The 64,493-nt window shown below is 32.2% G+C and overlaps 4 protein-coding genes and 2 non-coding genes across 10 annotated transcripts; 4 read left to right on the forward strand and 2 right to left on the reverse strand.

Moving 5' to 3' along the window:
* The first annotated feature begins 16,673 nt into the window (after positions 1-16,673).
* Trnal-caa lies at positions 16,674-16,791 on the forward strand. The gene is made up of 2 exons: positions 16,674-16,711; positions 16,746-16,791. It is a non-coding gene; the product is annotated as a tRNA-Leu (tRNA).
* A 1,606-nt stretch (positions 16,792-18,397) lies between these two features.
* LOC108557642 (class E basic helix-loop-helix protein 23) lies at positions 18,398-19,777 on the forward strand. Of its 2 annotated transcripts, none has more exons than XM_017914239.1 (4): positions 18,398-18,456; positions 18,598-18,773; positions 18,834-19,036; positions 19,095-19,777. In XM_017914239.1, exons 2-4 carry the CDS (start codon positions 18,642-18,644, stop codon positions 19,519-19,521), a joined length of 762 nt encoding a protein of 253 aa, XP_017769728.1. In that variant the 5' UTR covers positions 18,398-18,456; positions 18,598-18,641; the 3' UTR covers positions 19,522-19,777. The 2 variants fall into 2 exon arrangements, with proteins under 2 accessions (XP_017769728.1, XP_017769727.1); XM_017914238.1 differs by having other exon boundaries at positions 18,425-18,456; positions 18,578-18,773.
* A 4,559-nt stretch (positions 19,778-24,336) lies between these two features.
* LOC108557651 lies at positions 24,337-51,728 on the forward strand. 4 transcript variants are annotated; one of them, XM_017914256.1, is made up of 3 exons: positions 43,944-44,192; positions 44,263-44,528; positions 49,456-51,728. In XM_017914256.1, the coding sequence occupies exon 3, from the start codon at positions 49,462-49,464 to the stop codon at positions 51,700-51,702; it is 2,241 nt and encodes a 746-aa protein (XP_017769745.1). In that variant the 5' UTR covers positions 43,944-44,192; positions 44,263-44,528; positions 49,456-49,461; the 3' UTR covers positions 51,703-51,728. The 4 variants fall into 4 exon arrangements, with proteins under 4 accessions (XP_017769746.1, XP_017769745.1, XP_017769747.1 ...); XM_017914257.1 differs by lacking the exons at positions 43,944-44,192; positions 44,263-44,528 and adding an exon at positions 24,337-24,453; XM_017914258.1 differs by lacking the exons at positions 43,944-44,192; positions 44,263-44,528 and adding an exon at positions 48,740-49,397.
* A 741-nt stretch (positions 51,729-52,469) lies between these two features.
* Positions 52,470-53,999, forward strand: LOC108557641 (septum formation protein Maf). Its single transcript, XM_017914237.1, has 5 exons — positions 52,470-52,608; positions 52,810-52,923; positions 53,268-53,506; positions 53,561-53,713; positions 53,780-53,999. The coding sequence occupies exons 2-5, from the start codon at positions 52,825-52,827 to the stop codon at positions 53,916-53,918; spliced, it is 630 nt and encodes a 209-aa protein (XP_017769726.1). The 5' UTR covers positions 52,470-52,608; positions 52,810-52,824; the 3' UTR covers positions 53,919-53,999.
* Positions 54,000-54,246: 247 nt separating this feature from the next.
* On the reverse strand, positions 54,247-55,144 carry LOC108557634 (uncharacterized F-box/LRR-repeat protein C02F5.7-like). The gene is made up of 2 exons (XM_017914227.1): positions 54,648-55,144; positions 54,247-54,595 (listed from the first exon to the last, which is right to left on the reverse strand). The coding sequence occupies exons 1-2, from the start codon at positions 55,142-55,144 to the stop codon at positions 54,247-54,249; spliced, it is 846 nt and encodes a 281-aa protein (XP_017769716.1).
* A 3,980-nt stretch (positions 55,145-59,124) lies between these two features.
* Positions 59,125-59,242, reverse strand: Trnal-caa. The gene is made up of 2 exons: positions 59,205-59,242; positions 59,125-59,170 (listed from the first exon to the last, which is right to left on the reverse strand). It is a non-coding gene; the product is annotated as a tRNA-Leu (tRNA).
* Positions 59,243-64,493: the final 5,251 nt, after the last annotated feature.

The following is a 64,493-nucleotide window of genomic DNA, read 5'->3' on the forward strand; positions in this document are numbered from 1 at the left end:
TAAAATTAATTTTTGGTAATTTTTTATTAAATTTGTTAAGGTTTTTATTTTATTTCATTGAAAATTACATCAGAATAATAATAAAATAAAAATATTAACTGCTGCAAAGGGCTATTGGCCATACTTTTTCTGCCGAATTACATCATTTAGCTTAAAGTTCTACAAACAAATAGTTTTAGTAACTTTAGTTAGGTTTATGATATTTTTAAATTTTTTTATCATAAACATATATTTGTTTCTGTATGTCTAAATTGAAGCTACTAATACAAATAGTATAAAAAATAAAAATTGAGCAAGTTTTATATAAACCGATTAATTTAATGTCTTCTTTATTTACTAATATTTAATTTTTACTATATTTTATTGACCAAAAGCAGAATTTGTCTTATTACTGTGAATTTATTTAGAATTTACTTGTATTTTTATTATCTGGCCAATAAATTATTATTATTAATAAATTAACGTAAAACGGGCGAATATAAAGATTTTGTAATATTGTATGTGGCTGATGACAAATTGTAGTGTAATAAAGGAGTTGATGTTAGTTCTATATTATCTTTATTCAGATCACCTGTTTGTAAATTAATTTAAATGTATTCCGAGTGGCATCCAAGTTGGCCCCGGCTTCGCGGTGAATCCCATTCAGCATGAGAATGCGAAATTCGCGGTGGATGCGCCGGGTCGACGCTGCGACGAATGCTAATAACTCTAATTTCGTCGCTTTTAATTCCCGCCGCGATTGCCGCCATTATTGGCTCTCAGCGGAAGACCTTATGGCATGCAGCGCGCAACGAACATAGATAGACCTTTGCCGCTGCCGCAACCGTTTCCATAGCCGTCGTTGCCGTCGATACCGCCTTAGCAGCCGCAGCATCAGCCACGGCCCCAGCTTTTCTCCCATCGTATTTGACTCCGAAGGTTTTCCGTAATCTGGAAAACGCGAGGACAGGAAAAGAAGCCGAAGACCCGAACCGGAAATGCGAACCAAGAGGAAATTAAACAGATAACACGGATGAAGGGATGGGGGATTGTTTCTATTATCGGCTGCTGTCGCCGTTGTTGCTAATTTATTTGCGTTAATTGTGTTTTCAGTTCAAATTAAACGGGCTGCCATTGCAGAGCGTATACAATTAAATTCCAATTTCAACCACTCTATGTGCGGATAATTCAATTTTTATTTACATTTCAATTACGTTTTTATAAAATTTATACCTTTTTGCAATTATGCAACATAAATATAACATCGAATAATTCAATAACATTTTCATAATATCCATTAAAAAGTTAGTTGAAATATATACTTTAAAGAGAAAATTTTGATAATGAGCAGACGTCTATTCTACTCATTACATTATAGTATTTTATCTGGAATTTGTGTACCTAAAAAAGTAATTGATGTTTCTTATTAGTTGAAATTCAATACATTTTTATAGTAATTGCTAATAACAACAATTAAAATACAGGCTTCGATCACTCCGGATATGTTAAAATCCGGTATCAACATTTCAAAACAAACTAAAAAATAATTGTTTATACATAAATAATCTTTTCTATATTCTTTTACACTTGTTTGTACTCTTTTTTAAGTTTTTAAGAAGAATGTATCAAATATGTTTGTAATATTATGAGTATTTAATAAACATTACGTTTATAGCTATGATAAAGTAAGAAAAATGAAATCAATGAAAAAGGAAACGGAGGAAAAGTATATCTGATATCCGGTTCCAATTAAGTGGAAGATGATGAAAAGAAATTGCCGAAGTATAATAGGTATGTGTCACATGGGACACAAGAGTAAGGGCAAACTGCGTCCAATCATGATTAAACTAAGAAGCTTGGTAGATAAATGGAGAATAAGGACCGATTGAAGGGGGTTTATCCAACAACTTTAACTTATTTAAGAAATATTTGTTTTTTGTTTTGTTTATAACAATAAACCTCTCAGTTCCCGAAAGTACACGTAGTATTTTCCATCTAAGGATTTAATTAACTATATAAGGCAATGTTTAAAGCAATAACATTTACGTAGCTGCATCTGACTTAATGCGACGTAGAGACCAGGTGCGTTTTCATGCCCATACAGCGATTTTTCAATAATCTCCTAATTTGTATTACATTTTTATTGAATATGTCAATGTTTACTTACTTTTCATTATCTAATGTTAAAAAAAAGATATTAAAATATAGTTAAACTATATTTTGAAACCTTTATATACTAATTATAATCAATAGACGAGATTAGCAAATTTAGGGGTAATAAAAATATCTAAATAAAATAAAGTTTGAATTTCATGTATACGTAAATCTACAGTGGTCGGTACCCTAAGAAATGTCTGGACCCTAGGAAAATATGTGCCATATGTCAATTCAAAATGACATATGTCATTTACCATCTCCTATCGGATCTGACACTTTCTAAAAATATTATGAACTGGTGCTTACCTCTTTTTATTTCATCCGAAGCAGTCTTGATGCATTGAACATCTATAAAATTCTATTCAGAATAGTGCACTTATATCTTCAAATATAAAGAAAATACTGTGGACTTGTAAGACTGTTCTGTACCCAACTATAGGTTGTAAAAACAATGAAAACACTTGTCGTGCATCCTTGTTTTCAACATTGCAAGTGCATCTTCGAGCATTTTTGTATCATATATTATAATGAGGCGTAATCTGCAACTTTTGTATCGATCAGTGATTCCCAAAGTGGTCTATATCGACCCCCAGGGGTCTATGACAACCTGCAAGGGGTCTACGTCAGCGAAAAAAAAAAATTGGGGGTCCATTAAATGAAAATGGGGTCCACAATAGTAGATCTCAACATACACTGATAGTACCTATTTACAAAACAACATACCTGTTACTAATCCAGTATTAAGGAATATAGCAAGGAACTTTTTAATTTCCTTTCCATCGTCATACCTAGCTGTTACCAATCTTCTAACGAAAAAAAGAAACAGACTGGATATCATTAGCCGAGGAGATTTAAAATTAAACCTTACAAAATTGATGCCATATGTTGATAATTTATTATTAAAGCATCAGGTTCATCTTTCTCACTAAAAACATTTACTTATTGCTCTGTTTATTTTATGTTACGTATATTTTATATAACAGATACAAACATTTATTTTGAGTAGTTTTAATTTAAATTCAATTAATAAATGTATAAAACTTAACATGTGTTTTTAAGACTAAACCTCACTACAGTTAGAAATTTACAAAAAATCAATATCAGGGGGTCTACCCAATACCGCAAAACATGGCAAGGGGTCTACGACACAAACAAGTTTGGGAACCTCTGGTATCGATGGTATAAGTTTACACAAATAAATATTGACCATTTTTCAATCGGTCTTGGTAGTTAATCCAAAAACCTTTTCATTTTTTTTGCAAAAGAACGATTCTGCAAAAGTACTTTTTACTTCTGAAATCGAAGTTTTGCTTAACACAGTAATTTCGTGGAACACATCATTAATATGACTATGTATATATAAAATCGATTGAAAATGCGTTCCCAAAATTGTTTAATTGACATTTCTGATTGCTGCCTTGTTCTATTACGATGTTATTGTTTAACTACAACTATGTTACAGGGAATGGGTTTCCAATGGACGGCATAATTAAAATGTGCATAATAGATACACGGCGGGTATTGAATATCGTTATTAAACATGCATAAAGGGGAGGTAGATGAACGTTTAAATTGCAAATATTCTTCCATCCGCACAACGCGTACATGGCAGGCAAACCCATACGAAAATGTTCAATTACATCCACTAGCGAAAACTTGTATATATATATATAATATATAAAATTATGTTCATGCAATTTAATTTAGCCCGAAGTGTTGGTGGGAGTCGCAAAAGGGAATTTCGCTTGCAGAAAATTCTTGGATGAAAGCGGCGTCCCGGCGCTGAAAAGCGGGACGCTGCGCGCCGCCGCCTAAAAATATAACGTAGCAACGGTTCCTCCCGGGAATCCCAAATACACTATATATATTGAATCCTCTATCTCCCTCACTCTCATCCCTTTTCCCTATATCTGCCTCCCTTTTACTCCCTCTCATTTCGAAGCTCCACCACTCTCTCTCTCTTTCTCTTTCGTACACATACACACTCTACCTCTGTGTGTACAATCCTGGAAACTGGGGCCATAAACATCGCCCCTGAAATTCTGGTCGATACAATTCGGTAGCGAAAGAATTTAGAGATGAGATTCTTCCAAACAATGGATCCGGATCTCGCCATCCCTTCCCTCTCCTTTTCCATCGTTTCCCTTTCGGAGCACAGCTTTAATCGTGCCGCCATGAATTTCAAATAAATTGCAACATTGATTATTTCTCCCGTTTCCGGCAACTTTCATACATTAATTAATTGAAATGTCGCTGTTAATTAACGTCCGCATTACGAATAATCCCATATTAAAATGATGATTGTATGTACATGTACATGTCTGCGCAAAACAAATATATCCGTTGGTGTATAATTATAATTAGCAATTAGATAATAGTGATACAAACCACAAAAAAACACCAAAATGATCGGTTTTGTTAAAGTCAACATAACATTTTTCACTAATTTTTTGTACTAAGAAATATTAAAATTCAAAATTCTTCAATTTATTATTTCAAATTAGCGAACAATTTCAAATATTAAATTTTGAAGAAAAAAACGGATTTCATCAATTTGACAATTTTCAGATTTCATATATATGTTTTACTTTCTTAATATAAAATAAGGAATAGAATTCTAAATATAAATAAATATCATTTAATAAATGAATTACATAAAAAATAGTCTTTCTGGCGCATAAAATGTTCATCATTTTTAATGATGGATTTTAACTGTAATTTGCAATTACAATAAAATAAATCATTATTGATTAATTCAAAATATTAAAATTTGTAACAATTACATTATGTATAATATTAATACTATTTTATAACAATGAAAACTCAGTCAGGTTGCTTTCAATTTGATCCTTTCCAGTCAAGCATATATATGGATTCATGAACATTTTTTTTTGTTGTAGATTTTACCCCCGTTCGCATCATCAGATAATTTGAATGATGAGCACTCAGTTGGATGGCTTGGCTGCGATATTTCACGTTTATTAGCTTCCGTACTATGCGGCATTGTGTATATTTTTTTTTTGTACTTACGTTCAGAATATACTTACTTCCGCTGATATTTCTTTCTGATTTCTCTGTTATTAAATAAGATTTTATCTAAGGGACTGTACTCACATATGAAATATATTTAATAACAAGTTTTTTTTTTAATTAATTTACTTTAATTGATAGTTTGTTTCTTAAGTATTTGGACTACCTGCTAATGGGTGTTTCCCGGGAAATTATCTAATTTTTATAGGTCCATCTTTTGAATTATTATAAGAATGCTAATAATATACAAAAATTTAAAACAGTTGACAAAATCTTATAAATATGAAACATAGTAAACTTGTAAATCTTAATTAAGGTTATCGTTAACAAATATAAGAATTGCTTCTTATAAACCCACAGAAGGAATAAAACCCTAAAAAATAGCAATTAAAATGAAGCTGGAACTAAATCAAACAACAGGAATGAAGACTCTAAATGTTTAATTCACAAATCGTTATTTAATATAAAGGTGAAAACGATCATAATGCGTTCTTTCAATTGTTTTGAAATTATCATAAAAAACAAGTTGCTCATCCAAATCAACAGAATGTTTGAAATGATTCCCGGAATTGAAAAAAAATTCGGAAACAGTTCCTAATACTGCCTTCAGTATTTTTACTAGTTACTCGTACATAATAAATCGTTAATTAACACTTATTTTACGCATTATTCCATTTGCAATATACAATGTAACTAACTATTTGATATTAGGCAGATGAACTAAGTAAACTAAATATGATATGACACATGCGTATAACATATCAACGGTTTCTACGGATACAATAAACAAATCTTTTAATAATATATTCAAGATGCGTACATAATATTTAATTCTTCAAGTAATTTGTAAAATACTTTAACTATTTGATATTGTGTTAAATTATGTATTAAAGTTTTATAACCAAGTTTTAATGCTGTTCAATATACATAACTTGTATACTTTTTATGATGTATTTTATAAAAAGACTAATTTGTTTTTATTTGCATATTTTGCAAATGCATGCAATTGTTTATTTGGGTGAGTCTGTTGGGAAATGCGCGCGTTGCGTACGATTTGGTTTTTTCAGGGATGACTGGATGTGTGTAAGCCTGGATGCATGTGTGGGTGGTTTTTGTTTGCAAAGGGTGGTGGTACCCATCTCTAAACCAGGACCACAGGATGGTCCGGAGCGGCGACTAGTTCAACCCTGTGCAACCCTGTTGCCTGGCAACCACCGTAGAGCAGAGGCGACTCCTGCGCCCGGAGCAGTGATCAAGGTTACGCTCCACTTTGCAAACTCCGGTGGGCACATTATCATTAAAAACTATTATAGCGCCCTCGCGGCCCTCTTTCACTCTCGCCCTTCGTCTTCCTCCTTTTACGACCAGACAAATATCGTAAAACTGATACACAGTAGCCGCAGGAAAACGCGCTAATACGTAAACAAGTTGCTCCGGCAGCGACGATAAAATTTAACTACGATGATTCGCTCACTCCAGGCAAAAAGAGAGAAAAAGTACAAAAAGGGGAGTGAGAAGAAGAGGATAACAGGAAGAAAAATAAAGAAAAAATGATGATGTGAAAATTGCATGCCCACAAAGTAATTGGCCGATCTGAATATAACAGGAGCTTCTCGCTTCCTCTGGTTTCAGTTAAACTTTCCGCCCTTCCAAACAAAGTTTACGCTACAATTTTAGTTTTAACTTAGACGGATGCGGCCAGTAAAAGGGCATCTATTCCCATGTGCAGGTCTAAAACTGCACTAAACATAAAACTGCACGAGAGATAAACGATGCACTTTTATTATTATTATATAGTATTTTCCGGACGGAATTATTTAACATTTACCAAAATATATGATTTAAAATACACTTTTATAGTAAAATCTTATATTTTGCATATTGCGCCAGTAAAGATTGTAACAAGTATATGTTAAGAACATATAAAAGTCAGAGAAATAAAATGTAATTAGAAAGAATATTTATAGTATTTATATTTTATGATATGTCGATAATTTCAACTAACAGTTAACGAAATATACAAGAATATCCATAAGTATACTAACCTTGTAACTAGAAACTGTTCTTATACTAGAATAGACCATCATTAGTTTTCGTGCAACAAATATTCCGCAATTTATGAGTATGGTTGAAAGATACAATGGACCCATGACCACCTCAGGATTCTCTTTACTTTACCTTGCTTAATTGGATATACTGTGCTGAATCGAAACAATATGCAGCGAGATGGTGGAAATATTTTTCGCCTGTTTTTGAGCATGCATTTCGCATTTGCAAGCAGCGGAGTGTCCAATTAAAAAGCAGCGAAATTCGATTATAATCCTTTGGAAATTGTGGAAGTAGTGAGAGCGAGAGCTAGAGACGTGAATGTATGCATGCATATTATGTTTATATCATTTTATTTTACTCTTCCGGTCTCCACTCCTTCTCACCGTACATTTATAAATGGAAAACCTGCACGTTTTTCCACACTTCTCCACGTTGGAAATGCTACGCGGAACCGCAACTGCGAATTCGCAGGATGTAATTGAATTTGTCACCGCTCTGTCACATTACCATGCATTACCATTCCTATCGGATTATGAGGTCCACCTGCAAAGCGAAAAAAAAAAATGCGACCACTCCTCCCTTTCAAAAATGGCTATTTTCGCACTGCAGACGAAAAATCAATAAATCTGTACGCTTTTTTTTATTTCAGCAACGAAATATTTCACATACATGACATCGCAGTGAAACTCATGCAAAACAAACTTGGTTTCATTTAGTAATATCTTTAAAGGATAGAACTTGTTCATTATAAGAAGTAGTTCGAATTGTACAGTCCAAAGTTATTACATAACTGAAATAGTTTGGAAATTAAAATTGAATTTATTTAATTTCATTCATTAATAAAAATATTTTTATGTAAATAATAAAATTTAAATATGAATTAAAATTTGTAAACGATGTAATGAAAAAGCATTAACATCTTATTTTGTCGTATTTTTTTATGTACAGTTATGTATATAACATTTCATTAGAGGTACGTTTATTATTATTTTTGCTTTATATAGTGTACAAATATATATTTGTTATTGGACTAACGTATCGTTATTGGGATTCCGAGTTTAGAGAGGATCAAGTATCGCCTCGAAATCGGTTTTCACAAGAGCAAGCAGGTGCATTTTATAACTTTCCGGATACCAGTTTTATCTACGAAAATCGTTTTATCGTACAATCAAATATCTGCTCTTACTTATTTTGTTAGTGTTTGTTTCAATTAATTTTTATTTTCAATATGAAATTTACTGCTACTAATTAGTTAAATGTCAGTTGTGGTACAAATATGTTGATATTTATAGCAGAAAGTTGTTTCTCTGTAAATATTGCACTATTGCATTTTTGGAAATCAATGTTATATTTGATACATTTAATCCTTTTTTACAGTTGTATTTGCGTTTAATATATATATAATATGTCATTTCTATATAATTGTGGATTATGTTTTTGTTTGTTTTGTTTATAAACTTAAGAGAAAGTATGATTTATATTTAAAAAATATATTTAGGGCAGAATATGATGTAGAGCGGAATACATGAATGAGAAATAGATACGGGTGCATAGAGAATAGAGGAATTGAATATTAAAAAGATGAAAATTTGTAATGAGGGGATGTTTGATATTAGATCATGAGGAGGACCGTGCACATATCTCAGTAATATGCGAGTGTGTGCAGAGGATTTGGGGTTCAACCCCCTATTGATTCTGACGTATGGCCCAAGGGTGAAAGTGTTTTATGCAAGCAGACCCTAGGAATATATTAGTTATAGGACAAACAATGCTACGCTTTTCCTCTCTCCACCCATCTATCTCTCTGTCCTCATCCGCCGATGGCGACCGAACACAATAGACGGACGGACAGTCAGAGTCCTCCTGCACGGTGTTCCTTGCAATTGTCCTCTAACGTTAACGAAATTCACGTCGTAATTCTCGATTCAGGTCTGCTGCATCAAATCTCTCTGATAACCATAGAAAATTCATTTGGGGCGTAATTTAAATAAAAGCAAGCAACGAACAAACAAAACGCACACAAAAAAAAAAACAATATTTGATTGAATTCCAGATTGAACTGGACACATCGGTTTCCATTGGTGCGGATATTTTATCGCAATTTACATTGCGGCAGAATAATTTCAGGCTGCAAACATACGCGTGCACAATAATTAATATTATTAATTTGTTTGTTTGAACTGCGCCGAAATGAAACGGGAATCGGACGGACGCTGGAGGTGGGGTTCGAAATAAAATAAAGCGAAATGAAATAAAATTAAAATGAAATGAAACGAAACAAAACAAAATGAAACAACAAAAAAAAGATATAGAGAATCGGCGGCGGCGGCTGAGGTGTGGGGGGAAGGATGAAAACGGAAACGAACTGTTTTGTATGGGCTGGTACATAGTAAAATATGTATATGGTGGGATTTGACCCGGGGGTTGATAAAATGTACATTGCAGGGGTGTGTTCGAGCGCGAGCGTACGCCAGATGAAAGGGTTGCTAAGTTACACGCCGGGCGCGCTCCATCCTCTGGACCGGGGCTCGTTTTCCAAAAATAAACGTGAACACACGCCCCCCGTCGTGTCCCGCGAGCCCCGGGCAGTCGCAGACCACCACCCCCATGTGAAAGAGACTTCCACACACACACACCCACTCTTGCGTCTCTCTCACTCTCACACATATGCCCTGACTCAATCACGACATCTCGCTCTCTTTAATACGCACATACACACTACCTCCATCACTATATCGCTATCTCACTCGCACTAAACCCAATCACTGTCTCTACAATCATATTCCAATTAACGTTTACGCAGCATCGTTATCAATTAAAACTTTCTAAACTGAATGGAAATCATTGAAACGCTATACAAAACAAGACGGATTTACGTGTAGTAGCAAATATTGGCACTGCCTTTTATAGAAAATGTATTCGTAAAGCCACGATCAGCATTACTTTTTAACCAATATTTATTTATAATTAATATAGTTTGATTATCTTGAGAATTGGTTAGAAATGTTAAAATTAATACCTAATTTTGCTTACCACACTTGTATAATACGAATCAAGCATATAATGTTCTATTATTTTAATAGGAGATCTGAGGAAGTACCGTTCAATTATTTTCTTTGTTATTCCTAAAATTTGAATAAATATCTATAAGTTCAAATATATATTATTCAACAAAATATAATTTGAATATCTAAGTGAACCACTTTTAAAAACGTTGAAAATACATTTTTCTTGATAATTGTATTATTTCTGTGCTATTTATTTTATAAATTTAATAGCGTAATGTAAAATATTATTAACACATATTCATGTTTATACAAAATTGTTACAAAATAAAATTTGTAGTTGTTATATTTGAGTTATAAAAAGATGTTTTTGTTTTCATTTATTATATGGTAGACTTGTATTTTAATTTAAGCAGCTGTAACATCTTGCTCTTGCATCCTCGGAAGATGTTTATTGAAATTAAAATATAGGTAGTTACATCTGCCGGTCGGAAACTCGCGAACGTTCCTACAGCGCCATCTAGTCATAAACACATTCACTCCTTTTGGAAGGATCTTACATATATATAACAACTTTCTGTACTATATTCAATGTACGTTTTATTTACATAAATGAAATATCCTAATATTACATACAAGTTCTGTTATAAATCTGTTAAAGTCAAAGCAATGGGAAATAATACATAATAACAGAAACGCATTTTATGCGCGTCCCGCATGAATCATACCAGATTAGATCTGATATTATCAATTATCCTTCTATTATATAGTATGAAGCCACAATTGCAGATTATAATATATTTAATTTACAGTATAATTAGTTTGCTGCATAGAATGCTTAACTGTGTACTGATTGGTTTCTGTACTATTTCACGTTTAAATATTATTAGTATATTGAAATACCTACAAGTATTATAGACTATTGTGAGCCTATTTGTAATTGAATTAGTTTAATGTCAAATAACAATAGTTAGGATTATATTCTGGCTTAACTATATACAACAGATGTATGGATTGAAAGCCCATCGAAATGTAACTAAATTAATTTATTGAATAACATATTTTTTTTTTGTAACATGGTGGAAGCTACAAATTTGTATATTGTACGATGCAAAATTCAAATTTCCTATTATACGAATGCCTTTATTTCCCAAATTTGTAGCAGCACTGCGAATTGGCCTGGGTATTGGCTGTAGCTAATTGGCAAGCGATAGATTGCATGCATGATTGAGCTCTCATAATTGCACGAATAGTAATAACTGAAAAGCCCCGGACATCCAGGAATACTCCAATATTGCAATAGCAGATGGACACGTTCGTCGGAAAACAGACACAAAAAAAATACGTATAGGAACGTCTACATCCAAGCAATTGCGGTAGGCCGAATTGAATGGGCTAAAGTTACAACAGGTACAATTTTTGTTTTGTTCGTTCTTCGCAGAACGGGCGAACAAAAAGAACGGCAATTTAAATATTTTGCGTGAGGAATGGTCGCTGTCCGAGTGAAGGACGGTCTGCGGTGATGTAATGCGGTCGTGTCTGCCCGTCTGCGCGAAATTACTTAATTGCTAATTACGCGAATTAATCTCGCGTACATAAAGCTCCCCGTCACCGTAATCGAGCTTTAGTCCGTTTGACGTCACGTTCCTGGATCGTAACCATGGAAACCATCTGGGGCTGCGATCGAGCGTCTCTCTCAGCCACCTGCAACGAGCCCTCGATCCATCTCTTTCCGATGCACAAAACAAGTTTTGCGTGCGGAAATTTGCGAGAGAGGTTGCTCCCTTTCTGTTGCACTGGATTCAATTTCCATCGCGCCCAGATGAATAGTCCCGGTATTAGCCATCCCTTTCCCACTTGTGTTAATGTCTTTCTCTGGTTCCGATCTGTTCCTCTCTTATTCACGAGAAACAGCATTCCCTATTGCAGTTTGTTGTTACAGTTTACACCCACTTCCGCTTCCATTGCATCTCGCTCATCCGCCACATGCGTGCACATTTTCTATATCGCTCCAATCCATTTGTTAGTACAGCACAATTTCCAATCATCCATTTTATATTATGTGTTGTTGTCTGCAACAAAAAAAACAATTCGAAATACAGACAACTTTGTTAATTTTACTACATGCAGAATGGTAGACTTCAATAATGCATTCTTGTATATTGCAAAAAGTAACCTCATTACTTGAATACTGACAAAACCAACTCATTAACAAAATAACTAAACCTATTTTATCTGGGTTATTTATAATTACTAGGTTTAGTTAGTCTATAGGTTTATATAGATTTGTCTTTCCTAGTGCCTCAATTTCCTCACCATATATATTTCTTCTTATTTTTAATAAAACTTAAAAAGATATATCTATAGGAAGGCCTATGAGAGATTTATAGCTATTACGGTTTTATAATAAGCTGTCAAATTTGAACAAATGTATTTTAACCCTATATACATTTTATCATTTCACACAAACATCAATTAATACTCTAATTAAAGATAAATCTATAGGCTTTTCAAAGCACCCTTTACGAGATTAGTAAATGAAATAAGCTGTCAAAGTTGAACAAGTAATAGGGTCACTGCTTCCTAGCGCTTTATCTTTCGACAAGATCAAATCCATTTTTATCAGTATTCATTCCTCATTAAACTTTTTCTTTTTTCTGTATAGCTTTTGCTTAATTGTAGCATAAAACATCAAAATAACAATGATTTGCTCTTCAAGTTTATAGGTCTGTGACCAAATAGACAAACATTGATGCTAAAAGATAAAATCCTATAAAAAGATGCGAAGAAAAATGGCAATTCAAGCTGAAATAATAAAATTATGCAAACAAGCCGAAATTAATCTAGTTAATTAAAAATTTAATATTCCGCTTTGTAATACGTTTGAGCAAAGGTTGCGAGATGAATTATGGATCGAATCCGATTGGGGGGATGAAGAAAGAGAGTGCGCGCTAAGGAGAAAGGGATGTTTGCAAAACGAAAGGCGGTATAAAAAATGTAGAATATATGAAGAAGTGGTGACTTGGGGGTTTTGATGTGAAAAAGAAAGGGAAAGCTGAAATGCGTTCGAAGCTCGGGATGTGGATTAATAATGTGGGTTGGAAAGGGAAAATCCCATTTAAAAATTCAGATTCAGACCAATAAGTCAATTTTATATATGTTTCACAGTCATAATAAAAGAAAAATTGTAGATTATAACATAATAAGTACATCGATGGATTCTTTTTAAAATATTCATTACATTGCACTGAAAGGCAAATTGTCATATAGAAAGTTATACTTCAAAAAGTTTAAGATAATTTCAGACAATCAAACTCAGCTGATTGTCTTTGGGATAGGGTTTATTTACAAAATCATGTATTACTAGAATTTTACAATACTCTCTCATTTGCGTTTCAACTAACAAAATTGATATAAAACATGATAGATAAGTGTATGAGTTAGATGGAAATAGCAATAGCACAAGGGATGGTTTATATGTGATAGATACAATCCTGACTATGCGAGCCTGCAGGTGTTTGGAATGCTTCCAGAATATTTTCGGATACCTAATTTATCTTCACTTTGTGAGTTTTATTGAAATACCAGTTGGAACGAAACATGAAAACGGCAGTTAATTTCTAAGATCGGTTTATATTATCACAAAATTTTAAAGACAGAATCTAATCTAAAAATTTCAATATTGTATATATATTTAAAAGATACATCAAAAAGAACCAAAAATATTTTGGATAGTAATGATTGGAAAATCAATTCAAATATTTTTTCGGGGATAAGTAAACGTCTACCCTTGCTATGCACGACACTTTGTGAGACACGATAAATTACAACGGATTTGAACATTCAAACAATCGCAAAAAGGCCACGAAAAGTATAAGTTTAACTGTAAGTAAGACTTGATAAGAGAATAATAAAGTTGAAGTTGCAGCTGCAAATCACATTGCCAAACGCTAGTAATTATAACAAATTTCGTGTATTATTAAAATTGTTCAATTAGAACCGGTGTGCTGGTATGTATAATATATAATCACTTCAAAACATCAAATTTGATACAGTTTTCCTAATAGAAGACAATCCTAGAAAATAAATTACTTAATGTTTTTTTGTTATTCTATATTATATAAATATAACTTTAGCTGAATGAATATTTTTGTTAAGGAATGATAATTGAAAAAGGATAGATGTTATAAGATATAGCATAAATTCAGGTATTTTGGGGTGTGTTTGCGTGTTGGATGTGATTTAACGTATATCGATGGGGGTTGTTTTTGGCCGATATGAGGATGTGTAAACATGCACCTGGTTAGTGGCGCGCGTAGGTGATGCTGTGTATCTGTAGTCGCCGTAGAAACGCGTGCGCGAGATCAATAACAATCAAACGGGATGACTACGCCCTGAACACCCCACGCCTGTAGCCTCAGCCATCCCCCGCACCAACACAGACTCCCATGCATTTTCTATACGTATATACAGTTGTACACGTATATACGTATACATCTGAACACTTTCCAGAGTTCGCATCGGCGACCTTTAACAAATCGCTTTTCTTCGGGTCTCCTTCACCATCTCGCATTCTTTTATCTGTCATCCAGACCAACGCACGCCGCATGAATGCACAAATATTGTGATGCGACTTTAATAGATGGAGAAGTTCTTCGATCAATCAACATTTCAATTCACACTCGTGATATTTACTGCGGCGGACGCATTCATCTCTACAGCCCTTTATTATTTATGTATCGCTGGTCCGTGAGAAACATTGCACGCTTCAAGGGTCACGCGTTAAGGAGGGCTTTTCTCCAACGCCCTTCGAAAACGATCGACGCCTCCTCCATCCTCCCTAACGCGAAATGTATTTCTCCATGACGCTACTTAAATCGGCGATCTTAATGTGCGTATCATATTCGTCTAGCTAATTGTCCGTCACTCAACCAAACAATAGCGTAATCTAATTTAAGCCCATCTGATTTGGTATGAACGCATTTAATGTGTGCCGACGTGACTTGAAATTACTCAACGCGATCCACCGTTAATCACATAAATATTCTGTCCCGACAATAATTAGTTTAGCAAACTTCCAGAAAACCACTTACATTGTTTACAACGCTGGTAAATACAGATACAGTGGAACCTCGCTTAACGAGTTTAATCCGTTCCAAAATTTCTGGATTTTTACTCGTATAGTGAAATACTCGTATAATGAAACACGTTTTCCCATATAAACTAATGTAAATTACGTTCCTTGCCGGAAAAGAAATATAACTTGGTCTCAATTGTTAATGATTTTGCTTTTCATATTATAGTTATTAAATTGTGCACAAAAGAAAACACAAATAACATCTCTGAACACAAGTTTGGAAATTTTGTGATGACAAACAACTCTAAGATGCAAGTATAATGATCACTAACACTAGGAACTGTTTTCCAATTCACACACGGTGAAGTGAGTTCACTTTTAATATTTTTTTATATAAAAAAGCGAACATAGTGTGTTTATATATTATAATAATGATTGGACACAATACATGTGTGTTTTGCAAGATTCAAAAATACACATAATATGTGAACACAAGTTTTAAAAATTATGTATAATGCTCACATCTCTTCACATCGTCACTCGTTATGCAAAACGTCGCTCGTTAAGCAAGTCCTTTTTCTTACAATTCATTTTGCTCGTTAAGCAAAATGCTCGTTATGCGAGGTTCCACTGTATACTTAATTAATAACGCGCGCAGCGACCATAAACGTAACAGTATTTATATTCTTCAAGACATTCCAAATTGTTCTGTAAATCTTGTTCTTTTCAAATATTTATTGTAAAGCGTGTTGAAAAGAGTACGTTTTTTGTTATAACAATTAATGTTTTTTTTGTAGAGTTGTTGCATAAAATATTGCTTAATATTCCATATATTTTGTAAGTGCAGTATAACCTCGCCTAACGACAAACTCGCATAACGAGTATTTCGCTTAATGAGCGACGTTTCGTATAACGATGAGAAGAGAAGTCCCGGATTGCGCACCTGCTACATAATTTTTAAAACTTGTGTACACATATTATGTGTATTTTTTAATATGTTTCACTATACGAGTATTTCATTATATGAGTAAAAAACCGGAAATTTTGGAACGGATTAAACTCGTTACGCAAGGTTCCACTGTATTTGAATACGATTTTATGCATGATTTATTAATAGAGGTTTCTTTAATTAATTAATTTACATGGTCTCGGTTTTCGAACAAATTGTTTTCGTCAACCGAGGTTCAACAGTATACGAATTGATCAGATCAGTGTTACATAATTCTTCTTTCTTCAATCTTCATATAGCAGGCGCACTGTTACATAATTAAATATATAAAGTCCAACAACATGTGCCATCTAGAGGTAAATAGATATCCTATTTATATTCCACTTAAATGTAATGTATATTGATATACGTCGGCTCTATGTTATATGTCAGGATGGCCGAGCGGTCTAAGGCGCCAGACTCAAGGTTTCACCTTGCCTGTCAAACAGGTCAATGAGCGTTCTGGTCCTCAACTGAGGGCGTGGGTTCGAATCCCACTTCTGACAAATTCTTTTTATTTATTAGTACATAAATATTTTTCAATTCAAATAATTTGCGGGCGAAAAGACCTCGTTTGATTGTTCTTTTGTAATGTTTGTGTCTAATAAATAGAAACAATTATTTAGAAAACAAAGATTTTAATGATTGTTAATAAGGAATACATGTTTTAGTAAATTTTGTGCAAATATTTTAATTTAAAAACAATACAATTCTTGTATTAATTTTCTTATGAAGTAACAATTATTTAACAGTTATTTATGTTAATATAGATTATTTAAATTATAAACTTTTGAAATAGTAATTTTTAACAATTTTCATTACATAAAATTGTTTAACCATTTCAAAATTTAATAAATATATTAAGATTTTTTTTAAATATGTATGAAAATGTAAATTTTGTTGAATTCCATACATGTATGAAGTAGGGTAAACTATCATACACTAGTATTAATTATTTCAAGTTGTATCCTTTTGCATTCATGATGTTGACATGTACGGAAGGAAACTGTAATTTACAGAGGGCAGCAGTGAACAGCCATTCTCATTCCACCCCCAGCTGAAACTCGTCGCTATAGAAACGGCTTTATCTTTTGTTCTCTTTAATGCTAGTTGCCGTTTAGGGGTGGATTGCAATAATAAAACCATAATCTGGCCACCAGTGGCGTAACATACATTTGACAATTTACACATAATAATTAAAAAATCGTTACTTTTATATATGTCTATTGATCATGAATTGATTATCTATTATAATATAAAAATTATAATGGAAGAAGACAATAATTTGCTTAAATTAATTATAGAATTATTTTAATATTATTCGATACTTTCTTTCATTTATTCATCTACTATTAACGATTTTTTTATTTATAATTTAAATTGTTTCATAATAATTATGTTATAAATTAAAAATCTATACATTTTTATTAACTCAACAATTTTTTTCGACCTAATTTGAACGCAAAATGGACCAAAGTGTATTTGCCCAATTTTTCTATTTCATATTTATTTTCATAAAACGATAAATAAAATAAAACTATTAGAATAAATATATAGTAATATAATGTAAAGTTATATAAATAATTTATTTAGGTATAAAAATAAATATTTATAAATAAAATTTAAATAGAAAATAAATATTCATACAATAAAATAACGTTTGACTTTATGCTGTACAGCATATCAAATAGTATTTAGGTCCGCCACTGGTTTTTCACCCCTTGCGCTTTGGGTCCATGGGGTCGCATCTGTCACATTTTGGCGTGCGGGCATTTAACGTTCCTAACGCCGTGATTGCGGCTATATTAAAAGTTTATTTAATCGTGGAGCAAGTTTGGAAGCACCACAAGAAAAATGTGTTTAAGTGAAAAGTGCAGACAACAGAAGTGAACAAATGTTTAAGTGATGATTTCTGTGCTAAACAATTCCGAAGATCGTTTATTTTATCAGCGCAAATCAATTGATTTAAGATACTAATCTTCCAATTAAATTTTAACAAATAGATGATATCCTATTAACCCACAAAATAAAGTACGTGATAATACTATGAAGAAAGAAATACAAATCATATTATGAATTTCTGATATGAAGTTATTGTAATTACAAATGCATTAAATCGTGATTTAGATATATTATTTTTAAGTGTATCTATTAATATTCTACTATTTATAGTAAGTAAAATAAAAATACTAAAGTTCACTATCTATATTAGAAGTAATCTATTTTTGTAAATAATATTATTTATTTGAAAATTTTGAAATAATATTATATGAAATGAAATATTGGTTTTAGTTAAATGAAGTGTATTTAAGGTGGTGAAATCTGTGGGACAAAATAATAAATCGCGATAAATAAAATGAAGTCATTTGAATGCGAATCATCTTCGGAAGGTGATGAGCCCTCGATTTACCCCATCTCGCGAGCGATAGCTGCACCCCCGCAGTGGTTGCGCGGAAACGCCACCCCTAGCTGGGGTTGGCCTCAATCGGTAATATTTAATAAAATGCAAAGATGAGGCGGTAATTCAAAATCAAATTCAAAATTTAAGGGAGCTTCATCAAGTGCGGGAGGACCAAGTAGTTCTAATATGGAACCAGTGGGTTTTACACCCTTCGCCCACCATTCCAATGAGGAAAGTCAGATCCCAGGACGACGAACGCCCCTGGGAGCTGTGGGACTCGGAGGATTCCAATTTCAAGGACCCCCATCCGATGAAAACAACCCGGATCCAGCGGGACCACCGCAGAGCAGGTGAGAATCTAACATTTCTAAATGAATATAGATTTTTAATCGAGTTATATACTTTTAGGTCACCACAGAATCGGACGATGCCCAATTCTCAAGTAGTGCAAGGCGGTAAAGGCAAGAACAGGCAGGGTAAATCTGTTCGTTTGAACATCAATGCCAGGGAAAGGAGGAGAATGCACGATTTAAACGATGCTCTCGACGAGCTGCGATCCGTAATCCCGTACGCCCATTCACCGTCCGTTAGAAAGTTGTCCAAAATCGCAACACTTTTACTGGCGAAGAATTACATTCTAATGCAGGCGAATGCCTTGGAGGAAATGAAACGACTGATTGCTTATTTGCAAGGAACTGCGAGCACGGCAGCAATCGTTGCTCCTCCGGGTTTCGACCTTCAAGGGTTCCCTGCGGCCGCCAAATTTTTGCAGCAGCAGCAGGAGGAAGGCAGGAACGAAGGCAGTTCGAGCGCTTCTTCTGGCAATCCCCTATAGCGCTAAATACTCACAAACATTTATTTTATACTACTCCAGACCTTATGCTACTTCCACACTATGCATGACATCAAACATAAAAGGTGTACCAACCTACAACAAGCTGACACAGTACTTGATACGCCTGACTGTCAAGTAATTCGTAGCGTGGTTGCAGCATTATACACTTAAGTGTATTTGAATGTCAATAACAAACATTCAAAGCAAATAATGTACAAAAAATATTAACCAACTACTAATTCACGATTTGATTTTAAACCAGTCTTTTTCAAACTGATTCTTTTCGATCAATTTCAAATATGAATTGAATTAAAGTAAACATTAGACAGAAAGTAAATTTATTTACAAATACAAATAATATTTAAGATTGATCAAAGATGATAATTCATCTGATATTTTTAACTGTTCATCTCAGCTCAAGTACAGTTTTAAAACACATTATAGCAGTTAAATAAAATAACGACGACGAGTCGAAGTTTGAAAAGCACTGATTTTAAACATTCTTAAGAGATTTACGAAACGAAAGTAGAGAGTATTTTTAGATGCAACAGATTTTTCGTCCCTTTAAAACGTCGCTGCTGTGATTTGTCCAAGCAACGTTTACTTTATACCTATTCTAGTTCTAATTCTAGTCCATATTTTATTATTTCACTGATAACAAATAATTAAAATACATAGCAATAAGCGAAGACGTCCTATTGGGTGTTTTCATAATTTATTTTTTGTTTCCAACGATTGTGCCAAACAAAGTAAAACATATAGCAATAAGTAATATGTAGTGTAAATGTAAGTAGACGCAGTTTGTTAGATTGTGGTTTATATATATGAAGAAAGCGGGAATTTTATGTAATTAAGATTTATATATAAAAGAATTATTATGTATCTATTTATATTATTTCATTCCGAATATAATAAAATAATTTAATTGATATTTATTTTTTAATTATTGACAACAGTCGTAAATACAGCAATAATTTCCATTGTTTGTTTTAGATTATTTTAGTTCGATTTGGAAATTTCAAAACAAACTACATTTTAATTGAGCCTCAATATAAAGTTTAATACATCTATCAGAGTACGTTACAACGATTCAAGTTTAATTAAATATAAATTATTATATTCAATATATTTACAAAATGTTACAATTTTTATTTCTTCATACCAATCGAAACATCATTCCAATCTATTCATTTTATATAATAGTTTATAAGTCTATAAGGTAGTCGTGTTTCTCCTAACATTGTCTTTTCAAATATTTAGTTGCAAACTGAGTTCTCCGAAGAAATCGATTTGGCTATAATACAAACAGAATTGATTTGAAATACAGCAGTGCATGTACGGTTCAACTAATTTTGTTCTCGAAAATACAAGAATTTTGTAATTATACATATGAAATTATACTATTCAATCCTGACATCTGCAAATGATGTCCTTTCATAAACTATTCATTGTTCTGATTCTATAATTGTTAAGTTTCAATAGACAATACGAGGGCAGTTTGAAATTTTTTGAAAGCGACACATAAAAACCAATAATAAAACCAAAATTTCTCCGCCATTTAATTATATCATCTATCACAGATTATGTTTTTTATTTTAATCAGTTTGTCAATTGTTGTTTACCAGTCATTTAAAGTAGTGAACGTCTCTGTGCAGGTTTCTAAGTTGGAAAAAACACGACTACCGTTCATACCAAGATGATAAATGTATTAAAACAATCTTCTCATTCATTTTCAACTGTCCACAGATGGACTTTAGAATTTAAACGTAGACATATAAGAGTTGATGATGATGATGATCCACCATATTCGCCAAATCATATAGACGACATTTCATATTTTAGGTAGCACCGTAGTTCACGGTAGACTTTTTGTTACCACCAATCCCATAGGTTATGCAACCAAATCATGACATTCGGCAAATTTGATGAGCAAATTTGTTATATACGAAAATGTTTTTTTTTTATTGCAACAGTAAATATATCAAAGTACGTTGGAAATGCTTATTTATTCTAATACTAATATATAATCCACAAATATTAGAAAATGTATATATCTTTCCTTTGGGGAATCTTATCTTATTATCAATTTTTTGAAATGCAATTTTTATTATATAAATTAATGTAAGTAAACAGATACTTCTGTTAACAACTGTGAAATGTAATTCTATAATTGGATATTTATCAACGAATTATAATGTTATTTTTATAATTAAGAAAATAGTTAAAACGTAATTCTTTTTTTTTTAAATATTGACTTTGTTAATTTTAAACTCAATTTAATTTTTCAGTTAAGGGTGTGATGTGATCGGCTCTTTGTGATTGGATCTGTCGTCAGTAACAAAACGGTGGCTGCAACTGCAACTCAGAATGCAATGACAACTAGTGAGCTATAGGCGTCGCGACGCTACATCTATATGGACACTGGGCGCATACTTTCGATAGCCCGGAAATTAATGTGTCTACATATTCCTCACGATTCACAAAACAAACTCATCGCATATACTTTCACATCATAAAATGAAGACATCCATCGACAATTTGTTATTTCAATTATTTACTTGCTACGGCAATACATATACTAAATTATAATAATAATAAGTTGTTCATAGTTCAAAATATGCAGAAGAAAACATAATTTGTTGATTAATAAAATGATTATATTATTTAATTAATGTTAATAATTGAATATATTTGCAATTTTTGTTTATATTGAATTCTGATTCTACGATTCTACTTTTTTGCCTTATTAAGTAGCATGTTTATAAAAGATCCAATGTAAAAAGAAGTGTACCTATGATTTCATATCTTGAATCTCATTTTTATGGAAAAACGTTATGGTTGTTGTCCGTGGGATTTAAAATTTTGAGTTTAGTGAGATTCAATATATTGAGTTGACCTCATAGACCACTAATCTGTGAGGTCAAAAAGGTTGACGACAGCTGTTTTATAGCTTATGAGCTTATGGATCAATAAACTCAAAATTTTAAATTCTGAATATGTATGGTGATAATGCGAAAATTAATGTTGATTCAGATTCAAGAAAAATGTTGATTCAGAATACAAAAAAAAAACAGAATGCATATACAGTGGAACCTCGCTTAACAAAATTTCCGGATTTTTACTCATACTCATATCCCGGACATAATATGTCCGGGACTTCTTTTGTCATCGTCACTCGTTATGCGAAACGTCGCTCGTTAAGCGAGTCATTTTTTTTATAATTAATTTTACTCGTTAAGCAAAATAATCGTTATGCGAGGTTCCACTGTATATTCAAATTATTCTAAGGACACCAGTTAACGACCGCTGTTTTATATGATGTGGGAGGAACGCTCAAACTTCACTTTTACTTGACGAGTAGTGAGTAGATTATATATGTTCCAATATAGTACTATTAGACACTTAAATTACTTGCCTAGTTTTCTATACCTATAGAATTTATTTGTTTGTATTGTCTTTAAACAAAAACTAAATTTCTATTGATTATCGCAATATTATTAATTTTTCAAAAAAAAAAATAAAACTATTTTATAAATTATATATTTTAAGCAAATATACTTAAAATTGTTCCACTTTAAAATCAATAAATTGTTAATTATAAAAAGCGCTTATTTAATAATGATTCTTGTCGATCAATATTGAACTTCTATTATGAGTCAAATGAAAAAATCATAGATTCTTTTAATTGAATAAATGATAAAGCCAAATCAAAATTAAAGAAACTCCTGACTTTTTTTTCCAAATTGGGCCAATATGAATTTGCAAATGAACATTTAATTTTTTTTCAATGAATACCATCTGTAAATACATTTGTTCGCAACCTGTAGCAGATTTTTGTTGTTTTTATCCGCCCTGACCGACCCAAATCCTCCGCGACACCCTCTGCGCTGATTACATAATATACCTGTTGTAGAAACAGAGCGAATTATCAGATTAACATTGGATTTAAAATGTAGATATTTTAACTCAATGATTATATTACTTCATTTTCATATATTTGATATAATATAAATATAAATGAGATAAATCCAAAAAACAACTATTTTTAAAAAAATAATCTAATAGATATTGTTCAAAGTCTTCTTTTTTAACATCTACATAATGCAAGAACACCATCTGATGATAAACTCTTAGCAATTGGGTTGCAGTACAACTACAAACAAATATGTTGGGTTACACGGCTAAAAGGTTGGGAAACGCTGATTTATAATAAGTAAAGATAAAACCTCATAATAAACATTCGCTTACAATTTTTTAATTTAGCATATAAAAATTTAATTTAAATTGTTAGTAATATCATGTTAAGTAATACTGAGTAGATTGGATTATAATTTAATTATGTGGTCAAATTGGATTGACTATATATTATTCTATTAATAAAAACATTGGTGAATTTATGATTGTTGATGCTTTGGTAGAAGACTTTTTTGAGTTTATTTGTGTGTATGTTGATATATACGTATATACAAAGGCAAGTAATAATCTGGCGAGGCTTTGGTAGCTGTGTGTATGTATGTGGGTTGGTGGGATGAAAGTGCAGTCAGGGTATGAGAGTGTGGCGTGAGGTGGAATCGGTGGAATGGGAAAATGAAGACGACGTCGTCGGCGGCGTTGTCGTGCCTAGGGTTGAAGGGAGGTTCGGAGGAACGGGCGGGGGAGTCTCTCTCTCTCTGGTGTGTTCCCTTCATCCCTCCTGGCCTCTTTGTTAGTGCACGGAGTCCTCGAAAAGGACTCCAGCAGGTGTCCAGTGCTTATGCGCGAACCTCTGCAGGATCGGTAATCAGTATCAGATATGTACCATGCAGCCGGTGTCTTTAGTTCAGTCGCTTTCACGCTGCCGACAACGCCACATCCTCTGCAGAGCGACACCCACTGGGATCCCGAAGATCGGCGGGGGCGGCAGCGGCGGCGACCACGCACTCTTGAATAAATGTAAGTTCCTTTCCTTTTTAGATCTCCACATTCGTACACGCACTCGTCTCCAAATTATTAAAACCTCTACCAAAATAATAATACTAATAACATATAACAAATAACCGATGTAATCATACTCAAATAATAAACTAACAATATTTATTATATAATATACAAAATATTGAAAATTTAACAAAATTTTATATTTAAAAAATTAAAATTTACAGTTTTTTTAAATAAAGTTAATTTACTTATTTTAATTCCAAATAAATAAATATATTTTCAATATTTATTTATCAGTTTATTTTTCTGCCATTTAAAAATATTAAATATAAAAATTGATATACAAATATTTTTTATAAAAATTGAATTAATTTGAACTAAAAAACTATCGACTAAAGTATTTCTGTCCGTAATAAAATAATACATTGACTGATATAAATAATAAAACTAAACATATTATTCAAATATAAATGAAGCGTATGTACTTCACAAACTGTTGGCGGAGTGCGTGTATAGGTTTATTTTTTCAGATCTGTTCTCAGGTGATTGCAGATTCCATTATCGGAATTTAGCGAGTTATCGTTATGTAATCTACGTAACTGATAATATCAATAGCAATTTTGGCAAACCTTTTAAATAATTACACACGTTTCATTACCATTGATTTCCTATGTTATTTTTCTCATATACTGATATTTCTGATCAGGTTTTACACTTTACAATCTTATATTTATTTAAAATTAAGAAATAACATTAATATTTAAATAAATTTTCATATAATTTGCTAAGAAATGATTTAGTAACAAAAAAAATGTATACAAGTAAAATTAATCGTCAAACATTTATATATAAAATTTAAAACTTCATATTAAATCTATCTTTTAAACGTTTTTGTATTATCGCACTAATCAATATATAGTTTTCAACAAATTCTGCAAATTCAACAATAACAGTTTATATGCATGAACACATTAATTAAATAAACAAATCGAACGAATTGTCCGGTATGCGGATTTTAAACATTTGTGATAGTTTGAACGAACAAAAATATGTTTGTTCAATTCCAATTCTATGTGCGAAATCTAAATATAATAAAAATAATAGCTGTTATTTTGTAATTATTTAATTCAGATGTTTAGAGAATCAGTGAAAGTCAATTAATAAAATGGGAAATTCCGGATCGCTTGAATATGCATTAAATTACAAATGTAAATATTTGACTCTATTCAATTAACATTTATTGTTATTATTTCAACGATATAAAGCGAAATATTTTTGTCAATCTCTGACTTTTTTGTTTCGCAGATTTTGCGAAATATTTCCACAAAAAATAATTAACGATATTATTTTTAATATTTTTTGTCAAATATCAATGACGGATGACGTTCGTTCATGGATAAAAATAAGTAATAATTTTGAATAATATGAATACTTGATTCCTCGAGGGAAAACAAATTTTGTATACATACTAAATAGGTCTGAAATGCCCACCCACGCAAAACACTTGTCACGCAGCTTATGACAAGTTCTGATCTGGTTTATGCGCCTACGTTAAACATTTTTCCCTAGTTCTTCCCTTTTTTACTCTCAACATATTCTCAAGGAAATCAATAGTCTACGAACACACAGTTTTTGCTGTTGATCGATAGTAACACAAAAACATTACGTTCTTCATAGATACGAGTATACGTAACTCTTCAATTACAGACGGACGTACTTGGTTAAATATTAGTCATGAATTTTGAAAACAATCAACAAATGGCCGCAGAATTGGCGCATAAATCCTAAACACAATGCGAAATAACACAAAATTTCATTGCTCTTTCCCAATGAATTATAAACGAGTATTCTCTCTGGTGTTCCAGTTTCATGTTGCTCCAACAAACTCAATCATAAATTCAAGCTGTATTACCTCAGATACTATATTTTTAACTTAATTATAAATAATAAAATTTGATAGAAAAAAAACATTAAAATTACATAAAATCTTATCTTAATCTTACAATATGATAATAATAAATCATAAAATTATATAAAATAAACAAAATAATTTTATAGTTTAAAGAGTAATTTCAAATATTAATATTGCATACAAAATCAAAAATTTATATAATAAATTATAATTTACTGATTACAATTTCTGAAATCTTAATAATAATTATCGCATTTCTCCCATTAAAACAATGAGTTTATATGGTAAAACGCATCAAAAATTTATGATACAATTTTCAGCAAAAATATACATGAGTTTCGACCATAAAAATCGGAAAACAAATACATAGAGTACAGTTATCCCCCGACTTACGAACTAGTTCCGTTCCAAAGGGTTGTTCGTAAGTCGAATTTATTTGTAAGTCAGGGGAATTTAAAAACATTCAAAATATACTTATCTTACCACACTTTATCATGGTTTTTACTTTTATATATGTTAAATTTGGTATTACTGACTTCATAAATTTGAAAAAATAGATTAAAATAATCAAAACACTTACAAATACTTTTCAATGTAAACATCACAATTATTTAATAAAAAACGACAAAAGAAACAAATGCAACAATTCAGATAGTATCACTATATTTAGAGCTTTAGAGTTCGTAAGTCGGGGTATACATGTATTTATATTTATAAATCATTTAGTATCTTGCTAAATTTATAAGTTTTGACAAAAGTTCTCCCATTTAATTATTGTCGTAGTCGCTTTTTGTTTAACTTTCCAAAGTTATCGAGTATCAGATTGACGTTCTCTTATAAAATTTAGTTAAAAAAATTCTTTATTTGTAAATGTAATTTAGCTGTAACAACAAAAAAAAAACTGGTAGAAAGGAATTTGACTATTTTTGCATTAATTAAAATATGCAAAACGTTTGTAATTTCATTTACTGTACCAAATAGAAACACGGCGCTACGTGTTATCAGCGACGTCGTTTCTTTCTTGTTTATTTTTTTTTTCGCAAATAGAAACTGCATGAAAAATAATGAAGTTTTCTAAAATGTGCTTAAAACAGGAGCGCGAATAAATATTCATGCAGTATGTCAATGTCGTCGGGGTTATGAATTATATTATTCGCGGCACATGAAACTGGGCGTCGCGGCGCTCCGACAAATAATCACCGTCGCGATGACGCGTCGTTTATCTACGGGCTTTTCGCGACGGTGAGATTGATTACATCCACGACAGAAATTATCGATAACTTAACGAACATATTACGGGTAGGGTTCACTTATCTTAATAAAACGTTATTTCGATTTTTTTTTAAATTTATTTTTGATACCTTTTGTTTCATAAGTTAAACGACGAGTATAGTGGATTACTATCCACCATCGAATTAGGGTTTATCAACTTGTACAGAAACCGGTTTTTGAACCTAAACTTTTTTTACAAAACCGGTTTAATTATCCCTATGAAACACTGCTATTGACATTATATCTTTCAGCATAAAATAGTGAACTAACGTAAAGTATACTTAGTCATTTCACAACTTAAAAATTTAAGTATACAGGATATTATTTGAATGAATTGTACCGTTAACAAAAGTTAAGCAACGTATATAGTATATAGTTTATCCCTATGTCATTTTTTCACAGTTTATTATTAACTTTATGTATCACAGATTATAAAAGTTAAACAACGTTGAACATGGACACCTTTCATGTCGTACAGTTTAAATCATTTTTACTAATTACTATTTTTTTTATTTATCAAATATACATTAAAGTATTAGAAGTATTGAAGTATATTAGAAGCAAAGTATTAATGTAAATATGAAATAATTTTGTTCAAAATGTCAAAATCTAGAATGCTTTCAATCAAATGAAATACGAAACATCGGTATGCTGCTCCGGTAACAAATTGGTTTGAGCTGGGTGGAAAAGGGTTAACCAAATTATTGGCTCAATCTTCTCTCGCGTCAGCTACGCGAATAAACGTTCCAATAGATCTCATCAGGAATTGATGCGTGGTTGTGGGGATGTGTGCCTTACACATGTATAACGATATTGCCGGGTTCATTTTGCTGAGTGTCATAAATACCTAATGCGGAACTTTCAGGAGGAAGGAAAACGGGAATAATAAAGACGAAAAGAATGAAACGAAGAACATTTCCTACCCTTATCTACGTGCGTGTATATGTGGCAGCGAAAACACGAATTTGAACTTCCTCCCTACGGATTCCTTTCGGTATGTATTCATTATTTATCCAAATGCCGATCGCTTTTATTTATCCCTTCAAACTCCCACGAGATTCGCAGTTGCTAAAAGCAACCCTCATCCAATTTTAATCACTTAATAAATTATGAATTTCCTTTTAACGCTATTTCAAGTGATTTACGCAAACAAAAATGAATTTCAAGTTTATAATCATGCATATTAATAAACAAATTATTAAAATATTAACGATTTTTTCTGACATACTGTAGAATTTAATGATTTTCAATAATTATAATTTGGATCAAAGAGCTATCGACCTAAGACTTTCTACCAAATTTCATAATTATCTTGTTAAATATCAAAATAATTTCAATGTAAAAGAGTGAGAAAATTCACATTTATGACATATAGATATTAGGTTATTTTATTTTATAATATATACTATTTAAAGATTATATCTATAATACTGGATCAAAAAGAATTGAAAAAGATTTTCCTTTATTACGAAAGGAGTATCTGCAAAAACGCTGCTATAAATTACTTCTATAGTAATATCAGCTCGTTATTTGAAAATTACCAATATTTTAGTTATTAATTAATTTAAGATGTTTGTAAATCAGAAATCTTAAATTTATGAATCATGAATTAATTTCGAAATTTAGTGTAGAGTCTACACTATAGACCTGTGTTTCTCAAAGTGTGGGTTGATGACATACGGGACGGTATCTTTTTCTACACATATCCATTTCTTCGTTTATAGTCATTTCTATGTAGAAACATGATAAAAATATATATTCAATTTAGAATAACGAAACTGTTATGTTATTCGATTTCAGCGTGGGATAACGTAAATTGTAGATCAATTAAATTTAATAACCAGAAACACGGAGTGTTCAATTTTTCATGCGATTCTAATCAGAGAGTTCAGCGTGTTCGTCGACCAACGCTTGGATTTTGTCATGGATTTCCTCCGTAGCCAACTTTCGATATTCGCAACGGATTTTATAGTTTAAAGGATCAAATTCCTCGCGCCAACAAAGCATGAACCACTTTCAAACTTGCTTGAGATGCAGCCTTGCTGAATTTCCAATATTAATTAATTTCCAAACGTACGTCAAAAACGGCGATGCGATTTGTATTACGCGAAATCCGGAAGCGAACGGAGACGGTGAAATTCTTCAGAAGCACGTAGTTTGAATTTAATTATGGCAATTTCGCTAGGTACGTAATTGTTGTCTTGCGTTATGTGTATTGTACGTAGCTCAAGATGGACGGGTGCATTTAATACGGTGATTATGTAGTGCAAACTGCCGAGTTGCGTGACTCGTTTATCAAATTTCAAGTTAAGAGTTGAAAATCTAATGCCGGGCAAAATGGGACTCTGAAAGTGATCGAGTTTAGTTGCTTCGATGATTGGAAACAATTCCGTATGAACCAGGAAGCTTTCTCGCTCGTTCTCCGACGCGAAAGCAGTCTTTCATTTACGACGGAGATTCTCTTCTCCCCATTGGCAAAGCAGATTTTAAGAACAGGTTTCAAGTTTTACACACCAATTTTCAAACACCTACATCATATATATAATAGACCTTCAAACATGCATTCGTCTTACGAAAATACACAAAACTAGTGACGTATTTTATTTTCTTATAATTCATTAATAATGTTATGTAATATCTAATTTATTTTAATAATGCTCTTCATTGCCGCATCTTATTCAAAGTAGGTCTACGGATAAAACAGCGTTCATTATATAAGAATATTAACAGAATAACAACATTAGATTTTTCTCTTTGTTTCAAAGAAGGAAATCGTAGATTTTTTATAATTAAAAGCAGCTTTCAGCGGAGAAGTGTTTTTATAATATTAATTAAAACCGTGGATCAAGTCGGTTGGAGCAAAGTGTAGACGTAAGTGCATTATCAGTAAGTACGAAGCTTGCACAAAGGGTAACGAAACAGGTGAGGAAGACTGACGGTTTGAGGGAGGAAGAAGAAAGGCTTGACGGGGGAAACAGTGAGCCGTTTCGATTGGTGCTTAATTAATGTAATTAGTGCGGATCAAATTGCATGGCCATAGTTAGTGGAGGGTTTTGGGGGGAATGCGCGCATATCTGGCTCGATATTGCAGTTTCAATTTTTAATGAATCCCAGATATTAGTGCATCGGATGTTACCATCCATCGATCGTTATGCAATTGTCGGTAATGCAAGGCACGCGTGTGAATCATTTGATATACGGACTTCGGCAACGGCCTGTAATTAATGCGCGCGGAATGCCAGTCAATTATTAATGTGCGATTCGTCGCGACGTCGATACCGCAGATAGAAGTTTGAACGTTTCAGCTGAAAAAAAAAGAAACAGCAATCTCGGCGTCTGCGCGAAACAATTTCAGTCTGTTTCGAATCAAATTTTCTATATTCCACAAAATATTAAAAATTAACTTTCTCAAGGAAAAACATACAAACAAAAATGGGAAAATCAATCTTCAAATATTCAAACAACTTTATTTAAATATCGATATACTTTTTCTTCTTTTCCTTCTTTCCTGAAGGATCTTTATTCAGTTAATTTTTTGTTTCACTTAGGTCTTAAAACTTTTAAAAGTATTCCTCTTACTTTTAAGATCTCATTTAACCTTGTTATCTAGAATTATCTCTTTATATGGTAATAGTTGAATTTATAAAGCAAATCTGATTTTTTTTCACTTTAATTATTAACAACATCTGTCTAAGAAATTTAAAATTTGTACATTTTCAAATATAAATATTTACTCTTAAGTTAGTGACTTATATTTATAAAACTTAGTACATAATGTGCAATTGTATTTGTGGGATCAGTTCATTGAGCCAATGAGTAGAGAGAATACAGAAGTGTATCTGTAAGTAAACTTGACAAAGTGTGGATGTACCATATGTTATTGATGAATATCAAGAAACACTTAATATTTAAACATATACTTTCAAGTGAAAATTACGGTATACATTTTTCAATCTGATATTAAAATATCTGAGTATACAATCAACCTGTTCACAGTTTACTACGAAATTTTAATAGGATTTCTTTCTACCACTATATGTGCGAGACTTTACAATACAAACATTATCAATGTCAACATTGACATTGATTGGAGACACAATGATATTTATCAAAACATCATCTCCAATTATTAATCACTTAAATTACAACTAATAATTCTACAGACACTTTTAAAGTATACAAATAATTTATTAAAAAAAAATATTGTTACAAAATGTTATAAAATATCGTTGCAACCAATATAATCTACCAAGTAAATTATGCTAATCCCAATATATCAATCTATGTGTTATTAATTATATAACAATATAATTTATATCAATTTAAATATTGTTGATGACGTGTTATTGAACAGTTTTTAATATTTTCAAGTTATACAGATAATTGGATATTTCATAATAACGACGCAGTGTTAATCGAGGTATTACTGTATGCATATTTCGATTTGATTTGATATCTAAGTGATCAACCTGTTCACTAACCAACCCGAAATTTAAATGTATTTCCCAGCAATTTATGCGACACTTAACAATATTACTAGAGCGCCGCTGCCGCAGCTATTGCATTGCCGCCACCGCCGCATCCTCTGCACAATCGCATCGTTTGCCGTTGAATATGGCTGCAATATATATTCCGTCTATACGTGAAATCAATGTGTTCGGTTGGTTGCCGTGGCGACGGCCTGCGTCGTCTGGGCAACTGCATAGACGCCGCGGCGCTCCTCCCAACGCTCCAATCGCGGTCCATCGATATTTTCCGGTTGTTTACGGCCACGATCTTCTTTTTTTCTTCTCTCTATTATTTTTATTATTATCCATCGCAATTATTTCTCCCTGACCCGATTACCACACTTTTTGTTCGTCGTCGTTTTTCGCTCACGGCGGCTCCCATAATTCAAGTTTGCATGACGAGCGTATCCAATTTGGCGAAATCAAATTGGCCGCCAAAAATATTGCTCCACGTTCCCTATCCCAAAAAAAAAACAAATAAAAATCATACACCGATTACATAATGGTCCTCAAACGCTGTTCAAACACTTTGGTATTTGAGCCATGTCCATATCGATACAATCTACCTATATAAAACTAGTGAAACCAGTCGACGTTCTAATGGCCTTAATTAAATGAATATAAACTATCTGATTATCTTTTATTATTACATATTATATCATTAAGTTTTACTAACAATATTTGTTCAGACGTTTTTCTTCTAAGTAATTATCAACCACAGAACCACATATTATGTAAATATATGTAACAAGTCTTAATATTCTATCAAATTATCACAGTTGTTCCACATTGCTTTAAGTCTTCAATACTACTTCTAACATTGCATAAACTGTGAAATATTAACTACTCTCACTATAATTATTATTTTTATCTGCAACTGAAAGTCAAGCAAAAAAAAACATATTTATATAATCATATTATTTTATTTTTTTTCTCTCTAAAATATATTTCTTCTGGTGACGACAATCCAGATTAATGCTTATTTTCGTTTACTTTGATTAAATTGATAAAGTTTGTTTTTCTAATTCTGGTATGTAGATCATTAGAGGAGTCTGCGTGGGGTGAGCGTACCGCGGTGCGTTACGTAACGGTTGCGAATGCAATTCCAATTCACTTTAAAAATAATATCCAGCGGAACAATTTTACGCAGAATAAAACCGTTCGCAATATTAACAGGCGATCCGAATTGAATGGGGATTGTAACACGAGCGTGTAATAAATTCAAATTAACAGATTTATATCGACGCTAAATGCACGCCTATCATCGCCAACATCACACTTTATTGTGCATTTTTTGTTTGTTTTGTTTAAACTGTTCTCGCAACATTCAATTTGCGGAACTATCGGATTTATGGTTTGTGATTTAATTGCACGAATACACCAATTTATATGTTTTATGTATTTCTATTGACTCGTGTCAAATCACCTACACACTATGCAAATTAACTTACACATTTTTGTTTGTTATATAAATTGATTGTGCAAATACATATTACCTGATAAGTATAGAGAATAATTTTATTTATATTGAACTATATCATTCAACTTTTAAAATAATATATGCATATATAACACCTCAGTCAATAAGTTCGTAAACCTCATCCAATAAAACAACAATTATTGGGAAATATTCGACTTTATTCATGAACATAGTCTCCTTCAAGAATGACACATTCATACCAACGCTTCTCTAACATTTAGATACCTTTCTTGTAGAACAGAGGTTCCCAAACTTTTTTGTGTCGTAGACCCCTTGTCATGTTTTTCGGTTTTGGGTAGACCCCCTACTTACCTGTTATTGATTTTTTGTAAATTTATTATTTATATTTGGACATCTTTATAATTATTAAGATCTTTGCTCTGAGACTGCGCGTATGCTTATAACAAGATGATACTGGTATATTATTATGTGCAGGTTTTTACAAGTTCAAAATGTATTACGACTACAAAGCGAATGCCTACATCCTACAACTTACACAATTTTATAAACATATATAATATTTTTTTTACTTCATCGGTACTTTTATAAATAATGTATATGTCTTTATATTATAAGATAGTATAATGTAAGTAAATAGGTACTATCAGTGTATGTTGATTTTACACTATCGTGGACCCCCATTTTCATTTCATGGACCCCCATTTTTTTTTCGCTGACGTAGACCCCTTGAAGATTGTCATAGACCCCTGGGGGTCGATATAGACCACTTTAACTTGTGAACTAAACGTCAGATTGTCATAAAATTTTGAGAGACGTCGTCTGAAGGTTGGTACTTCCTAAAAATCACATTGATTTATCGATATAGTTGCCATCTATGACAATTTCTTGAATCTCATGCTAAGTAATAGTATAATAATATTAAAGAAAATCTAATTAATTAGTCTTAAACAGCTAATAAAACTCATTGTTCACTTTAATTTAAAGTTCTTGTAAATGCGTATTAAGAATTAATTAAAGTTACATTTATTGCAAACATTAAAGTTAATACATATACAAAAGACTATTGACCTCACTCCTTCCGAACTATTATTTTGTCATTAAATACAAAAATGAGCAATGAAAATAAAGCACGCTTTATACTCATTAAAATTAAAAATGTTCTGCGTTGTTTACATCTTTATATAGATTCTACTTAGTGATAGAAGTATATTTATTGGTTAGTGAGCTAGAACGGAAAATTGCCGCAAGAGACATTAACAACTACCGTAATAAACGTTTAAGCATTAACCGATTATATAGGATTTATTTTAATATAAATATATATCTTTATAATAATAGGTAACGCGTGTTTCTCTGCGATGTTCGAGTATTTATACTTACATGATAATATTCAATTATTCCTCAATAGCAATATAGTTAAAAAATATATATTTTTGTTATTAAATGAGCGAAGTTAAAATAAATGGAGATAGAAAAAAAAATGTATTTGTTATTATGATTCTAACAAATAAATAACATATGTTTATATATTTATTCCTTTATTACAATATAAATATTTAGTAAGTAGAACTGTAGAATGTAGTCCGGAAGCTAACGATCCTCTTGAGGTCGCCTTTCCTGAAAACCCGGTTTACGTTGGACCACTTCCCGTTGGAAGTCCCTTGAGATCCTCCAAAGAACGAACAGAGAAAACAGAAAAAGAAGAGACTCGAAATCTTTGCCCGAATCAAGAAACGAAATAAAAGGATCGACGCAATTAATTTTAATTGAAATATATGCGCGGTAGGAAATATTACATGAAGCGAAACCATTTTATAATCTAGTTATAATAATAAATATAGGTTCAAAATAATCGAATCGAAAATATTAAAATGATATTGATTGTAACAGTAAAATTAATAATGTACGCGACGAAACAATTTTTTTTTGGAAAACGAATTGCAAATATGTTTCGCGTCGCGTAATTAGTTTCGATGCGAACTTCGCGCGAACATTTTCATATAGGTTTTAAACAACATACAAATGTCATGAATAAAATTACCGCAAGTTTAAATTAAAATGTTGACTTTTTGAACATCCCTATGGAAATAGCGATGCTGCATATCCGATGTTCCAGTTAATTGCTATATGGAGTTTAGTGGAGTTTGGCTCGCATGGAAGCGCTTAGACTTCTGGTTATTCCTTTGAACGTCAATGACTTCCACCATTCCCCAAAACCTAAACTCTTAGCTAGAAATCTTAACTTTATTACTGCATTCGAAGAAGTTCACCAATATGATTTTAGTGGTTATATTTTATTAATATTATTCAAATATGTAAACTGGCATTCAGAAAAGCGACCTCAATTTGTAGTCAATAATTACTTGAATTAATCAGTACAGCACTACAACATTACATCACTTTTATTAAAAATTCACTTGATATTAACATAATATTTCTAAGATGATCAATTCACGTAAATATTTTCCACATTATCAGTTGTTATTTGCATTCGTTCATTACGTTGGATTCTTCTAAAAAATGTTGTTTCTTATAATGCTAAACTTGTTAAGAAACGCAGATATTGCTTAATTTATATCCAATATAACGTATAGAATAGAGTGAAACCTCTCTTAACGATAACCTCGCATAACGAGAAATTCGCTTAACGTGCAAGATGTAGGAAAAATGACTCGCTTAACGAGTGAGAAGAGAAGTCCTGGATTGTGCGCCTGCTATATCATTTCTAAATCTTGTAAACAAATATTATGTGTATTTTTTTAATATGTTTCACTATACGAGCATTTCACTATACGAGTAAAAGTCCGAAAAATTTTGGAACGGATTAAACTCGTTAAGCGAGATTCCACTGTAACTTAGTTTAATATTATAATTAAGATGATTGTATCACTTTTTGAAAAACTCTTCCATATTTTGATGTAAATCTTTGAAAAGGTAAAGTAAATGAAAGGTGTTTTACAAATCTGAGAATTGCTGACTAAAGTGTCGCGACGCACGTGAGCGACATAAATCTATTGCGGTAGGTCGCAGGATTGCGCGTCCCGACGCCTGACATTGCGACTCTCTTCGGACGATGCTCATGATATCCCGGTATCCGGGTAAATAATTCATGAACGGATTTGTTTTCAATCCGCATCTATAATTCACGCGGACATTGCATATTCAGAGGATCCAAACGGTCGTCCATCAATTAATTAAACGGCATTTAAACATTGATTGCTGTTGCGGCGCAGCCGTGCCGCAAACTTTCCAGACGGAAGACAAAAATCAGTACTACCTGTTAAAACACCTGTAGGAAGCGGAAACCGAAGTCGCCTTCAAAACAACAACCATCCTTCACCCCGCCACAACCCCGGACATGAGGCATTAATCTTAATTATCGCCAATTCATTGCCGCGTTGGAGGGTGCCTAATTGGAGGATATCAGCGGAAGAATAAACAGGTTCCTGATAAGTTTTCATAGTGTTGATTGTGTATCGACGCCAGGACTCGTGCGGTGCCGACATCCTCCGCGCGTTTCCGCTTAACAAATTATTGATCCTAGAGAATATTATATATTATATATATATACATACAACATATATATATATATATAAATTCTTTTTGAAATGGAGATTTTGCTAGCAAAAGAAGCTGATGAACGGTGCAGAAAACCACTTGTAATCTTATTATGTACGAATACAGGATAGAAAATTATTTATACCGCATTTATTCATAGTTTTGTGCGGGATAGAATTTGAACCTTTGAATCATGTGTTGGATTCAAAGACAAAGGCTTAATTAAACCCATTACGTTTAACGTTCCTTGAACTGCGAGTTTGTATTTATAGTTTCCCAACATTCAAGATCAAGGTGAAAAGTAAGTTTATCTAAGGATATTTTAATGTAAATTGTACTTGATGAATATATCCGTTGATTTTAAGGTATGATTTACATTGACGAAAGTCAAATTACTTAATATATGTATGTGTGTTAAAAATATGCTCAGGTGAAGATAAACTTATTGTACGTAGCTACAATTAGAGTTTATTTGCTGTATTTTTACATTGAGTACGGTCGTTCACATAGAACGTATTGTATAATAAATGGGATTTCGAGGCTGCGGTGCGGCAGACGGGTCATCGATAGGCGTTTGCGCATTAGCGAAAACTATTAAAAAAAAATTCAGCCTATCTAAATTATTGGATTATTACTTCATGACTCGAGTGCAGAAGCGTAAAACTAATATTTATTCAATTGATATTTAATAGATTTGAAATCTAACGGTAATTCATTGAAATAGTTATATCATTATAGGTATACAAATGTTAATTATAATTATTGATCAACATATTCATATTTGGAGTAAAGAGGCTTAAAACTAATAATTATGTATATAAATAGATTTGACACCTATTGACGTAATTCCTAATGCAAAGTTGAACTTTCATAGGTGTTGTTATCATTGAAATTTATGTCAATTTACAAAAGTTAAGCAATGTGTTTAGTGATTAGTCTCTGAATGGATGACAAAATCAAGACCAATTATCTAATAAATTACAGATTAAAATATAGAGATAATTATTATAGGTTTAAAATGTTGTGGTCGTTAGCCAAATGCGATGGTAACTTCCTAATAAATGCAGATACTTTTAGATCTGCTAATATTACAATTTATCAGCTTAATCATTATTAAAATCATCCTGGTTATATGAAAAATCGAATTGGAATACGTATTCGCACCTATTGCAAATATAAAGGTATATTCGGCAGGATTTCAATTGTTCCATTTCAATTGCAAGTTACAAAAAAAAGCACACCAACTAGTACAGATAATGGAATATAAATCTGTATTTTGCGCGATTTTAATGGTGTATGGCATCCGGAAATGAAACCTATTACGTTTGGGGAGGCGAGTGCACACGTGTAAAAAGGTAGTAGAATGTAGAGTAGTACCATTCGTCCCATCGTTCGAACGCCCACGCGTCCTCCTCTACCGCCCACACGCAAACCCTATCCCAACAGGCTCTAATCCTGCGGTAGCATCGATCCTGCGAACCTCTGAACAAGAATATACACATAGCATGAGCTGAATGCGAAATTCAATTTGGCTCGCGTGACATTTGCCTAATGACATATATTTTTAGGCACCCCGGAGTTATTCTTGAACGTAAATCGTCGAGTGTAACACGCGGAAAATCAGAGTATCGTTCATCCCCCACAGCACAAATGGGAGGATACAATCAAATATGTATTATTATTTTATTCCGACTATTGTTGAGTCTATTTCTTATATGAAAAAATAACGTAATTTGTCTTGATCAAAAACTTTGCGATACTGAAGAAGTTTTAGCTATTGATTTATGTATAAGCTCTGGCGGTGAAGTTTCTCACAAATAAATCTATTTAAAATTGATTATACTGATGAATTAGATATTTTTTATGTTTTAATTTTAGTAAATCATAATTTATACAAAATATTTTTTCTAACAAGTGTTTCATAAATGTATGGTGCATCTTATTTTTTTACAAAAAAAAAATAAGGTGTGAGTATTGAGTCTAAATTTTCACCTAAATTTAGAGGAAAATGCCAATACTACGAGTACTCGTTTCTGAAAGATTAACAATAGTTATACGAGCATCATTTAGTTACACCAATAAAAAAGTTTCGTTTACTTCCGTTCCGCGTGGGAAGCTTTAATGTGGACATGATAGAATTTAATTAATCCGGTCAGCTCGTAATTGCTGTGAAGGGTTCACCCTAAAAACCGGGTGGAAAGTTTTTAATGGTGAAAATGTTTGTTGGTTGTCCTCTCGCTGCATAAATAAGTCTTTTTGATACAACCCCCACACGCAGGATTTTGATCTTTCAAGTCTCGCAACAAACCACCCTCAACCCCCTCAACACTCCAGCAACATTCACTCATCTCATCTCTCTGCTCTCTTCCTTCTTGTTTGCTTTTTATTTCGTTTCGTCTCTCGTCCGCCTCTTCCATTATTGCAATTTGAAAATGAGGGGGGTTAGAGGGTGAAAAGAGGGCGCGATGAGGAGAAACGGCGGTTCTGCTGCACAACAGTGGAATTCTCATTCCGCTCTCTCCATTCTGTTTGTACATTCGCCGAGGCCAAAAAGTGCAAAACAAAACGCGTTATTCGGGCGTACGGTGAAATGAACTCGCGCGCGCACAAAGCCCAGAAAGGAAGAAGCGAATAGAGCAAAATAGATGACGCCTGGTGGGAGTTGCTCTGGATGGACGTGCGAGAGAAAGAGAGATGCGAATAGCAACAGACGTCGCGACGCCGAATCGATGCGACGCCGATCCGGTGGCGCCATCTGTCGCCGGATCGCTTGAAGCTCTCCGAAAATAATTAATGACGCGAACGTAATTTAATTAAAACAATCCTTTTAATTAATTCGAGTATTTTCATTGAAATCGAAAAACTGCAGCAAGAGGTTAGCGTTAAGTTTTAATGAAAATCGCTTCGTTTCAGTTATTAACGTTATTAAATTCGAGTGGCGCCAGCTTAATTCAGACATCAAAAACTGAGCGAAACGCGCGCAATTTGAATAATCCGCACATAAACTAATGAATTTCCACTTTAACGTTGATAACAGTAAATCATTATTCTCAACTCAACATTTGCGTATAGCTTAGTTTAGCTGAATTATTACCTAAACACTTTTAACGCAATATCGATTAATTTCGTACAACTTTTATCCACAGATTTAACGTTGAACGACGGCTGGAATTTCGTAATTGTCATGATTGTACGCTTCTTATGCAACGGGTTCAGCTCACGTTGGCTCGATGCCAGAACTGGAGCCTGGTGGGCTCTGTTGATAATAATAATAAATTGATTTTGGTTACCATAAATCATTCTGGTTGTCTGCAAAACATTGCAAACAATATCTTGACTTGTTATCGCGCGAACGCTATCAGCAAGAAGGACAACCTTGCTCTAATTTATTGTTTTATAATTAACTATACGATAAAGTGTACTTATAAAATTACCCGATAATCACGGACTTTGCTTCAATTTTAATTGACCCTTTCTGAAAATCTATTCGCTAATAAAGATTGCCTTGTGATTGGTCCGGAGCGAAGTTAAATACTTATCGTTGAAACCGAGTGATAACGATATTTTTTTATAACAAAGTTTTCCGTAAATATAATCTATTTATATATTTAAATCGATGATATATTTTCCTCATATACAACACAATCACAAACGTTAGTTATCTATTTTACTAAAACTATAAGAATTGAGTGTTACAATTATAATAATTACTTATATTAACAGTATCAATAGTAGAAAGTAAAAACAAGTTATATTATAATTTTTTTTAACTATATATAAAAAATGAATTGGAAATCATTGTATCTTCGCATTTTAATGAAAAGCATTGTTTTAACCTGAAACTTTTCATTGGGATCGACGTGTTTAAAAACTTGGGCAATTATGGATTAGTGGGTCATATGCTTTATCGATGTTGCCTTTGGAGGTAACGCTATTGCAGAGAAAAGCCTAATAGAAGCCTCGCGGGACATAGTCTCATGTTTGATTTTCGTTATGATATAATATAAGTATTATTTTTTGTACTTCCACGCAGGAAATGTATCAGAACTTATATGTGAGTTGTATATAAACAGATAATAACAAAAATTGTTATATAAATAAGAGTGACTAATATGTTTAAATGAATTATTAAACATGTTTGTCATGTAGAATATGACAAGGTTTCACTGAAAGAACAAAATTTGTTTTCAGGATTGTTTTAACTTTGTCTAACAACTGGCAGAATATTTGTTTCTTTATAACATGATATTTTAATCAATAACTCAAACTTTTATGTATAAGAAAAACTTCTTTTATTTGGTGTATATGTGTTTTATTTGAAATTGCGAGCGCGCGTACCTGTTTTAAATAAAACGAGGAAAGATCAAAGAACCGTTATTTCGTTGAAAACTTTCAGTACGTATACATATATATATATATAAAGTGTATATATAAAGAGTAGTGCATAGAGTAAGAGGCAATTTAAAGTAGCAAAATCGTCGTTAGTGCATCCAACCGTGATATCATACGCCATTATAATAGCGTTCCACGCTACGGTCCGATTAAGAAAATATAAAAATCTTCAGGTACATCGCTAGCTCATGATGTCTGCATTTATCAATTAATTGAGATTCTGATAAGATGTCTATATAAATGTTATCATTACATTTAGATCTAATGTGATGTAACATGTCCTTTCATTTCTATATTTTCAGCAAAATATTTGTTTTTAGCAAAAAGTTTAAATCATCTATATATTATGTTTTATTTTAAATTATATAAGTTTATTAATGTTAACAGGATCATGTTTTAAAATTAAAATCAACATAATCTAAATAATACAGAAAACTATATTATTAATTCTTTTCTATAATAAATAAATTTTAAGTTATTTTTTAAACTATTTTATAAAACAGTGATATTTATCAAGTATATGATAAAATGTCACCGTTTTATTCTTGACTCTTTTTTTTTAATAATTTATAGAGTTTACCTTTTTCTTTCTACCTGATATAACATTCTTACCAAAGTAAACAAGAGTATAAAAAAAAAGTGCGTTGAAATCTCAGTTATCTACTAAAAAGTCCTTGGAAATGTATACTTTTAAGAATTCCTTAGAAATATGCTCTTGATATGTTTATCATCAAATCAGGAAATGTACTGAATTCAAATTGGTGTATTATTATCCTTTAAGTTAAAAATGGTTATGACATTTATTATATATGTTTATCTTCATGAATTAATATCAATATTTTGATCAATTAGTAACAGTCAATTATCAACAGTAAACATATCTTCACCTTAATCATAAATTAAATGTAATTATATAATGTTTTCAATTGTACAGACTCGAGTTATGGTACATAACCGGTTTTTGACTACATTTCTATTGAAAGTTACTATATTTTCATATGTTAGTGATGCTAACAAGATGATGATGATAATATCCACAGAAAATCTATTTTGAACATTTTAACGTCGTTGTTAAATATATGTTGAAATATATTTAGTTATTACATTTATTTTATTAATGAATCATAACATGAAGCTCAAAATTAGAGTTTAATCGTTACCAAGATCGTTTTCCAAGATAAATACACATTTTTGTATTATTTTGTTATTTTTCTGTTGTAACGTACTATATTGAGATTTTGTCAACCAATGTATCTAAATAAATAAATTTTAATAATTTAGATGTATTTTTATATTTCATGAAAAAAATATTAATATATATGAAAAACCATAAAGGAAAAAATCGTCAATGTAATTGAAAAATATGATATTTCTGGAGAAAAGTGATATGGTCAATAGTATTTTATAACAATTAATGACTATTTCAATAACTTGCTCTATATACAAAAATGCATTTAAATATTTTATTATTATTAACAAAATAAAGCAACTATAATATTGCAGTTAAATGAGTATATACTCGAAAACGTGTCTAAATTCCGTTAGTAATTTTATACGCAAAAGCAACTTTAATATGAAATAAACTATTATTAATAGTCAAGAATAAAAAACCTTTATTAAAAGTAACAACGTGCAAGTAGTCACGTATATTGCCTGATTAAATTATGCTTAACTTAATTTTAGTTCTTTAGTGTATTTAATAAAGAAACATTTTAGTGAGAGTTGTGGCTTTAACGCATTGTATTTTAATAAGCATCTTTTGTATATAGTTTTTAGTTCAAAGTTAGATAATTATTCATAACTATTGACAATGTACCCCAGTTATAAAAATAATTAAGAAAAATCTTAAAATATAAAAGAATGTGTTTAATTAAAAATGTGCAAGTTGTTGTAATCTGTACTTTCTTCAAGAATATTTGTAACTATTTAATACCGTTCTTATTAATTTATACCAAGTGTATAAATGAAGAGTGAATACAAAAAAAGAAAGCATGAAGTAGTAGTGGTACGCTAGAAAGCGTCGGTTACAAGAAATGTGTGCTTAATGGCATTCATCCTTAGACGAATCGAAGAAATATGTGATCCTTCCGTTTCTTGTATTTGATATGGCTTTGGATAATGTGATCTATGTATTGACAAGAGGATTTGTTAAATGGCTCATTTGATTAATTTTAAAATTGTGTTTGTGGGTAAATAACCGAAGGCGGCAATACCTGCCCGGCAACCCCTTAAAGCGGTCATGATTGCGGGGGAGGAGATCGACGGTTAAAGTTGGCGTACCTCCGTCTCCCGTTTGACTTTGAACGGGGAACGTTGGGCGCGCTCGTAGACCGTGCACATCTCTAAAATACATTCCTCGTCTGGTTTGTACGTCATGTGCAATAGCTTGAGGTGCGCACACTCGACGGCCAACAGGCTCCTCTCGCTCACACTGCGAGTTTACAAACCTAATCCGTTGCTGTGTATAGACTTGTAGGGCACCACTAGTACAATGAACTGTAGTATACTTCAATAGAATACTTCGAAAGAGCGAGAGAAAGAACGACAGTAACAGAAAAGGATATCGTGAGAAGAACTACCACAAAAAAAAAACACTAGAGGAGAGGAAGAAGCGACAACAAAAACTATATTTATTTAAATTTTCGCTCGGATCTTGAAGACTTCGTAGCCAGTGAGAATTTATCTGCAAATTTAGCTTTTATTGTTTACAACCGAATCACTTGATCCTCTTTTTGTTTTAGTTCGTCTTTTGTTTATCTCTTTTTAATTCTGCCTCTGCCTCTATTTCCTTTGTTGTTTTCCTTTAATCAAGAGTTGTGCGATTCGTATATTACACAATCGGCCCGGACTGATAGCGCGGTGCGTACGAATGTATTCGAAGAGATATCGCGAGCGATATTTATTTTTAAGTGCGACAGCGGAAGGAGCCTGGACAAAAGGATTCGCCTGATCCCTGTGATTGGAAAAGGACCTGACCTCGCGTCTTATCGGATATCAATTGGATAAGGTAAACAAGCAACTATAAGTTTATAACTTGGATAGTTTGATTGAAGCAGTACATACAGGCTGTTATGTAGGTGTGTGGATGTTTTTCGTTTTCTTTTCGGTGTCGAGTTGAAGGATTTTCGTTATTTCTAGCCGAGCCGGACTGTGACTCTCTTGAGTGTTGAAAGTTGCACACACTCGAAGCAGATTTTACATTCTATTCCGCGCTAATTCCGACCGTAATGAACGTTTGCATAAGACGACGTTTGCGGATCACTCTGTTGTATATTACGTTGGCTAAGAAATTGATAATGTAACGCTCGTTTTATTTATTTTTTGTACGGTATAGATCTTCCACATTTATAGCAGTTTACTAAACTCTATACGCGTCAACAGGTTTCCGGCGTGGTTATATGTATTTTTATTTTATTTGTGACACGCACATTGTTTCGCCGTCTCCAAATTCCGCCACCCCTTTTATATACAAATATCTTTGTATCAATCTCTTTAGATCTAACATTTAACAATTTTATCTTTATGAAATATGCATAAACAGTAATCCAATTTTATACAACCTGTGACCATAAATACTCTTTTCAACATAAATATCTTCTATTCATAGAATCTTACTTGATTCAAATAGAACAATTTGCAAATTTCATTTCTATAATTTAAAGAAGTATAGTAGACATTTACAAAGCTTCATTACATACCGAACTTTAATTTTATAAAAAGAATTAATTTTATTTTTATTGTAAACTTCTTTATAGAAAAGTACCTTTGGTAAATATATCATACCTATGTTTCATTAAATTTGTTTTAAAGTAGATTTTGTAATTTTTTTATTGATAAAAAAAATTTAAAGTTTATATTTACTTATATAAAAGTGCTTAAACACTTTCTCTAGTGCAAATATGTGAAATCCATACATATTAACAATAATCAGATTTACTTTGTTGTCCATAAATTCATAATAACAATCATATTTATTGTAACATTCATAAAAATAAATTATTATTTTTAATATAAAAATCAAGTTAAATTTTATTTAGTAATACAATGGAGAAGTGCACAATAATATTGCTTTTTCTCATTATAAATAGTTCATGTTAGTTTGTTTTAATTTTTTGATAGGTTTACCGGTTAATAAACAAACCTACGGAAACATTTATAGTTCACACTAGTATGCTAATTTGCACAATCACATGTCATTATTAGTTGCATGTTGCCAACACTTTACTTGTTTTACCAAAAATACTTAGTAATAATATTCCAAGCAATAATATTCTGCAGAATATATTCGAAAGCCCACTAACATAGAACCAATAAAAAAACGATGTATTTTTCATGATTATAATTAGAAACAATGATCATATCTATAGTTAGATAAATTATTATCACAACAAGATTAATGTTTCAATCTATACATTACACAGAAAAGAAAATACAATTAAAAATAATAATAAACAAAATGTATTTTATAATAACATACAAATGACTATTGAATCAATTAAAATTATTGTTTAACAATAACAAAGCAATATTGTTGAAGAACAATTGTTTACAAGAATAATGTATTATTAGGTAACTGAGTTAGTCACGACAGAGAATACGTTGTGGATTAATTGTATGTAACCTCAATACACTAAACGAAAATAGAGTTGTTTTAAAAATAAAATTAAGTTTATTCTAAAAATTAACATTTACGAAACGTTTATAATTCACATTGTATTATTAGGTCTTTTTTTTGAAAACTGAATTTAGTCAAATGATTTCATTCCCTTTCAAGGTAAGATTAGTGCATATTTTAAAATTAACTATTGTCACGTTTGATATAAAATAAATGTAGTAATTTTTAGTTTAAAGTAGAATTATTGTGACTAAAAAATGAACAAATTTTCAAAATCTGTTGTTAAATATTTCCTAACAACGGTGCGTTTATTGTACGTGGTAAGTGAATGTACCGGAAAATACAAGATAATAATGTTTGAAATTTTATTAATAAGTTACCGGGTTTGTATTTTGATAAGGAAAGTAAATATGCTGTAAAAAAATGCTACAGAAAGAAGCTTATTCATTATATTCTTATTCTGCTCTTGGAGGGGTTATGTATGGTTTAATTGTGTTTGATTTTAGGATAAAATCAATACCATTTGACAATTGAATGTGTCGGTTCCCCTACAAACATGACTATCTTGCAACACCCAGAGGGGTGGTACTACAATAAAGCAACTATATTTGATGTAAAATATACGACGCACATATTTCAAGCAATATTTCTAACTTAATATTTTGGTCAGAATTCGTAAACTAAGAATTATTTGTAATTAACATGTGATTTTTTTGTAATAGAAAATATACTGGCTTGCAAAATTTGAAAGTTTAATATACTGATTATTTATTTCTTTGAATTTTACACGAAAATGTCATATTCCTTATTAATAGTGAACGTGCATACACGATTGAATACCGTTTAAATAAATGAATGAATTTGAAATTCAAATTTTAAACTGATTATAATCATTACCCGATACTGCCCCGAGTATGAATATGTGGTGGCTCTGTTATTAAAGCGTGTGCCAAGCAATTGGTATTTCGATTTCGTTGGCAATACATATATAAAAATATAAATTGCAAAACGCATCATGCAAATGCGCTAATCAATGAAGATCATATTTACAGATATTTTGCTGATGTTAAGAAACTCCATGTGCTAAGTAGAAGCACTCGTAATTGAAATGAGGGAAGCGGTGGAGACGTGAACAATATTTATTTAGTTTACCAACGGACGAGTCTCCAATCAACGTTGAATAAATATTTTCGACGAGTTTGCTTTTAATCTTTTATTAGCTGAAATTGGTTTCTCTGCTGCAAGGGATTTAGTTACATGTTTTTTTCGTAAATTTGTGAAAAACATCTGTATTTCTGCGAGAAATACAGTTTTAAATTCGATAATAAATAAGCGCATGCAATAAAACTATAATATAAATATATTAAACCTTGAATTTTGGATTTGGGAGATAACGTATTGTTTTTAAGAAATATATTTGTTTTGTCCGGAAAGACTGCGGTCAATAATCTATTATACAGTGGAACCTCACTTAACGAGCAAAATTAATTGTAAGAAAAACTATTCGCTTAACGAGCTACGTTTCGCAAAACGAGCGACGATGAGAAGAGAAGTCCCGGATTGCGAGCCTGCTACATAATTTTTAAAATTTGTGTACACATATTATGTGTATTTTTGAATATGTTTCACTATGCGAGTAAAAATCCGGAAATTTTGGAACGGATTAAACTCGTTAAGCGAGGTTCAACTGTATATGTGTTTTCATGTATGCATTAAAATTCATTTTCATAATTATTGAGATTCCGATATTTTATAATTAGTATAACTAAATCTTTCTTCAATTAATTGTTGGTGAACTGCAACGATGATAAGTATGTTGTGAAAGTTGCTATAGCATATTAATGCAGTAAGACTTCGTTATTCTCGAGGCTTGTAAGAAATAATATATTGTTTTTCTTTTGCAAGGCATTTTAAAATGTAATTGTAAATGCACAAGTGGCGCGCGTTTCTGTAGTGTGGAAAGAACCCAAATAGCGATGACTCGTTATCATAATGTGTCGAGTCTTGTCGTTGGGAACGAGGCAAACTTGAATGATTCAAATTAAGACGCAGAAGTATGATAGTTCTACGGATAACTAAAACCAAAACAAACTCTATGCCGAAAACTATTTTTCCGTCCACAGTGACACACTAACTCGCATTATGCAAAACAACCTTGAAATAAATTATTATTATTAAACGGTGAGCAGTGAGCAGATCACTGCTCCACCCGAAATTTTTAGCATCGCCGAGAAAACATGGGACGGACGGCGATTTGAAAATCGAAAGTTTGTGTGGGGAAATTTCAAAAATGGAAATGCTGTGCGCGAGAGTTTCGCACATAGCGACCAGCAACAGAGACAAATTTTAAATATAAAACGCGTTTAACCTTGCGAGGCAGCCTGCTGTAACCTTCGTCAGAGCGTAGCTGCTGCCTTCCCATGTATTCAAAACGTGTTTCGAATTGCGAAAAAAAAATAATAATATGATTAATCCGAAAAATTGGTTACAAATGCATCCCGATTTTGATCCAGCTTATCCCAGAATAGATTAGCTTTTTGGAGGTTACACCCATATTTCGGTGGGGGCGGCGCACGCGTCTCGATAACCATTTGAAAACTGAGCAAAAGCATCTTGGAAAGTATAGCTATAAACATTGAAAACATGCACCTTTTCCTATAAAGGGTTGTGTAGGTCGAAGAACGACCATTTTCCGGGGATTAGTATCAATTATCGAACGGATTGAGGCGGCGCGTGTTGGCCTTAATTACAAAAGTTTCATCATAAATAAAGTGAAAATGGCGTGGAAAGCGGGTGAAGATATCTAGCACGAAAGTATAAAAAATATACAAAGAATATAATAGTAATAATAATAAATATTGCAATAATAGCAGTTTGTTGTAAAACTGATAAAGCTTTCTGCGCTCGTCGCGAACTGACTGGCTAACTTGACGTCAGGACATTTTAATGTAAAAATAGTGCATAATCCTTGTATGAGTAATAGAGAATGCTCTGAAGCCCCCGCTTTTGCTTCGATTGGCAAGTAAGAATTGGAAACAGTTATGTTTTGCGCGTACTCAGTCCGTCCGTCCGTGCGCTTTCGTCCGGGTTTAATTGAAATCGCGAGTGCCGTGGAATCCATGTGATTTATCAGTTTGTTATTTGCGTCTTGAATCAAAATAACGCACACTCGCTATTCAACGAGCCGTATAGATTTGAACCTTTCTCCGATGATCTTTTGACTAGAGCAGACGCAATAATCATGGCTCCTGCAAATAGCAAGTACATTAACGACATTTTTCGAGCGATTAACTAATTTCGATTCTCTTCTATTTTGCAGATCAAGATGTCCGTGGAAAGTACTTCGGCGCTAACTAGTCAAGAGGAAACAGAGATGGGTGGAACCAATTCAAAGGACCAAAATGTGGACGAGCTGCCCTCGTCGACATCGCCGTCATCTTCATCACCATCATTATCAACATCGGACGCATTATTGGACGTTGTTAAGTCAGTTTTTCTCGAGTCTCCATCGAGTTCAAATGAACGAAGCGACTACGGTGATTCCAATTTATACACGGAGCAACAGACGAATGAAGCAGTTGCTAGTTGCAATACCAATGATGGCGAGGACTCCGCCACAGAGTCGCTCCCGACGGTTGAGGAATTAACGGAAGAGCCGCACGATAGGTCAGACGGGTCAGACTCCGGGTTGGGATCGGAGCTGTGCGACGAAAGGGCTGTCGTTACCACAACGAGTACAACGGCTCTGGGCGAGAGCGAGAGCGACATCTCGTTCCTGGATAGAATTCACGAGAGCTCGACGGCAGAATTTGAGATGCCAACGACAAATTACCAAGAACCCAAGTCGAGCAGCGAAGTTTTGGAGCACAGCGACATTAAGATAATTGGTGCTATATTGGAGGAAGTCCAAAAAGAAACGAACGCGATCGGCGATTGTGAGCCTAAGAGAAGCAGCCTGAAGAGAAAATTCGATGAGATTGAGGTGGAGCCCGAAGAAATTAGCCTGGAGCCAAATCTCAAGAAGAAGAAGGGTATTACATTTGCCGGCGTCACCGTTTATTATTTTCCAAGGGCGCAAGGATTCACCTGCGTGCCGAGTCAGGGAGGTAGCACCTTGGGCATGGGTCCTCAACACTCGCACACCAAGAAGTTTTCTTTAACAGAACATGCCGTGGAGCAGCGCAGGTTGCATCGGCAGCTGCTGCAGCAATTGAGAATGGAAAGGCAAGTGGCGAGTAACACAGTTTCTTCAAGTGATGACAGCGATAGCGAAGAAGAACCCAGCGATGCCTCAGAATCAGAGCTGGACTTGGAAAACTACTATTTCCTGCAGCCAGTTCCGACGCGACAGAGAAGGTCTTTGCTGCGGGCTGCCGGAGTGAGGAAAATTGATGCGTTGGAGAAGGACGAGTGCCGCGATATCAGGACATCCAGGGAGTTCTGTGGATGCGGTTGCAAGGGATATTGCGATCCGGACACGTGCTCCTGCAGTCAGGCAGGAATAAAATGTCAAGTTGACAGACTGAATTTCCCATGCGGATGTTCGCGCGATAATTGCGGTAATTCCAGCGGGCGAATCGAGTTTAATCCTGTAAGGGTACGCACACATTTTATACATACGCTGATGCGTTTAGAGTTAGAGAAGAAGCAGAAGTCTGAGGAGGAGGCGGCCGATAAGAAGTGGATGGAAAGTGAGCGGTTGGCTTACAAGAAGGAGGATGGTCCGACGAAGACGACGGGAAAGTATAACAGCAGTTTACTAAGAGACGTCAATTTAAATTCGCACGTCGAAGTGGAGAGCTGTGTGCATGACGGAAGTTTCACGAATCTCCATTACGGTGCACCGGGCGAAGGTCCTGGGCACATTTCCCATTCGCCTCCTGCTAATTTCTCCAATTTACCCACACGCGAAGATTCCTTGGATCTGTACACGTTTCGAGAAGAGTGCTATAGGGAGGAGGAGGAACAGCGTCGCGAGAGTCCCGATAATAGGAAGCATTTCCAGCCGCCCCCGCCGCCTCCGCTGCCTCCACCACCCCCGAACCATGGGTTCCACTTTTCCACCGACCCCCGTTACACTGATGTCGGTTTCCCGGCCGGCGCTCCCCCTTACACCGCCTCTCCTTCCAATCAATACACACAACCGTACCAACCAGGCTTCACCGACTTCGCCCCCGTCTTCACCCCCTACTATACCCAAGAGTTTGCTTCCAAAACTCATCACGATGCGAACTTCCAGCATAGCAATTTTGATCATTTCGCAACCCAGGATAACTACACTCCTTCAACCGATACCAAGGAGAACCAGTACACCAGCTTGAACCCAGTTGCACCCAACAGTGCAAAAATGGAATCCTTTTCAGATCTCCTTCACGGACGTTACTACTCCGAATATGATGTTAACGCCGAAAGTTTTGCAAATTTAGCAACGGCGGCGGAGGCATCCACCAACTGCATGGATATCGAAAAGTGTGACTCCAGCACAACAGTAGCGAACGCAGACGACAGCGACGAGAATTTTGGAGAGATTATTAAAAAGTCAATGGTTGAAACGGTCTCAGCTTAAGTAAAATTATAAATATACATAAATATTAAAATATTATTATTATTATAAATACTATATTATATTAACTAATAAGTAATACGTTCCATATTATGATTATATTGATTATTATTATTATAATGTAAAAAATGATTTATATATATAAAACAAATTGTAGGAGAAATGATAGATAAATTGTTTTAATAAATGTTGTGAAAATTATTTATTAAATAATATTCGAATCACAAAACATATTTAATTCCATCCAATGGAGCACCGGTTCTTAACTTGGATCTCAAAATGTAGTACATCCCTAAACACGCACGAAAAATGGGTCAATAATCATTGGCTAATCACTAATCATTTCTACACCTTCATTGAATCTGTACTCCATTTAAATTTATAATCACTGATTAGTTTAATTATTTAATATTCGTAAATATAATTAATTGAACAGTTCCAGTTAAGAACCAACACAAATATTACAACCGAATTATAAATTTAGACTTGCATTATTCGTACAATTATAAATTGCTATTAACATACATTTTATCTCTAGTAAATAATCTCTAGAAAATGATAACTAAAACAAATAAAGCTATACTCATAATTAAGAGATGAGACATATTACTAAACGACGAATTATTAATTAGAAACTACGTAATCTTCAATAACATTATACAACAAATATATTCAATACAACTGCTGGTAGATATAAAAGGGTTAAATACGACTTTATGCAACCAATGTTGCTCGAAGTAACGCCCTGGAGGTAGCTTATATACATGTGCTTGCGAGTAAATCAATAATTCTACATTCATACATATCTTGCATTTCCTGTTGAATATATCCAATAAATAAGCAATTATCAAATAATAAAAAAAAAACTAAAGCATTTTCTTCTTTAACCTGTCCCAAAAAGCCGCAAAGGTAAGAACAATTACTAGTATCATCATTCTTTGTTTACATTTCATAAAATAAAAATAATAGATGATAACGTTGAAATTACATTCTTGCAAATACGTATACAGAATACGTATACATAATCTAAGACTGATCTAAGACACGATTTTCTATTGGATGATTGATCCAAGGCCACACACATAATGCCAAATTGTTGTTTGTTTTTAGACGTTAACTCCACAGATGAAAAACATGTTTAGTCCTCTAAAGAGGAAATTACGTGAAAAGCGTATAATATTGGCTACGCAGTCAATACAACGCAAAGAATTATTTAATTCAACTGTAAGTATGAATTGATTTAATTTTTATTAGATTTTTACTGAAAACTTTTTTTTATACACAAATAATAATATAGCTTATTAATATAATCGTCCAAATAGATAATTTATAAACTGTATTTAGTTATAAATACAATCTCATGTTTACTGATAATTGTGACTGAATTTAACAAATATTTTTGTTATTGTGTAGGTTATGTTATCAAAGTTCATATTATTTATTGGTATTGATTTTGTTAAATATTATTTTCTACTTAATTTAATATATACTCTTTATGTAAACAAATATATTTTGTTAGTACATTTTATTAAAGCGTAAAAATTAATGAGTTTTTTTATTGTTTATAGGGTTTAAAATTTGAAACAATACCTTCAGATTATGAAGAGGATCTCGACAAATCTAGGTATTCATTTTCCGACTATGTTCAAGAGACTGCCCTTCGTAAAGTGCAAAGCGTCTACGAACGGCTAAAAGATGATGAACGACATCCAGACATTATAATTGGAATGGACACGATGGTTGCCTGTGATGGGATTTTCTATGGAAAACCGAAAGATCCGGAAGAAGCGGCGCAGTTTATCAGGAAGTAAAATTATTCGCATAATCAACGCCATTAATTTTAAAATTCTACAAATTTTAGATTAGCTAATTCTGGTCTTCCGCATATGGTCTACACAGGTGTCGTAATTAAGCACAACAATAAGTACGAGAGATTTGTAGAAACCACTACAGTCTATATGAGATCACTCAGTGAAGAGGATATCATGTCTTATGTGGAGACTGGAGAGCCAATGTTTGTTTTTGAAAATTAATTGTAAATTAATATATATTCACTGAATGTTTTTTTTTTGTATTTTAGGGGCAAAGCTGGTGCTTATGCCATTCAGGGTTTAGGTGGATCATTTGTTAGGGGAATCTTGGGTGATTTCAACAACGTCATTGGGTTACCATTATGCTCTATTACTCAGCGTCTAACAAAGATGTTCGAATCGGAATAAATTTCGTTTACTTAACTCAAATAATACAACTGTTAGAACCAAAAAAAAATAAAATATTAGTCGAATTTTATTTTAATAAATGGATTATATATAAAGTAATATATAAATAAATATTTAAAGGACTAAATTCCAATTATTTGTATTCCTATATTTATCACATAACTAGATTCGTTTTAAATAGCTGAATTTGAAAATTATGACTATAATAATAGAAACTATTAAATGATTTATTTAGCTTACAAGAATTCATTAGTTAATACTTAAGAGTTAAATTGAACTGATAAGTTGAGATTTTAGTAACTAAAAATTTGATGGATTTCTGAAATGGTCAAATGTCCACATCCATACCAAAATCATCTGCAGCGTTTTCTTCTTCGCGCGCATTCACCCCGCCGTAATTAATATTTTCCCAAACTTCATTAATGATGCGATTTGGACTTGGTTCATTCTGGACGTATCTCACGATGTCTCGAAGCTTGAAACGATTATTCAAATTCACATTTCCAATTGTGGCAGTTTCGTGCACCTCGTATTCTTCCAACGCAGAAAACAGGGCTTTCATTTGTTTGGGGGTCATGGGACCTGTATAATTGCATTTCTTCATCACCGATCCGTGTCTATCATCCTTTGATATGAGACGGAAAAATTTGCAGGACATGAATCTAGAACTGAATCGTCTAAAAAATTTCTATGATTTTAAATTGGTATCGCAAGTCCAGGAAAGGCTACCTGCTTTGGCTGAAGTTATAACTGGACAATTTCGGACATCGCGTAACTAGATGGCAGAGCGGGTTACTGTGGAGACGGTAATTACTACGCGAACCCCAACAATTTTGTAATTTTATTGATTCTAGATTCTTGCAACATTTGGACACCTCCTCTGCCAAACTGTTAATGTCATGCCTATGTCTGAGTGATAAGTATTTCAAAAGTTTGGCAGATTTGATCCACTGCTTGAGGGTGGTCGTTGGCACTTCGTTCTCCACTTCGATCGACTTCCATAGAATTGGAGACATGGCAAGGTCTTTGTATCGTTTGCATACTGGACGAATGTTGTAGAATAGTTCTTTAACTGGGATATACGAAAATATCTTTAGTAAAACTTCATTTGGCAAATCGTTCAGCTGCGTTGGATTGTCAGAGATCAAGTAGTTCCTGTTGCGTGTTTTCCTATTCGACCGTCGTAATCTTTGAAACTGTATTGGTTTCACTTTAGCCACTACCATTTTTAATAACAGTAAATTTATCACATTTCTTATTACATCTGTCACAGGAATCAATTTTTGACGTTTTATCATCGACATTTGAACAAATTGATTTAAACATTTTGCAATTACCTCTCTGTACAACAACTCTTTTGTTGCAAATACGAGTTCTTGATTTTCCCCTGTTTCATAATAATTGTCAATTATATTTTAATAATATAAAAATACATCATATAAATACATACAATAAGTTTTTTGAACACTTTGACCATTTGTTACAAAATTAAAATAAACAACATGTAATGCTTGAAACTTTTTCAAAGTTCTGAAAATATCAAAGCCTAAACGTAATTATATTTATAGTTTGTATTATTACGCTTTCACAAACAAGAAAATATAAGAGAAGTAATTAAAAGTAAATCTGATTTTACATGAATTAAATGATATAGCTCTTCTCAAGAAATAAAACGTTCTTGAAAATACATCTTCAACATGAAAATTGTATTTGTAAGTTTGGTTGCCTATATTAAATATTCTATTGAACTTTTATATAAACGTATATTTTGTATGAATTTTATATCACCACACAAATAATATACATATTTATTATAAATATTACAATAAAAATATGTTTACATTTACTGAATTATCGTTGCTTCACGGAAATAATTATTTACACATTATATCTTTTCACTCATGTCACCACAATGTCTATATTTGCTATTGCTACTTTGAGATTCTTTGATTAGTAAGAATACTTTACAAGTAGCAAAATTTATTCGAAATAATTATATTGAAATATAATAAATCATTTAAATAAATTAAGAAAGAAATTGTAATTTATGTAACTTCCATTAGCGGAAATATTACAAAAGTAATGTTTTTTTTACTGATATAAACAGATTTACTCTTTTGTTAGGAATTGATAAATGTTAATAGAAAAAAACGTTAGCATTGAAGACGTGATTCACGAAACAAATAATCGTACGTGCAGTTGTTAGCGTTCACAAGAAAATTACATCTTCATTACACACAAATCATTGCCTTACAAGGATTACCCTCATCAAATTCAATTATTAACGGAAGAGTACAAGCGATTACAGCAAACAAATGTTGATAATTCATTGTATGCGACTGGATGTTTGTCAAGGTAGCAGTACATTTTTGGATGTGCTTAAACAGGAAATTGTAGAACGTTTCCTATTCTCTTTTTTTCTCATCTTCATCTTCAAGAAGTAGCGTCAAGAAGTTTATTACCATGCTATAAATTCCGCTCACGGAAGTTTGGATTTATCTGTTTCGGTACACTTTGTCTACGACGTTTGTCTCATCTCGCCGTTGTTTAATCTTCACGCGCCGTAAAATTACAAACTTATATTCAAGCAAATTAAGGTTCATTATAAATGCAATATGCAAAACGACTGAGCATAATCATAATTATGAAGTCTATTACGTTCAGTACGATAAGTCAAATTATCTAATAAATAACAATCATTAGCGGCATCATTGGAATATGATTGATTGATTCTCAATTATTTTAAATAATTATGTCTAAATTAAATAATAAATGTTCATATCTTTTAAATTTACGCAAAAAAATTATATTTTATATATAAATTTTTCTAAAAATTATCTAATACATCTATAAAGTGGTTTCCTCCTATCGTCCGAAAATAGGGAAGAGCTTAGAAGATCTTTGAAAATATAAAAAAATGTTACAGATTAATTTCTATATGAAATTCATATAGTCACTTTTAAACCAATGAAACTTAATAGTCTTGTTACGTTTGAAGAATTTTTTAAAGCTGATTTCATATTTCAGAAGATGATTTGTCGCTCTATCTGTTGACACACGCATCTGCCACGGAAAGCACAGAAAAAAAGCTCTTGCGTAAAAATAACTTGACGTCAACAATTTTTGCCATCTACTTGACACATTGCGTGCACATGCTATGCCTTTTTTCACCATTTCCTACACATTGAACCGTAACTTAAGCAACGCGATTTCCCCACACGCCCTCAGCGAATTAACTTTGATAGATTGGATGTCGCCTCATAAATTGGGATTAAATACGAATAAGAAGATGTACAAAAAAAAGTTTCACATGTTGCTGGAGAAATTCAATATATAATATAATACTAATTCACAAGATGCACGAAAGTGTTATTATATAAATCAAACAGAAAGGAAAATTATCATTAAAATAATGTTAATCGATGAGAGACTGGGAAAAATCTCATTTCACGTTGAAAACACAATGAAGAAGGAGGTTGCTGGATCTGGAGCGTTGTTTCTATAGTTCCTCCACGACAAATAAAACAATTATTTCGCAAAACTTTCTATTTTTTTCCCTACCAATTTTAGTACGAGAAAAAAGCAACAATAAGGCGAGCATCTTCATTGTTTAATTTAGTTAATTAATGAGCGCTCTGCGAGTGAGTGAATTATTGGGAAAGTCTTGGGAACTGGTGCACGAACGAATGGACCGTGGCAATTTCATTTCAATTATGAACTAAGGAAACGTACTACAATTATTATACAATTGAACTTTCAAACTGATTCATAAATATAGTTTTCGTAATAAAATATAAAAAAAAACAAATATTACACTAATTCAATTTATTTTTATATAATTCATTCGAATTAGGAGATTTCTCTCTCCGCATGGTTATCAACAGGATATTCAGCGTTCAGGATATTCCATTAAATTATTTCCGTTTTATAAGAGTGAAAATCATTTATTAAATCTTCATCCGGTGCTAATTGTTATATTTTATTGTTTTTAAAATAAACATTTTTATTTTTCGCAATATTTGTGTTCACAGATTTTCCGTTATTGACTAATTGGAGTTTTTTTTATAAAGTATTAGGAAGAAGGTAAATGTCAATAGATATTATTAAAAACAGGACGAAGTAGATTTCATTAAAAACACAACAAAATGTCATTGAATTTCCTGTAAATCAACATTCATATTGCATAATTCTATAAAATCCTATATACAATAATCTGTTTTAAATATTTTTGATAGCTTTGTTAAAATTTTATAAAAATTAATGAAAGTATAATACATTAATACCATTGTATGTTTTCCATAGGCATTCAAGAATAGTTACATCTCGTTAAGTTATAATGTTGTTGAATTGAAACGGTAGTTATTTATAGGTCTCAGCAGTTTATTTACAGTCTCACGGTTCAGAAAAGGCTTTCGTTTTTTAATCTGCGTCTTCGGGCATCTGTTAATTTACCAAAATGCACATAAGCAAAACATTTTCTTCCAAATATAAACATAAACAGTGTTTGTAGAGAGTTCGCGCCGTCATCACCTTTCGAATCTTGAGGAACGCATGCGCGCGATCTTTAACAATAGGAATAAACTGGATGAAATCAGCCCCAATAAAATTAGTTTGTTATTTGCCTTTGATCGTTTTTGTTGATTCGTTTTACATAAAGTGTGTGTACTGATCATATGTGAATCATAAATTATTTTTAATTTTGCAAGTTTATCTCCAAGGATTTTTTTTTCGTAACAAATCTATAAGGTAAGAAATAATTACATTATTTTATAACAAAATTATTCAAAGTAACTTTAACTAAATTTTAGTTAAATTCTCTTGATTTTATAAACAAAAACATATAGAGAATTTGTTGTATAATTAAATGTTTTGTATAGTGGAACCTGGCTTAAGAAGTACCTCGCATAACGAGCATTTCGCTTAACGAGCAACGTTTCGCATAACGAGTGACGATGAGAAGAGAAGTCTCAAATTATGCGTCTGCTACACATAATATGTGTACTTTTGAATATATTTTACTATACCAGTAAAAATCCGGAAATTTTAGAACGGATTAAACCCCTTAAGCGAGATTCCACTGTATTTCATTTTGTTACTTTAAAAGTAGTTTTCTTACTTAATTCATTAAATCGTCGTAATACTTAATATTATAAATTAATTAATGTTTATTACTAATATTATTTAATGTTATAAAACAAAAAGAGTTTGTCAGAAGTGGGATTCGAACCCACGCCCTCAGTTGAGGACCAGAACGCTCACCGACCTGTTTGACAGGCAAGGTATAACCTTGAGTCTGGCGCCTTAGACCGCTCGGCCATCCTGACATATACGATATTTAGTGTAAAAGGATTTGAGTATCAAGTGAATTTTTGGATAATTCAATAAACAAATATTTATCTACAAATTACTATAAAGTATACTCACTACTGATACAATTACATACTTTTACGACCTAGATACAATAGCTTTTATCTAATAAATGTATTTTTTAAATGAATTACTCAAATATCCAAAGTTCATTTTTGTATTGTTTTCCAGTTGTAGTAAATGTGTAATAAGTTCACACTTCAAATTGTATTTAAATTTCTACAATTACCATTTTTCGGACTATAAGACGCATCATTTTACATAGAAAAATGGACTCAAATTTTGGTTCGTCTTATGTTTTGAAGGTAACATTAAAATATTTTTTTAATAAATCGTCTCTAAATTTAAGGTATGTCTTAGAGACCGAAAAATATGTCACGGTAAATCTTTAAAATTTATATTCTAAAATTAGAAAAAATGAGCGTAAAAGAAAAAATAAACATATAACGTGAGGTATAAAATAAATGTGATCAATTATGCAAAACAATATGGAAATTAAGTAGCAGAAAGATAATTTGATCCATCACCAACAGATGAAATGGTTCAGAAATGGAGAAAACAAGAGGAACAATAAAAACTGTTAAGTAAAGAGAAGAAAACATTCCGTTTGCACTTAGAAAAATAAACTCAAATTTTGGATGCATCATATGGTCTGAAGATAACATTAAACTATTTTTTTCAATAAACCGTCTCTAAATTTGAGGTGCGTTTTATCGTACTATGAATTTTATAGTCCGAAAAAGTCGGTAATTAAAATTTTATAAACAAAATAAAACTTCAACTTTGTACAGACGCGTATAAACAAAACAAAAACAACTGTAATTTGATTTTACCGTACGCAGCAAGTTTAAATAGAAAATTAGTATATTTTCGTGAGGAAGGAAAACAATATACGTTTTCATGTTAACGATTACATTGCTGAATAAACAACAAGTTATATTTGTTATGAATTTCCTAAACAAGCGAACTCAATTATGTACGTATATTAAACAAGGTTTCGCAACAATCAAACACATGCCTATCATTTATTGAATCTATTTGTAAGTTGATATTTCCAAATCGTCACAAAAAAATAATTAACAAAATATGTTATTGCGCGCAACCTAAATTTGTAATAAGCTCTATTCATAATTAGGAACATCTGCATTTTACTACTTTGAGAATTTTTATTTTGGTAAGTAATATTTTTTATTACTTCAAGAACGTGTGAAACCACATTATTATTTGTATTAAGAAAGATTTATAAACCAAATAAATAATATACGAATATATAAGAAATATAACTGTAGAAAATAGAATCTATGAAATATTTTGGAACTTCTACCTGAGTAAGGATTTGCAAAGAAGAATAATGTCTTTAGAATGAGTGATTTATTTCGAAAAAAGGAACTTTGAGGGTATAAAACTAACACCTATAAACTATAAGTAGGGTCGTTCGTAGGCAATACCCACAGGACTAAAGGATTTCAAAGTAGTTTTTTTTATTAATACAACAAGCAATCTATTACAATGCAAAGAAAAATAATAATAAGCTTTAATTCTGGCTAAATATAAATGAATTAAACAATAACGCAGATTGATTCAATGACCAAACTATACTGATTAAATGTAAACAAATAATAAACAAAGTACATCACATTACATCAGAAACGAGTAGGAATATCGTGCGGTTGGAAACGCTTCAGTCTACGTAGATTGCCATCTGTGTTGCTCAGCTTTACAGCAAGTTGATTCGGATGATCCTCCAGCCAAAGATATCTGGTACTGGCTTTTGAAATCTCTTCTTTAACGAACGAAGGCGATACCAGTGGATTGGTGGATAGAAATTGGTGATGAAATAGTAGTAGAATATTATATAAAAAAAATAAGAATGCACATGTAACATAAATATTAATATTATTTTTTTTAATTATGATTATTAATTTGTGATAAATGAATGTAACTGATATAAAAATATATATGTTATTCATTGTGGTGTGATGTAATGTAACGGAAATGTAAAATAATGTGAGTACAATAAACTGTTGAATTTCCAATACGTTAATGAATGGGCGATGCATTTTATCCGTAGAAATAAATCAAAGATGGAAAAGGGAAAACGAAAAATGAACACGAGGCGTCATTGTAAACACTTGTTTTATTCCGTGTCGTGCACAGAAATGGTTAATTTCTCGTCTCGTGCATGGAATAATGATCGCATCGGATTGTATGTAAATAATGTATCTTAATATTTTTTAATATTCTTTGAAAGATGCATGTTTATATGGATGGTTTATTTATACGACAACGTACAAATTCTTCCTACTCGTTTTCTCCGCTTCAGATGGAATCTCTGACTTAGTAAATTAAAACTTGTCTCATTTACTTTATCAGCCGATAATAAACAACTCGAACTTATTTCCTATCATCTTTATTAATAAGAAAATGCATTATGTCGGTTTGTGTACGAAACATTGATGGAAATTGATAGAACGTACTATTTTAATTGCCACGTGTCTTTGGTCAATTTCCTATTTCACGATCGGTAAATATACGTATGTGGAGTGAAATTTAATTAAGTTCACTATAATCGTTATTTAAACCGTACAGCGTGTGCTCTTAATTCCGCATTTTTATTTGTATTCTGTAAATATATATATACATCGACGTCCGGTCGAAATAAAGATTGTCAGAAATGACCGACAAACAGAAACTGTTTACAATTAACGATCAATCAATATTGATTACAATTTAATAAAGTAATGAAGCTCATTTCCCTCTTTCATTATTTTAACTAAATTAACATAATGTTTATAAATTGAATGACCTGTAAATTATTTAAAATTTAGTAATTAAATTAAAAAAAATATATATTTATTGTGTGAATCTGTTTCTATTCGCAATGAAATTAACCTATGCTTTTGTATGCTATTAATACGTGAATTATTATTTAAAAAAACAGCAATACCTTGCATAGTCCAGCTTTAATCTGTCCGGATTCACCATAATCCAGATTAAAAATTTAAAAATGTATAAAGTCAAGTCACTTTTTTGTACGGTTTATTTTTATGCGATTTCAAACAGATATTGATGGAAACGATTACTCGGATTATGCGAGGTATTGTTGTACTACGTATCAATACAATCCTGCTCATCTATAAACTAATATATTATTTTAATTGTATTATCTTAAAAATCATATTTCCGAAGCACGTCTTTGCTTGAAAAACGTTGCTCAGATAACCGTTGAATATATTACAATGCTAACTAATATGACCACCATCGAATATTAAAATAAGAAATATGTTCATCTTACGGCACTTTATTTAGAATACATTAGAAAATTAAATACTTGATTCAATCTCATATATTAAAATAAATATATTTTAATTTGTTAATATGCAATAGAAAACTTTCAATTTTAAAATTTGTTGCTTAATTAATAATAATGATTTTGCAATTAAGTAAAAAAAAAATATAAGAAGTAATTAAATTTCAAAAGAAATATATTTATTGTGTGAATCTGTTTCTATTCGCAATGAAATTAAGCTATGCTTTTTTCTCATGCCATTCCAAATGTCTTGTTCTTTTTTTATTACATCCATATACAAACTAACAGAACAATTAAAATTAATTTGAATAAATTGCTAATTCAATTATAGTTGTAATGTGTAGCGTGGCATCATTAGCATTTCCATAGTACCAGTAGTAGTACCTTACTCAACAATCATAAGGTTGTGGGAATGTACAATTACAAATGTAATTGGTGGAGTTTCAATTTTGATTCATATCAATGAAGTTATTTCTTATTATATTTACATACGAAAGAATAACAAATTTATTATTAGTTATTATTATTATTAAAATACATTTTGATTAACAACAACTGTATCAGCGACGAGACGAAGAAAATGTTTATTTCGAGTGGTAATATTTCATTATAAATTTAATCTCTACACGAACGATGATTAATTTCACGCTGGATTACTTGAGAATTTCATACTTACAATATTCTTCATTTACAATTAACTCGAGAAAAGCTTTAAATTATATAGAACTTTTCTGTAATAATAGGAAATATTGTTTTAGTCTAATATTTAAAGTAACACATGTTAATTATATAAAGAATGTTAATGATTACATTCTTGAATGTTAGTGTCTTATTAAAAATCACATTTTCACGATTTCTATTAACTTTTCATAAATGTATTATTAATATTTATTAATTGTTAATAACATTTCATATTTACTATAAGCACATCGTTTTGCAGGTGCTATAGACGTTTTACTATTGCTATTGATACTTTGGGGTTGCTATGGACGCTTTTTGGTTACTATAGATAAGCTAGACGATCACAGGTCGGAGAAAAGAGCCTGGACTCGGCGCCTAATCCCACAAATAGAGCCTTGGTTAAGCAGAAAGCACGGTGAAACATCATTTCACCTGAGCCAGGCGCTGTTTGGTCATGGATGCTTTGGCAAGTACCTGCACTTTATCGCAAAGAAGGAAGACGAAAGGTGCTGGTACTGTGAGGAGGACGATAGCCATGGGCACACGCTTTTTAGGTGCTACAGATGGATTGGAAGCACGACGCGGAGGCAGAATTGCTAGAGCCAGAAAATTTTATCAGTGAAATGCCGAATACTACGTATCTAGAGCTGGGATATTGTAGCGGCGTACTAAGCAAAGAAGACGACAAGCGGAGGCTGCAGAGGGCCTACGAGGATAGTGGCAGTGGTGTCCAGCATTAACATGATCTAAGCTAGACGCGAAAACATTTGTCTAGGAATTGATGAGAAACTGTTAGCTATTAGGTCGCAGTACAAATATGTTGTTTTGCGCAATAAATAGGTTTAGAAACGCTGCTTGATGCTCTTCAATTGATACTAAAGCTATAACATATGTTTTGATTATATTACATCCTTTACAATTTCTGTACATGGGTTTCATTAATTAAAACATATGTTTAAAAGAAAATTCAATCTTACTATTCGTTAGAACCTTAGGAATGTTGTGTCTGTCATAATAAATTCGAAAGATAATAAATCCGGGTTTTCGGCAGTAAATTTCTGGTTTTAGACTGGAAATATATTTTCGTAATAAGATGGTCAGCAGTGGCAAATTGGTTTTTGAGAAACATGTGGGTCATTAATGGCTAAATAGAACCGTAAATCCTGAGAAGCGGCATCCCAAACAAAGCAAACTTCTGTGACAGATCCACAAGTGTT

Source organism: Nicrophorus vespilloides, unplaced genomic scaffold, assembly GCF_001412225.1.
Source record: "Nicrophorus vespilloides isolate i.1.1-1 unplaced genomic scaffold, Nicve_v1.0, whole genome shotgun sequence".
Classification (NCBI taxonomy): domain Eukaryota; kingdom Metazoa; phylum Arthropoda; class Insecta; order Coleoptera; family Silphidae; genus Nicrophorus; species Nicrophorus vespilloides.

What these genes read in the sequence shown, in the direction of transcription:
- LOC108557642 (XM_017914239.1), top strand. Translation starts at nt 18,642, where the DNA reads ATGAAGTCATTTGAATGCGAATCATCTTCGGAAGGTGATGAGCCCTCG. An exon ending in GCTGGGGTTGGCCTCAATCG is followed by an intron (nt 18,774 to 18,833) that starts GTAATATTTAAT and finishes TCAAAATTTAAG; the next exon opens with GGAGCTTCATCAAGTGCGGG. An exon ending in GCGGGACCACCGCAGAGCAG is followed by an intron (nt 19,037 to 19,094) that starts GTGAGAATCTAA and finishes ATATACTTTTAG; the next exon opens with GTCACCACAGAATCGGACGA.
- LOC108557651 (XM_017914257.1), top strand. Translation starts at nt 49,462, where the DNA reads ATGTCCGTGGAAAGTACTTCGGCGCTAACTAGTCAAGAGGAAACAGAG.
- LOC108557641 (XM_017914237.1), top strand. Translation starts at nt 52,825, where the DNA reads ATGAAAAACATGTTTAGTCCTCTAAAGAGGAAATTACGTGAAAAGCGT. An exon ending in AAGAATTATTTAATTCAACT is followed by an intron (nt 52,924 to 53,267) that starts GTAAGTATGAAT and finishes TATTGTTTATAG; the next exon opens with GGTTTAAAATTTGAAACAAT. An exon ending in GTGGAGACTGGAGAGCCAAT is followed by an intron (nt 53,714 to 53,779) that starts GTTTGTTTTTGA and finishes TTTGTATTTTAG; the next exon opens with GGGCAAAGCTGGTGCTTATG.
- LOC108557634 (XM_017914227.1), bottom strand. Translation starts at nt 55,144, where the DNA reads ATGGTAGTGGCTAAAGTGAAACCAATACAGTTTCAAAGATTACGACGG. An exon ending in TATAACTTCAGCCAAAGCAG is followed by an intron (nt 54,596 to 54,647) that starts GTAGCCTTTCCT and finishes GAAATTTTTTAG; the next exon opens with ACGATTCAGTTCTAGATTCA.